The sequence below is a fragment of the Lygodium microphyllum genome, chromosome 11 (assembly GCF_053477565.2).
Source record: "Lygodium microphyllum isolate KBCC chromosome 11, Lygodium_microphyllum_v1.1.10, whole genome shotgun sequence".
NCBI classification, from domain to species: domain Eukaryota; kingdom Viridiplantae; phylum Streptophyta; class Polypodiopsida; order Schizaeales; family Lygodiaceae; genus Lygodium; species Lygodium microphyllum.
Window position 1 is genome coordinate 29729093 of NC_141145.1, and position 72089 is coordinate 29801181.

The 72089-nt window shown below is 42.6% G+C and overlaps 1 protein-coding gene across 2 annotated transcripts; it reads right to left on the reverse strand.

Moving 5' to 3' along the window:
• Positions 1–17941: 17941 nt before the first annotated feature.
• LOC148028659 (uncharacterized) lies at positions 17942–56019 on the reverse strand. Of its 2 annotated transcripts, none has more exons than XM_087687459.1 (7): positions 55890–56019; positions 54023–55063; positions 53738–53911; positions 53546–53662; positions 47736–47915; positions 47612–47658; positions 17942–19566 (listed from the first exon to the last, which is right to left on the reverse strand). In XM_087687459.1, the coding sequence occupies exons 1-7, from the start codon at positions 55926–55928 to the stop codon at positions 19557–19559; spliced, it is 1608 nt and encodes a 535-aa protein (XP_087543585.1). In that variant the 5' UTR covers positions 55929–56019; the 3' UTR covers positions 17942–19556. The 2 variants fall into 2 exon arrangements, with proteins under 2 accessions (XP_087543585.1, XP_087543583.1); XM_087687457.1 differs by lacking the exon at positions 17942–19566 and adding an exon at positions 19580–20555.
• Positions 56020–72089: the final 16070 nt, after the last annotated feature.

The window sequence follows — 72089 nt, forward strand, 5'->3', positions numbered from 1 at the left end:
TATCAAGAGAGCTGTCATCACCCAAACGCACAGAACCCGAAATAGTACGGCATGAATGAAACCATTCTCGGTAAGGTGTCACATGAAAGGACGCACCTGAGTCCAAGAGCCAACACTGTGCATACATGGAGTGTATCTCTGTCATATGCAAAGCACTAGAAGAGGCTACTAGGATATAATCATCATCATCAACATTCTCAGGCTGCATAACATTGATCTCTTCAATTTTACACTGGACTTTGCAGGTACTATGCTGCGATCAGAAGACTTATCCTGCACTTTGTCTTTCCCCTTATCTTTGCACTTTTCATTGTGCAATTCATGGCATTGTGGCCTAATATGGCCCTTTTTTCCATAATGGTGACAAGTAACATCTACATTCCTACCACGGGATTTGCTACGTGACTTTCCACGAGACTTGGACCGAGATTTCTGAGAATCCCGTCCACAGCCACTACTACTGCCATGCTTTCCATATCCATCATTCCTATCTCTAACTGTCATAGCATGAGACACACGAGAGGCATCCAAATTCTTACGGTTAACCTCTTCCTGCAGAAGAGCACTCTCAACATTAGATAATTTCAAGGTAGCAGTAGAGGCATATAATGCAGTGCGAAATACATCCCATGACTCATTAAGAGTACCAAGCAAGAAAAGAGGAGTGATATCCTCTGCAAAAGTGATGTCCTGCGAAGTCAAGTTCTTGAGTATAGCATGGAACTGGCTCAAGTGAGCAGATATAGTCACATTTTCCTTCATGCGCAGATCCATAAGCTGCTTCAGCCAATACATTTGACTCGCTGGACTTTTCTTGTCGTAGAGATTCTTGATTTTATCCCACAACTGCCATGCACTCTATTCTTCCTCAAATACATTGTAGTGAACCTATTCTGTGAGAGACAATACAATGGTGGACTTGCATAACTCATCAAGCTCAAGCCATTCCTCATCTGGCATAGTTGCACGCGGATGCCCGCTTAACCTCAAAGGTTTGATCTGCGATTTCTACACCAACACCTACCAAATCTGGCTCTTCCAATAAGAGTAATTCGTACCATCAAGCTTAGTGATGTTGAAAATAGCATGATCAATGGACGAACTAGCCGTAATGTAGGCTGGAAAACTGTAGACAGTTCAAAACTGCTTGCTGTTTACTGCAGAAAATGACCAAAAAATCACCAAAATCGAGGGAAAATGGCGAGGAAAGTGGAACCAAAGCTGTTGCCCACCAAGTACTAGTAAAAGTACATCATTTCAGAGTGTTTCAGCATGAAAAATCCATGTCAGTCCATACATATATGCTTGTTGTAATAAATTTCAAATTTCAATAAAAGAGAGCTAACAGTGCAAAAATCGGATCCCATGGCAATCAGATACTGCCAAGACTAAAGCCGACATCATGCGGGCATAGCATAAGTATATGACGGGTCAAAAATCATGAATCCAACACCCAAGTATGTCATACAAACATCTACCAGTGATAAGGCACACTCCCTAGTCAACGGGGCAAAGTGTTCTACCACTACCAAAACTTGACACAAGTAGGTGTCAGTTCACAAAGATACGGATCCAAAACTGAGACTCAGCTCATAAGCATACAGTGAACCAAGACATATGATGTATCATCCCAAAGGGTAAGAAATCCCAAAGTCTCAAGTGTCTATAACTGCTCTGATACCAGTTGAAAGGGAGCGACGAATCAAAGGTTGGACTCGAGAGCTATGGCGGGAGAGTAAGAGCAAGAAAGGGAGAGACTAGAAATGGGAACTCCACTGTGAGTGGGGAGTCGATGGGAAGCTGAGAATGCCACAAACCAAGCTCAAGAGTTGGAAAGCAAAGCTCTGATACCAATTGAAAGGGAGCGATGGATCGAAGGTTGGACTTGAGAACTATGGCGGGAGAGCAAGAGTAAGAAAGGGAGAGACTAGAAATGGGAACTCCAACAGTCACAATGTGTGACCAAGCCTTTCTTTATTCAAACTGTCACTAAAAGAATAAAGAATAAAGTGATGGTGACGGGCGCTCGCCACCTGCAGTGTGCAGTGGCGGTGACTGTCAGTGTAGTAATACACGGGCGGCTAGGCAGAGGCGCCTTTACCCCCAACAACCTCCCACTTAAAGACGAATCTGCCCCAGTGAGGAGTGAAAAAAAAAAAAGAAAAAGGACAATACAACATGTACACATGTACAACAAGATGAGGAAAGACGTCATCTCATCCCACCCCCAACACTTAGTAAGCTGGTCAGTGTCTACCGGTCTAAGGGGACCGCGGGGTCTTAACACAGTCTATACTATCAGACTGGCCAGTGTCTGCCGCACTAGGACTTGGGGGTCTTAACACAACCTTTTCTAGCAAGCTGGTCAGTGTCTGCCCATCTAGACTGGACTATTGGGGCTTTGTTTTTGGAGTTATTGATGATTATCACCATGCGGGTCCACCCTCGACTCAATTACATTTGAGGAGAGGAGGCACGTTGGGGTCTATGATTGAGAACCGCTTTGTTTTGGTTTTCTGAAGAGGCTCAAGGGTCGTTGGAAGGGGCACGGGGTTCTCCTCGAGCCAAAGGGCAAAGGCATCTTTTTCGCGTTCGCGGGCCTCCAATTCTGAGATCCAAGTGGCCTCCTTGAGTGGATGCCCGCGCCACTTGGTGAGGTATTCGGGGAAGCCTCTTTGTTCCCGGCGTCGGAGGAATGCTTCTACTTCGAAGGGACCGTTGGAATGGAGCATTAGTACGCACCTTCCCCATTGGTTGTCTAGATAGAACGTGCGCAGAAGACGAGCATGAAACGCATTATAAACACAAACACTGTCTGGCAGGTCCAGTTTGTAGGTGACTTCGTTCAGCACTTGAGTGATTCGGTAGGGTCCATAGTAGCGGTGATTGAACTTGGGAGTCATGTTCTTGGGAAGTGACATATTCTTAGAGCTAACTAGGACCATGTCTCCTTTGGCGAATAGTACAGCCTTTCTCTTCTTGTTGGCTTGCTCGGTCGTGGTGATCTTGCTCTGCTCGAGGCTTTGCTTAACTGCTGCATTCCGATCTCTCCATTTCTTCAAGAACACTTCTGCATCTTGATCTTCCACTTTGGCTGCTCTATATGCTAAGTCTAGTGGGGTATTGACTTCTTTTCCTATGGCTAACTCAAAGGGGGTGTACCCCGTTGCTGAATGGATGGAGCTATTGTAGTGGAATTCCAAGACATCAAGGTACAGGGTCCAATCTTTCTGGTCCACTCGGGCATAGCTCTGAAGATAGTCTTCGATGCATTGGTTGACTCATTCTGTTTGTCCATCTGTCTCTGGGTGGAAGGATGATGAGAATCTCAATTGTGTTTCCAGGGCCTTGAAAAGTTCCTTCCACATGTCGCTCATGAATCTTCCATCTCTATCTAATACTATGGCCAGTGGTAAGCCATGGAGTTTGAATACATGTGTGAAGAAGAGGCGTGCTACCTCCTTGGCATTTAGTGGTGGTTTGGTCGAGATGAAGTGGGCCTGTTTGGAAAAATAGTCCACCACTACAAAGATGATTGTGTACCCATGGGACTCCAGTAGTTCCACAATGAAATCCATGCTGATGACATCCCATGGGTGGTTGGGTACCGGTAATGATTATAGTAGTCCTGCGGGTCTTGATTGTGGTGCTTTGACCAATTGGCAAGTGGGGCAAGTTTTGATGTAGTTTATTACTTCTTCCTTCATATTCGGCCAAAAGAACTACTTCCTAAGGGCCTCCAAGGTTTTGCTTTGCCCTTTGTGGCCTTCAATTTTGCCATCATGTATCTCATGCAGAATGAGTTTCTTCAACTCCAAATTTTTGGGGATATACAATCTCTTGCCTAAAAATAGAATACCCTCCTCTAGGGTGTACATTCCATGTGTGGTCTTCTCTGCTTCCACATCACTGATTATCTTGTGCATCTCTTGGTCTTGCTCTAGGGCCTCCTTGACTAGTTCTATAAAGTTGCTAGTGACCACACTGACAGCTTTCAAGTCAGCTTTCCGGCTCAAGGCATCTGCTATCTTGTTAGTGGAGCCGGGCTTGTGTTTAATCTCCGGGTTGAATTTTGCTAGGAAGTCTAGCTAGTGGGCTTGCTTTACCGATAACTTGGGTTGAGATTGGAAATATTTGAGGAAGATATTGTCGGTGAAGACAATTGTGTACTTGTCTTTAACATAGTGCTTCCATTTTCTAAGGCAGTGGATGACTGCCATCATTTCCTTCTCATGTGTACTCCACCTTGTTTCAGCATCGGTAAATTTATTGGACTCATAAGCAATGGGGTGACCTTCCTACACCAATACACCTCCTATGCCGCAGTCAGATGCATCTGTAGAAATTTCAAAGGGTTTGGTGAAATTCGGCTTAGGACGGGAGTTTGGCTCATGCACTTCTTCATCTGCTCAAAGGCTTCATGTTGCGCATTCCCCCATGTAAAAGAGTGATCTTCTTTGGTGAAGTGGGAGAGGGGGGCTGTGATGAGGCTGTAATCTTTGATGAATCTCCGGCAAAATACTGTGAAGCCGAGGAACTCCCACACTTCTCTTACAGTTTTCAGTACAGGCCATCTTTGGACGGCTTCCACTTTCTTAGGATCCACTTTGATTCCATATGCTCCTACAATAAAGCCTAAGAACTCCAACTCTTTCACTGCGAACTCACATTTTTCAGGCTTGGCATATAACTGATGCTGCCACAGTTTCTCAAAAACTCGGTGTAAGTGTTGCTTGTGCTCTTCTAAGGTTTTGCTATAGACTAGGAGGTCATCTATGTAGATAATGACAAAGATATCTATCTCCGGTCTAAAGACTCCATCCATGAGGCCACAAAATGTGCCTGGCCCATTGCTTAGGCCGAATCCTAATGCTAACCACTCAAAACTACCATATCGGGTGCGGAAGGCTGTTTTTGGGATATCTTCTTCGACTATGCAGATTTGATGGTATCCTGATCTAAGATCAATACGACTAAAGTACTTGGCCCCGTGCAATCTATATAAGAGGTCTTCCACCAAGGGCATTGGATGGTAGACCCTTGGGTAGCTCGGCTAGCATTACATCTTTGAATTCTTCAAGTATTTATGCCACTTCTGTGTTCCTTCTTTGTTGTCTAAGTTTTTTGCCATCTCCTTCTTCTTCAATTGGTCGGATCATACACAGGTAGACCATATCTCCTTGTTTGATTGATTTTTTGCTTGGCACTGCATGTCATGATACGTGGCCTGATAACGGTCCCTTGGACCGGTGCATTTTGGGTCTGGCCCTTTGGTTGGGTTGTCGTTGGCTTCACTATTTGGCATGATACTCCTGGCTTATTCTCCTTCATTTGCACCTTGATTGGGGTCCTGCCAGGCAGTTGCATTCTTTCACATGGTACTCTGACGCCTTCTCCTTGCATATCTAGCATCATTTCATTTACACCTTTACCGAACATTGCAATGACATACTTGTTATAGAATTCCAAGCCCAATATCACTTCAAAATCTTCCATGGGGATTACTAAGAAGTTGAGTTTTGCTTTCCACTTGTCGGCTTCTACTTGGACTGCAAAGACTTGTTTCACTTCCTTGGCTTCTCCTTGTGCGAATGTTAGTGTTAATCCTTCTGGGGCCTTACATAATTTTAATCCATGTTTTGCTACACATCTTGGTGTCATGAAGTTGTGTGTTGCCCCTATGTCCACCATGATGGGTTGGTTTCCTTCGCCCACTCGTCCTTTGATGTATAGATGGTGAACTGCCGCTACTCTGGCTGCCATGCATTGGGGTCAAGCGCTAATTGTCCCTACCCTTGGGTGGTCCATACTTTCCTCACTTCCATTTGGGATTTCTTGGATGCGCGGTGGTTGTGGTTCTTCTCCTCCATATGCGCTAGTCGCATTCACCCTTGACCCACTTCATGAAGCTGTAACTTCTATCGGGCATCTGTTTTGGTAGTGTGGGCCCCCGCATTTGAAGCATCTGATCCCGACGGACAGGCCTGGGGGTCTCCACCATGATGTGTTTGATCCTGCGGGCCCATACGATGTGCTAGGGGTTGGCCTGTAGTGATTGTTTTCCCATATTCTTGCTGCTCCTCTTGGTACTAAAGCGGTTTGTGACACGGCCATGGTGGTGGCGGTGTTTTGGCTCCTTGTATCTGTGAATGCCCCTCTAGGGGCATTGGGCCTTTGGTTCCATGAGTAGTTGTTGTTGAAGTTGTTGTTGAACCTGCTTTGGTTCCCCTATGATGTTCTTCTGCCTTCCAGGTCCACTAGTCTTTCGCCCATTCTCATGGCTTCTGCTAAGATTTTTGGCTCCTGTCTCTCCACATCTCTTCTAGCCCATTCTTGCATCCCAAACAAAAATCCATGTAATTTAGTGTATGTATCCATGTTTGGTAGTTGCAGCACAATCTGCCTGTATTTGCTTACGTATTCTTTCATCTTCCCTTGTGTTTGCTTGAGGTTCCTCCATTCATCTCTCACTTTGAATTTTCCCATCTTTGGAATGAAGTAGTCCTTCAATTCTTCCTGGAGTTCTTCCCACGAAAAGATGGTGTGGCCCTGCTTTTGCTCCAGCAGGTACCAACTGGCAGCGTCCTCCTCCAAGTAAATGGATGCCACCTCCTCCTTCCTGTCTTCAGTTATTCGTGAATACTTCAAGTACATGTCCACCTCTGCAATCCATTTCTTCAGGACCATCCCATCTCTCTCTCCCTTGTACTTGGCTAGTTGGGGCATCTTGAATTTTCCATAGTCGTCTTCTAAACTGTCACTATCTTCCTCCTCTTTACAGTGGTGATTCTTCTCCTTCTTCTTGTCTTTCTTTTTGCTTCCTGCTTCTACTACTTTCTCCTTCTCTTTCCTTGTATCTTGTGCCCTCCTAGATGCCTCCTCTCTACCCATCCTATCTGTCTCCTCTTGCATTCTGTGTCTTTTCTCCTCCTCTTGCTGTTGTATCACCCATTCTCTATAGCCTTGCTCCACTTCTAGTTTTTTCTTCCTTTCCTCCTCCTCTTCCTTCATCTGCATGTTCCTCCATATTGACTCTAGCATGCCTGACATGCCATCTAATTGCCTTTCTAGTCCGGCCACCTTTTCCTCTTGGGCCACTCTCCATTCTTGCCCTCTACTCTTCTTCCGCTCCTCCATTGTTGGGAGGGTGACATTCTCCCTTTCGTCCTCCATGTGGTTGGTGGTGGTGTCGGCGCAGGGAAGCCGCGATGAGGTCGGCACGGGGAAGCAGCGTCTCGCTTGTGGTGGTGTGGGTCATGCCGCGAGGAAGCCGTGTCACATCTTCGGATGGTGGAGTGTCAGGGTTGGGGCGTCACACCGGGGGCAACGCGACGTAGGGCGTCGCGCTGTGGGTCATTATGACTTCGTTCTCTTCGGGGCACTGGATCTTCTCTCCTGCTTCCGTAAGCACTCCTTCACTCCGAGCAAGAGTTGCTCTGATACCAAGTGTGATAAACCTACACTCGTTACGCACTCAACATGGCACAGAAAGGTAACACGATATATGAGCTCAAGGTATACTCTTGCATTATTCAATCCAAAAAGAGGAACAACATAGACACATCCCAGGACTACACCCTCGTGACGCCGCACATAAGAGGGTTCACCACTGGGTATAGGGAATCACACGTAGTGTGAAAACAAGGCAAGGCTTTGAGTCACTACTACTCCCTATATAGATGCATTCGGTAGCAACGGCATGGTATAGGTACAAAGCCCTTACCGGGGGGGGGGATGTCAGGTAGATTTTTAAGTATGGGAGTGTTAGGGAGATGTATTGGGCTATTGTTCAATTGTACCGAATCGTGTTGTTGAACCATATTGTGCTATTGAATCATGTATTAGATCCTATTATAGTGGATTCCATGTAGCTATATTCTATTGGATTCAATCACCTAACATGTAGCATTGGGGGGGGGGGGATGTCAAGTAGATTTTTAAGTATGGGAGTGTTAGGGAGATGTATTGTGCTATTGTTCAATTGTATTGAATCATGTTGTTGAACCATATTGTGCTATTGAATCATGTATTAGATCCTATTATAGTGGATTCCATGTAGCTATATTCTATTGGATTCAATCATCCAACATGTAGCATCTCATTTAGCAAACAATCGAGGGGGGTGGCTGAGGACATGTGCTTGCTAGTTAGAGGCATGCTCTATCGGTAGCATGAGGGAGGATGCCTTGGTGCTAGTTGCTCTATTGATCAATGTTAGATTTGCATCCATGGAAAATACAAGAACTATCTATGCATGAACACTACTGATTGCAAAGCTTTGCTTGGGTGCATTTTTCACTCACCCCATGCATGAAATATGCCTCTATGTAAAAACCTTGCAATGATGCATATCACTTGTTTTCATTTGACTAAGGTGAGGCCATCTCAGTTGTTGCATGTCAATAGTAGGCCTCTAGGTGGGGATTGCATTGAGGAGGTGTGAAGTGTATATGTCAATGACATCATGTGCTCCACATGTGCAAGATGGGGGGTGGCAAGAACCAAATCTAACAACTATGGCACCTATATTAAGAGGTCGTGGCATTCAAACAAGGGGGGCCTTGTGTGTTTGTGCAAAGTGACGTAGCCATTACTTTGTGTGGGAAATCCCTTGTGGATTTTAGGGTAGGGTATTTACTCAAGGGGTTTATGTTGATCTTTTCTAACCTTGTTGACATTTTGGGGTTTAAATGGCTCCTCATATGCAAACGCACAAAGATAGTGTCTCCAAGGGATCATGGCTTACAATCGAGGATAGTTTGATGTGTAGTGAGTGAGGAGGCCAGTTCTAGAGCTTCGAGTGTTGCAGTGCTCCTTGAGTCATGCTTGTTGTCATCGGAGCCTATGGTGGATGCATATCCAATTGTACAAGAGCTGTTAGGGCCTCCTCCAATGAGCACTTCTAGCACTATTGCTTGTCAAGAGGATGCAAGTCCTCCTCATGCCGCAGAAACAAAGGGTGTTACCTAGATTCAAGCATCCGAGGCATGCATGACTAGTACCCCTACCGACACACCAAATCATGATTGATTTGATTGGAAAAGAATTGGATTTGGACATATTGCATGATGTGGTCGATACATTGGTCATTAGATGGGGATTAGAGCCCACTTTGGTGCCAACACCCCCTTCCTTGTATCTGTCATGTGGCATAGTTTCAACACACTAATGGAGGTTACAAATATGGACATGCAGGAGTGGGGGCCGATATGGGCAATGAAGAATGAGGTGTTTGAGAATGCACTTGAAGGAATAGAGTCGGAGGATTTGAAGGGCAAGATATTCTTCATCTGGGATGGCAACCACCAATTCAAGGTATGGTATAGTTGCATCCAAGAAGGTATGTTATTTGCATCTTATCCAAGGCATGTTATAGTCGCATTCAAGAAGGTATCTTATAGACATATAATTTGGGCCATGACAACATCATTTCTTTTCATGTAGCACAATCCCACATGGAATCTTGCTTGTCAATGTGAGAGGCCAATTTCTAAAGGTCAAGAAAGAGAAGAGGGCGAGCTCCTGATGGCACTGTAGTCTCAAAATGAGTAAGTTTCTTTGTCATGTATTAGATCTCTAGTTTGGTATCATGTGTCGATACTAGGCTCAAGATTTGGTTGCGTAGGATTGCATGTACAAATGCTGCCACAACTCTCTCCCAAAAGATCTTTTATTTTCAAAAGTTTGGGATGGTGGACAAGACATCCATCATGGCAAGCTTGGGAAACAATATTTGCAAGTGTACAGAGTATGAGATGGCAATGGAAAAATGTACCATGATTCCATGGTACAATGCCCCTGCCATGATTTTAGTGCAACTTGTGTGGAAGGTTAGTGTGTCTTTTTTTCCTAGCTTTACAGTATTGTTTGGAACGTGGCAACCAATCCTTGATTGGTGGACTTTGTACACTCAATTCCTAGAGTCTGTGTGAGTTACAATTGTTGACCTAGACAAGGCCTACCTTAGTGAAGCCAAGTACTATGTCAAACATGACAAGGCCATGCATCAGGTTGAGACCCAATACCCGGGACATAGCATACAATACACTCATTAGCACAAACCCAGCAAATAGGGAGGGCTTCTTCCACTTGGTATTTTCATACAATTGGACGAAGGATAGCTCGATGCAAATAAGAAAGGAGAATCTCTACATCCTCGCGATGTCAAGGCTCAGCCCTACGAGGTATGATATATAATGCCTTACAATCTTTAGTATCATACAACAATGCCAGCCTAGGAAATGGAGCTAATTCTTAAATGGAAGTCTAAAGATGTCATAGCTCACGCAAAATTCAGAGATAACAAGAGGATGCAACTACATGTCAATAAGGAAATATACTAGGAACATTTGCTGGAGGCATGGGAGGGCCATACAAAGAACCCACAAGTAGCTACCACCAAGCTTGCAATCAAGTACCACAGAGACTACACCATAGAGAGAGAAAGGAGATATGTTAATAGCACAAGCAACACATGACCAAGTTGAGGTTCCAACCTAAATACTACTCGTACTACACTCTCTCATCAAGGATGCATGACATACTCTATCAACTGATCTCGACTAAATTGAGCTTAGCATGTTTCATTGTATCATTACTTACTTACACATCCAATCATTAGTGCTCCACCCACCCACCCCCTTTCTTTTTTTATGTATCCCTATAGGGACATTGTATTGTACCTCACTTTACACTCTATTGTACACTATATATCGTTGATTAACATTTAGCACATCATACTATGATACCCAATGACTATTATCATGGTACACAATTTTGTCTCATAGGCCATTTTTAGCCTCAACAAACTTTAATATTTATTTCCACACGCACACGCACACACACACACACTCTCTCTCTCTCTCTCTCTCTCTCTCTCTCTCTCTCTCTCTCTCTCTCTCTCTCTCTCTCTCTCTCTCTCTCTCTCTCTCTCTCTCTCTCTCTCTCTCTCTCTCTCTCTCATATCATGATCATCAAAGCTGAACTAGGGGCTACATCGATAGTTATGGAGGCCCTTGCTTGATCAGTATCATTTAGTATATAGTTTATGGGATTTAGTAAGATTTTCCCCCTTTTAATACTCCCTTGATGCACCCTCCCTTCCTCTATGCCGTTCAAAGATTAACATAGTCATCAAAATGGACCTAGCTCAGTTAGATGTTAGGACATGGATAGCACCAGTATAATGAGTACCACAAAGTAAGGACAAAATTTGAAATTGTGTTTAATGCTATTGAATTGATGAGTTTTTGTCATGTGTGGTAAGGTCTATTCCTTCCTTCTTTTTGCTTGGTTAGTTGGGGTTGTCTAGCCTACAAATTTTGCTTCATATGCCCCCAAAGGACATCAGCCAAACAAGAAAACAATAACAACCATGTAGTGAAGCAGACAAACAACCATAGTGAGATGGACATTCCCCCTCCCCCCCCTTCGCCAAGCCGCTACTCAATGTTGAGATATCGAGCTCCACTCGTGATACGCCAGGGTGACCGTTGTATATTTATGTCACCGACTTGTCAGTTGCAGACGCGGTTGGTACACCGCCCATGAATAATAGCTACATGATAGCTATCCTTATCTACTCTAGTTCGTGGCTCAGTTAGTATGCCACCTTAGTTAGTTGAGTTTGGTTTGAGACCCATATATAGGGTTCTTCTATTTCTTTGTACTTGAGTTCTTTTGGCTTACACAACTAAGAAGAGGAAAACTGTTTTCAGCCTCCACCCTTGTGTGTCTTCCCCCATTGTGCAAGCAAGAAAGCTTCAAGCGAGACTCCTTCCTTCTCTCCCACAATCTTGACATGGTATCAGAGCCTTGTTCGTGGTAAGGAGCTCAAGAAAGCAAGCCAAGCTCGCGGTGGTCTGGTAAGAGGAGCAGTGTTGCTTTCATTTCCTGTTTTGGGAGCAGATCTCTGTAGGTAGCACAGCCAGAAATTGCAGGAGTGCATTGTCTCAGGTTGAGACGCCCTTCGCGGTGAAGCAAGCGACCTTGTTTTTTTGATTTGAGGCCATTTCGGGGCCTGTTTTGCAGACGGAAGTTTTCTGCACGCACTCAAGAAAAGGCTCAGTTTTATGCTGTGCGACCACTGTTCTACAGGTCGGTGAAAAGTTACTGTAGAAATTGCATCGTATGCTTGTGCGCAGAGACATTGGGAGTTTCAGAATCATCCTTGGTTCCTGTTTATGCAAAATCGTCACTAGGAAGTGACTGTGTGGTCAAATACCACTTTCGCCAGTTTTGCAGATTTGCCCTTGTGAGGGTGAAGCAGTGTTTTTTGCAGTGACAGAATTTCTTGCAGTATTCTGTAATGGCGTCTGATTCTCTTTCACAGATTGTCACTGAAAAGCTTGACAAGAACAACTTCCAGGCATGGAAGTTTAGAATGACGAATTTCCTTATGGGAAAAGGATATTGGGAATTTGTTGCAGGAAATGAAGAAGAACCAGTTCTTCCTGATGTTCCCAATCAACAACAAATGCAGGCATTTAAAACATGGCATGAGAGAGCCAGGAAAGTTATGTATTGGCTGTCTATCAGTATTTCAGACTCTATGATTGTGCATATTCAGGATGCAAGTACGCCAAAGGAGGCATGGGATACTTTGTCAAAAATGTATAGCACAAATACGCAAGCCAGGAAAATGCAGCTCAAGCAAGAGTTGTATAATGTGCAAAGAGAAAGTATGAGCATCAACGACTACCACATGAAGGTGAAGAAGATTGCAGATGCACTTGCTTCCATTGGGTCGCCAGTGGAAGATGATGATTTAGTTTCCGTGACCTTGAATGGTCTAGGAAAGGATTATGCACAGTTTCGGACATCCATTTCAGTTCGTGAAAGATTTCCTGATTTTGAGGAGTTGATTGCTCTTCTAATTTCTGAGGAACAGAGAAATGGTGGTGCATCTTCTTCAGGAGGAACTTCAAAAGAAGTTGTCTTCTACTCAAATGCTGGAAGAGGTAGAGGCAGAGGTAGAGGAGGCCGATTTGGAGGCCGTGGCAGAAATCAGAATATGCAGCAAACTCAAGAAAACCAGTCCTATGGAGGAGGACGTGGTAACTCTAGAGGCAGGGGGAGCCAAAGAGGTCGTGGTGGATGGCAAAGAGGCCAAAATGCAAACAGTAATGTTGAATGCTACTACTGTGGTAAAATGGGTCATATGGCTAAAGACTGCTATAAAAAGCAGAATGACATCATGAATGGAAAACTGCAACAAGGGAATTATGCATCTTCTAGTAGACAGGGTGATGACAGAAATGAGCATTTGTTCATGGTGCAGCACATGAACAATTCTATGACAAGTGCAGAAGAAAGCAATGATGTATGGTATGTTGACTCAGGTGCATCAAACCACATGACAGGTCATGCAGAATGGATGGAGGATGCAAGGAAAATGAAAAAACCAGGATTTGTGGAGACTGGTGATGATACTGCACATCCTATTGTGCAGATTGGAAAAATTCCCTTGTCTATGCAGGGTGGGAAAAAGAAATACATGTCCGATGTATTTCATGTCCCGAATATCACCAAGAATCTGGTTTCAGTTGGTCAAATGGTTGAACAGGGCTTGCAGGTCAGATTTAATCCTCATGGATGCTTTGTTGAGGATATGAAAAATAAAGGTCGCTTGATAGCAAAAGGAAAGAAGAAGGGCAGAATGTTTACATTGGATGCAGACATGTCTGAATTGAGTGCAGCAATGTTTGCACATGGGACCGGTGTAGTTGCAGATATTGATATCTGGCATAAACGCATTGGTCATGTTAATGTACAGCGACTTAAATCAATGCAGGCCCAAAATATTGTTGCAGGATTGCCCAAATTCAAGGTTGCAGAAATGCATAAGGTATGTGAAGCCTGTCAGTTTGGAAAACAGGCAAGGAAACCATTTCCTAGACATGTTCAAGAGAGTGAGAAGCCATTGGAATTAATTCACTCTGATGTGTGGACAACTAAAGCTGCATCTCTTGGAGGCTGTCATTATTTTGTCAGTTTTATTGATGACTATAGCAGAAAAGTTTGGGTGTATTTTATGAAAAAGAAAAGTGAAGTTTTTGGGCATTTCAAAACTCTTAAAGCTATGGTTGAAAAAGAAACAGGCTTGCAGATAAAATGCCTAAGGTCAGATGGAGGGGGAGAGTACCTCTCAAATGAGTTTGCAAAGTTCTTGCAGGAGCATGGCATAAAGCAGCAATATTCATGCAGTTATACCCCACAACAAAATGGAATTGCAGAAAGGAAAAACAGGCATATTGGAGAGGTATCTCGTGCCATGCTCAATGAAAAAGACTTGCCAGATTTTTATTGGGCTGAAGCAGTTGCTACAGCAGTCTACATAATGAACAGGACTCCCACTGCAGCAATACATGGAATGACTCCAGAGGAGAGGTATACTGGTAGGAAACCAGATATTTCTCATTTGAAAATTTTTGGTTGCATTGCCTATGTACATGTGCCAGATGAGCTGAGATCCAAGTTGGATCCAAAAGCTGAGAAGTGCATCTTTATTGGTTACTCTCTGCAGCAAAAAGGGTATAGATGTTATAACCCTTCTACTCGTAAGTTTACAGTGAGCAGAGATGTTGTTTTTGATGAGATGAGTAGCTGGTATAAACCAGTAAATGTGATTGATGATGAAGATGCACAAAATGGTAATGCTACACAGAATTCACAGCAGCAGTCACAAAATATTAGTGGACCTGGAGCGTCCTCTAGCAGTGGTTCACATTCTTCGCCATGGACAGGCAGATTGAGATCAGGAGAATCTTCTCAAAGCAATGCAGATAGTGGTATGCAGGTATCACGAAAAGGAAAAGAGAAGGTTGATCAGCCCATGTTTGATGTGAATGCAGGTCACTCTTATGTGGATGGTGAATCCAGTGGCTCAGAACAGAGCATTGATGATGAGTTGGGTATTCCTTCTATTGTTACACCTGGAGTAAGGAAGACCAGGGATGTTTTGAGAGCACCTGGGAGTGAACCTACTTTGCGCAGGTCTACAAGAGCTAGGTATCCTGTGGATAGGCTGAAATATGATGGATTTACAGCCATTCACTATGCATATATGGTCAAAGTGATACAGGAACCAGAACCCACATCTTTTGAGCAAGCCATGGGAAAAGAAAAATGGGAGAAAGCCATGGATGAAGAAATGGATGCCTTGGAAGCAAATGCTACATGGGAGTTAGTACCTTTGCCTAAAGGTAAGAATGCAATTGGCTGTAAGTGGGTTTATAAGGTGAAGCACAATGCTGATGGTTCTGTGAACAGATACAAGGCAAGATTAGTAGTCAAGGGGTATGCACAAACATATGGCATTGACTATGAAGAAACATTTAGTCCGGTTGCAAGGATGGCAACCGTAAGAGCAGTCATTGCTATGGCTGCATCAAAGGGATGGTCTTTACATCAGATGGATGTAAAGAATGCCTTCTTGCATGGTGATTTGCAAGAAGAGGTCTATATGGAGCAGCCACCAGGTTATGTGCATGCTGTTCATCCTGAGTTTGTTTGCAGGTTGAAGAAAGCCTTGTATGGCTTGAAGCAAGCACCTAGAGCATGGTCTGACAAGATAGGACAGTATCTTGTCACTATTGGCTTTCAGATTTCCAAGGCAGATTTCTCACTTTATGTGAGAAAAACAGAGAAAGGTATTATGCTGCTTGTCATTTATGTTGATGATTTGATTATGACAGGTGACAGTGATGAAGATATCCTTCATGTGAAAATGCTATTGAAGCAGAAGTTTGAGATGAAGGATTTGGGAGAGCTGCGTTATTTCTTGGGCATTGAGGTGGTTAGATCACCAAGTGGGATACAGCTCTTGCAGAGGCAGTATGGATTGGACATGCTGTCCAAATATGGGATGACAGGCTGTAAGCCTATTTCAGTTCCTTTGGAGAAAAATGTGAAGCTGAGCACAGATGCAGGTGAGCTTCTAGAAGACCCTACTATGTACAAACGCATAGTAGGAAGTTTGATTTATATGACTATTACCAGGCCAGATTTGAGCTATGCTGTTGGATTGGTAAGTCAGTTTATGCAGGCTCCAAGGAAACCACATTTGGATGCGGCTAGACGCATACTTAGGTATGTGAAGTCCACATTGCAGTATGGACTATTTTATGAGACTGGGGTTCAGATACAGTTGCATGGATACACTGATGCTGATTGGGCTGGTAGTATTTCTGATAGACGATCTACCAGTGGATATGTATTCTCTTTTGGGAGTGCTGCAGTCACTTGGAGCAGCAAGAAACAGCCTACAGTTGCCTTGTCGAGCACAGAGGCTGAGTACAGGGGTGCAGCAATGGCTGCATGTGAGGTAGCTTGGTTGCATAAGCTACTTTATGATATGCATCAGTCTACAGATGGGCCAGTTGTCATTTATTGTGACAACATGAGTAGTATACACTTGGCAAATAACCCAGTCTATCATGCTAGAACAAAGCACATTGAGGTGCATTATCACTATGTGCGAGAGAGGGTTTTACTAGGTCTTATTGATCTAGTTTATGTCAGCACAGAGGATCAGGTAGCTGACATATTCACGAAGGCATTGGGCGCAGAGAAGCTGCGCAAGTTCAGAGACCTGCTTGGTGTGCAGGAATTGGGATTGAGCTCGAGGGGGAGTGTTGAGATATCGAGCTCCACTCGTGATACGCCAGGGTGACCGTTGTATATTTATGTCACCGACTTGTCAGTTGCAGACGCGGTTGGTACACCGCCCATGAATAATAGCTACATGATAGCTATCCTTATCTACTCTAGTTCGTGGCTCAGTTAGTATGCCACCTTAGTTAGTTGAGTTTGGTTTGAGACCCATATATAGGGTTCTTCTATTTCTTTGTACTTGAGTTCTTTTGGCTTACACAACTAAGAAGAGGAAAACTGTTTTCAGCCTCCACCCTTGTGTGTCTTCCCCCATTGTGCAAGCAAGAAAGCTTCAAGCGAGACTCCTTCCTTCTCTCCCACAATCTTGACACTCAAAACAAAACAACCAAAGCTAAATTTTTATTTTTACAATTTGAACTAAACACTAAGGAACATAAGATAAATGTGGCAATAAGTAGGATGTGTGTGCGCAAAGGAGATTGTGCATCTATTGTATTACCTCTCTTCTATCACTACCTCACCTATGAACTAGTTATGTTAACTCTTCCATAGCATAATATGGTATTTATTTTGACATATTTCCCAACATAATGAAGATTGCAATCATGATTTTTTAAACTATATAGCAAAGTACCTAAGAGAAAAAGGTTATTATGAAATAATCTTGAGAAGTTGGATACAAATAGATTTACAATTTAAGTTTGACCCCAATGCCATTTAGAAACAATTTGCATCTCCCTTGATAATTATGATATTTGGATTCAAGAGGAAATGTTGTTGCTTGATAGATCATAAGTGATGTATGGGGATGACAAAGACAAAAATGTTCATTAATGGTGTTATTAGAAGCAAGCATCAAGCCCCTTCATTTTGATATATATACAAGATCGAGCTCATACGAGATGTTCTAACTCCATCGTCAACATCGAGCACATTTAAGCACCAACATGTATATGTACCATCTTCAAATGTTTATAGATTGCAAAGTTGACATTGATTAGAGCTTGTTTTTTTGGTGACCTCGAATTTAAACGTATTTGAAGCCATTCCAAATATGAAAAACACTTGGGCATCGAGTATTTTTCACCCAAACTAGTGTGCTTAATTTAATCTAGCATAGTCCCACAACTACATATAGTATCAAGATCAAATTCCAAAATTATCTACATTATTCTTATTAAGGTTATCTAGTCTAGCTTACACAATAGAGGAAGGGTAAGGTGGTGAGGCACTATAATGATGTGAAAACATACTCATTCTAAGAAGCACAAAGATAACCCATTCAACATCGCACCTAGATGTCTTAATTTAATATCATATACAAACCCATCAATGTCCTAATTTGATATCATATACAAACCCATCAATGTCTTGAGCTCAGATAGAGCAAGTTTGTGGACACCAAAACCATTATTACATCAAGCGTTAGGGATTTTAGCCTATTAGAAGAATGTGGGTACATAGATGGAAAAATAATACTACTATTGTTTTTTTTAATGCAAGAAATATATTGCTTGGAAGACAAATCTACAAGCCCTTCACAACCAAGGGCATTGATGAGAGTTAAGATAACTCAAAAGGCAGATCACCCAAACTAGGCTGGAGTCTGGACTAGATGAGAAACAACATTGAGCATCTCTCATTCATTATCGAACTCATAACCAACCCCCTCTGCATATGCCACAGTCTCAGCGACTCCGGCTTCAGGTTGGCGGGATGGCAGAATCCCCGACCAATTCTGAGAGATGTGCTCCTCAAAACCTACCCTGTGAATCCACTTCTTCAGCAGCCAACTTGTTCCGGATTGCTTGTCTACCGTCCCAGAAAAGGTGTCCTGAGGTTTCTTCCTCTCTCCCACACAGCAGGCACGTCGGGGATCTCTTCATCCACCTGCTCAACCCTTTCCTTCTAGGGAGTCTGTGGAATAGGACTTTCCACATCATTAGGTTTAATCTTGCGGACGGGGTTGCCCTCCACACCCTTCTGCTTCTCGTCTTCCACGTCTTGATTTTGGTCCTTGGGAACCTGTCCTTCCATACCCTCAGCTAGCTTCAGGAAGAATTGTGAATTCCCCACCATAAGATTTTCCCCCTCACACAGTTTGCCAGCGGCTTTCCTGCAGGGGATACCAAAGCCTTCCCTGACTCCTCCTCTATTATTGCAGTAGGCCAATCTTCTCTCTTTCTGGAGAGCACTTGGCTCAACTAGTTGGTCTTCAAACTTCACTTGGCGTTTCCTCCACAGTAAGAAAATCTAATCTGGCCTCTCTTTGTCCCACACATCATGCCACCTGATCACCCATTAGCTTCTGTGATAACCTACAGTTGGTATTGAGGATACATTTACCTATCCTCCATGTTTATAGATGAGGTGTTGGGGACACATTCTGCCTGTCATCACACATTTGTAGACAGTCTGGTATGATTCTGCGAGTTAGGGACCTGAAGGACAACTTTTTGAGTGACGATGTGATTTCTTGATTGTGAATGCAATTTGGCTTGGCACAAGTGTTGAGTATGCTACCCACTTGTATGTTCTCTATGCTAGTTTTGCCCATTTTCTATTATCCTCGTGGATTTCCAATGGTATTATGCTCACATTTCATAGGATGATATGTTCGACGATAGAACACATCGGTTGCTTCGAGAAAACGTTATATTTTGGACAGCTTGGCCTACTCTGGAACCATTTTATTATCTGCCAACTGTGTCCACATTCATCAAGTCTCTCTTGCACTCCCGTTTGGCTGATATCGTCATGCTTTCTTTCAGCATCTTCTTTACTGCCATGTGAATATAAAACCCCTCTTGCTTTATGACATTAAGGGCTTATTTTGTAGTGGTAACCTCTGGTAACTACTGAGTGAGTAGAATTTGATAACATCATCTTTCTGGGTTTAAAGAATGTGTGATCTTCTGATTCATACGATTGTTTTCGATTATTCAGGTGATCCTGCATGCATCCATCTTTGTCAATGCAGTGTCCTAAAAAATAACCGAAGTGAGCAGATTTGATCTCTAATGCATGCTCAGACAATGTATATCATGTATTGAGCTATTACATGTGTAGATCCACTGACGTACACCATCTGTTTTATCTGATTGTGGTTTTAGCTAGTTATGGAAAATCTCAAGGCATCACACGTGCCTCAAATTCAGGAGGTGCAAAAATACAAAACATGTTAGAAAGCTAATTTGTCAGAATGCAAAATAATCCGAGAGGTGCCAAACACTAGGCCCTCAATTATATACATCAATCAATCATGGGTGATCTTTGTTTCAACTCTCCGGCATCAATCTGCTTGTTCTGACTGCCCACACCACCAATCTGCATCATCTGGCTTGTCGTGCTGCCAATCTTTCTCTGTAGACTGAACATGCCAACCCCCATCACTAGTTTTACTGGTTGCTTCAGACGACTCCTTAGGATCAGCTACATGCTCAGTACTAATGCTTTCGTCTTTTCCAGCTCTCATGAGCAAGCATTCATCAAGTCTCAACACTTCCACAAATTCATGGCCACCATCTTTACCACTGTTGCTTGATGCTTCAGAGAACTTGGTATCACCCAACTTGGAAGACAATTCTGTCTCCGCTCCCTCAGTTGTATCCTTAACAAAACATGGACTGAGTGAATCTCTGCTACTGGAAAAATCAGGCACACTTGCTGCAAAGATGTGTGATGGACAGTAGTCTGCATCTATTTGCAAATTAGTGGCAGGAGAAATGGTCTCACAAGAAGGAACACTGTGAACAGAAGCACTGCTCATAGAGTCAAAGCTGATGGGGATTCTTGAAGCATTAGGCATTGCAGCAACTGGAGAATCCTCTGACAAAGTTGAGAACTTTGAGCTGAATGAACGACTGCCAGACAACATAACACCCGCATCTATCTGCTCTTTGATAGCTTCGACATCTTCACAAAGCACTGCAATCTCACCCCTAAGATACAGTTGTAAATATGAATCGTCCTGAACAGTTGCGGTACAGAGTCTAGAAGCAAGACATGCAATCAATAAAGAAAAGAAACCAAGAAGAATCCCATTTGTTGACTTGACTAATTTTTGAAATAGCCAAAGTCAGTAAATCAAGGAGGCCAAAGTCTCAATACAACAGAAAAATTTGCAGAAAGGCTTATTTTAGTCTACATAAGTGGCAGATGACACAGTGGACAAAGTACGCTAATATTTGTCTGTGGTTAATTGTCTGAAACTACAAGCTTGTAAACACACATGACTTGGAAAAGGAGTCATATTTATCCTTTTCTTTAAACCTGCCATCTTAAATTTTGGAAATTAGGCAGGTCATCTCGTCCATATGGATAAATTATGGCAGAGTTCATTGGATGGGATGTCATCAACATTCTTAAGTTGGATATGATGGTTTCCACATCCTGTGAGAGGGATGAGGTCACTGATCTTCAGCCATAGGGATGATGATTGTTGATATGAGACTTCTACACGGCACTCAAAGTTAATGAACCCCAACTTCCCTTGTGAGAGTCTTGAACCACACCAGTGTTCAATATGAAGACTGTTAAGGATGATCACTAGCCTCTAGCTCCACCTAATCACCTACATCATGGACCTCTGACTCACTAGCGTCTCTCTCAACAACTATCCCCTGTTTCTCTAGCATAACTGCATCTAGCAGATCTAATAACGGATGCAAGACAGTGAGTGAAGGTGGGCATGGGGTGTGTCATTTGAAGAAATGGAAACAAAGGTGGCAATCCAAGTGGAGCCGGTCTAGAAATGGGTTGTGCTTTCTTTAGAAGCACCCTCTCAAGAATAAGGATTCACCACCTGATGAAGACAACCTGTGGACATCTACGAATCTCTTTCTCTCTTAAACTCTTAATTTCTCTCCCCATCTCTCTCTTTATTTTTCTCCTTCTACCTTTTTCCATCTTCTCTCTTTTTTTTTTCATAAAGCAATTAACCAAAAAAGTACAAGAATACAAGAGTCACACAAACTAAAGAGTCCTCCTCAAACAAGGTGGTAATAACCTGATTTAATAGTAGTTACAGCAAGTAATTAATTCACATAACTTAAAATACACACTTTACCACTTTAATCTTGGACAATGGACAGAGTGTTGGCCCCAAAACTAGCACCCTCAGCGATATTTCTTTCGCTTTTATTGCAAATGGATTGAGTACAATTGAGATCCTTTGATCTCCTCCGCTAATCCAAGTGCCTCTTGCTGTCAAAACTGACGAGCAAACCTTCAAACCAATTGGCCCTTTGGTTTGCTTGGAAATTGGTATTCATCTTGCTCCTTGAAAAGAAAATTTAGCCCCAAATCAAATATTAGCTAGCTAGCCTCTTGAATCTCCTTGAAATTCCTCAATTTCAGTTACTGGAATTCAAGTTCTAGGCCTTCAATTTTGAATGGACATCTTGAGGTGGTTGTCAAACCCTAATTTCTATTGTAAATTAAGGTTTACAGGAAAGATTTTCCAATATCTCCACCTCTAATGATTCAAATGGCTGGATTTTGCTGAGATAACTTAAGCGATGGCCGTAGGATGAGAGAGACTACTGTAGAGAGAGAAATTTCAGAGTTTCATTGCAAGAAAGGCTAAAAAACTATTGTTACCGTGCTCAAACAACCATGGAAGCTATCACTTGCTCTCTAACAACCTCGTTCTCTCTCACAATGGTTGAAATAGACTTCCACCAATCCTCAAAAACGTTTTTCCTACATGCATTTTGCCAAGTGGCAATCTTCTAATCCCATTTTCCAACATTATCCAACTTATCAAATTAATTATCAAAATATCGATTTTGAAAATTAATTTAATAATTATTCTGGTTCTCAAAAAACTAATTTTAATAGCCAATAATCAAATTGACTAGGCCAATTTGTCTCTCAAGTGTTCCTAAGCAATTATTGACCTTTAGACCATAATTAATTAATTAATGCCTAGCCTCTAATATCACCACTGACATTAGTGGCCAATAAATTTGTCTAGGCCAAAATCTGACACCGGATATCACCTAGTACTTGTGACGCATAACTTATTACAAATTTTGCCTTTGGCACCAACTGATATCTTAAGGTCCTAGATCCCACACTATGAAATAATTAACTTGCATCTCACATATACAAGTCATATTTGCACATTTTGATTAACTTTTAATCAAATGCTATTTAAAGAAAATTTAGACCTAAACCAATTTATTGGCCACTAATGTCAATGGTGACATTAGAAACTAAGTATTAATTAAATAATTAATGTTATTCTAGGAGCCAATAACTACTCAGGGACACTTGCGAAGTAAATTAGCCTAGCCAATTTAATTATTGGTTGGTGAAATTAATTTTTTTAGTACTAGAATAATTATTAAATTAACTTTTAAAATTAAATTAATTTAATAAGTTGAATAATGTTGAAAAATGGGATTAAAAGATTGCTACTTGGTAAAAATTACCTATGCAAGGGGGAAGAACACTTTTGGGGACTAATGGAAGTCTATTCTAACCATTGTGAGAGAGGACTCAGAAGGTTAGAAAGTAAGGAGATGCTGTTAATATGATTTGCAGCCACCACGAACCAGCCCTACAACAAGCAACAGCAGTTAGGAGCCCTCCAGGTAAAGATGACAGCAGCCCAAGGTTCTTCTGATGCAAGTAACCTAGCAACCTCGCTAGTGGTCCTAAGATATAGGTGATAGCTTTCATGGTTATTTGAGCAAGGTGAATGCCAATCCCCAAGCAAACCAAGGGACAAATTGGTTTGAAGGCTTGCTAGTTAGTTTTAAGAATCTTAGTTATACTCCATCATTTTGCAATAGAAGCTAAAGAAATACCACGAGGGGTGCCAATTTTGGGACCACTAAGCTGTCCATATGTCACAACTCTATAGAAACAGAATTTGTATCCTTTTTCATTAATTTGTCTATATAATAATTTATTAAATTTATTTCCTTTGCACTAATTAGATATAAAGAAAAGTGCATTGGAGCTGGCTACACTGATGAGTGGTCACAGGTTATGGTGGACCCACACGGTGGGTTAGAGAAAAGATAGTTCACACCTCCACCTATATGGCCTGATTGGGTGCCTGTGACCAGAACTCACGCATATCAGGGTTAGACTCGCACACAGAAAAGATTGATGCCTTGAAGTGTGGGCTAGATCCACCAAAACAGATAGTTACAATCAACAAGATGGCATGATCATGAAATGCTTCTATAATGTGCATGTGTGGGCTGAAAGCTTGAAATGCACATTTCTTTGCATAGGAAAGTCACCTGAAGATTCTGATACCGTTTTTGCGATGTACACGGAAAAAGCTTTCATATGACACCTATATTGAGGGGGTTCCTAAATTTTAGGAGATCCCTAAATTTTAGGAAATCCTTAAATTTTAGGAGCCTCGAATTAGCCTAAAAATACTAGTCCTAAAAAATAGGGATGTCATTCTAAAAATAGTAAGTTCTGTACTCTGACTGTACTTACTAAATTTGGTTGTTTCTATTCTTGACAGTATTCAGTCCAAAAAGGAAGGCCATAGAGAAGAGACAAGTGTCAAGACGCTTGTCACACAAGTTTACAAGTGTCCCACCACTTGTCACATCTCATGACATGTGGCTGGACACTTGTCTTGTGCTACTCCACTTTCCCCTTTTGTACTAGCTCTTCCCTCTCCTATAAATAAGAGCTCGTTTTTCTTCATTCAGCATCATTTTTCTTTGCTGTAAACTCATGTATAGCACCCCCAGATAGCCAGAAACTAGCCCCATCCATCCCCATCATCATTCCCCACTTCTCCATTATCAAATTCCTCCATATTCCCTCTTCTATCACTGCTGTTTTACAGGACAGTAAGCCTGTAAATTCATTACAGCACCTCCTTCTCAAGCTCTTTCTTCCATTTTAGCAACAAAAAGCAAGCCCTATCCATGTACTACTGTTCAACGATGGAGAAAGGCTGATTTCCCCTCTTTCTTCTCTCATACTGTAAAGAAATCAGTTCATATCATTGCATAATAGATAATGCATGTGTGTTTGTACATCTTTGCATGATCTTGTGAGAGTGAGAATTACTTCTCCTCACTCTCAGGTTGATTGTAACTGAGCTCTTCCCTAAGGGACTTGGGTTGAGCAGAAATACATTCCTTCGGAGGGGGGGTTGCCCATCTTCAACCCTCAATCTTGTCTCCATTACTTTTACATTTTCATGGCTGTAATTTTGTGAGTAATTTTCATTTTCAGCTTTAAGTGTTCATTCTCTTTTATATTAAATCTCAAAAACAAGCGAATATCATAATTGTTAAGCATACTACGTTGTTCGGGGAGATTATAGTGGTATCAGAGCTTTGGCTCGGTCCTCACCCCAACACTGGTAGTGCTTACAATTATAAGTTTGTTTGTTTTCAGCCCTTGCATTGAGTGCTTGAGCATTTTTTTTTTTCTTAAGAATCTCAATGTATCAGTCGAGTGCTATCCTTCAAGCCATTCAAAGTCTTAGAGAGGAGAATCAGCAAATTCGTGACCAACTTCTCAAACTAGAAAAAGTTGAGAATCCCAAAGAATTCAAGAAAAGAAGCCCATCTGCTTCAAGGAGACCAAGCCATACCAATGAAAGTAGCCGATCAAGAAGTCCAACTACTTCTAAGAGGCAGTCCCATTCTACTTCAAGACAAAGAAAGAGATCGCGTCGAAGCTCATCCTCTTCTTCAAAGTCATCTGGCGCCTACTCTGATGGACCCTCTTCTAGTGACGAAGAGTCACACCCTTCTCGTGGAAGACCTCATCATCGTCAAAGGCGTCGACATTCTTCACCCTCGTCTCCATCTTCATCCCCATCAAGCACTTCATCATCTTCAACCTCAAGATCCGAGCATGGACTAAGGCATAAGAAGAAGAAGAAGACTAAGTCACTATCTCAACTTGAAAAGAAGATCAAGTTCAGTATGTATGATAGTTCCCGAAATCCTGATCTTCTTCTGAAGTTTATTCGTCAATTTCAAATTTTATATGGTCGTGACAAGTATAAAGAAAAAGAAAAGATTAAGTTTGCAGCTTTACATTTAACTGACTTAGCCCATACTTGGTGGACGAGGTTGGAATATGATCATGCTGCCCCAAAATCATGGCGGTCCTTTGTTCGCATGATACAAAGCCGATTTCTTCCTGTTCATTTCAAAAGAGATGTAAAAATGAAATGGGATTGGCTTTGGCAAAGGAAAAATGAGTCACTTGGTGACTATACCAAGAGATTTTGGGAGCTACTTTTGAAGGTCCAACATTTCAAAAAGATCAGCAGTTCGGAAAAGCTTAGGAAGTTTCAAGGAGGTTTGCATTTTAAACTTCGTACTGCTCTTAATCATTATCATTGTTCTAGTCTCAGGGAACTCATTGACCATGCTGAGACATGGGAAATGGAGCACAATGGCAACAAATCATTCCAAAAGAATGATAAGAAGAGAGTAGCTGATGATGAGGAGTATTTAGCCCCAAATGAAGGACAAAAACAGCGGCAAAAGCAGCCATCAAATCAAAAGAAGATAAAGCCCTATGCACCTCTTAATGCTCCTCAATTTCGCTCCAATCTATACCCACAAGCAAAGCAACTTTCCGAAGAAGAAAAGCAACGCTTCATAAAAGAAGGAAAGTGCTTTAAATGTGGACAAACAGGCCACATAGCGAAGCAATGTCCAAACAAGGAACAAAGCAAGGTTTCTGACAACAAGCCTAAGTCGTCAGTGAAAATCAATGCTATCAGTGATGTAGTTGCAAACACAATTCACACTCCAGAGACGCGCAAATTAGTAAAAGCTTGGGGACAGTTCCAAGGTAAGCAAGCACTATTCTTGATAGATCTTGGGGCGAATGAAAATATTATTTCCTTGCAATTAGCTAAAGAGGTTGAATTAAAGAATGAAGAGATGGACACTCCGGCAGAAGTTCGCCAAGCTTTAAATGCCGATGAAGGTGACACAGTGAAGACTGTGACCCCCTACATTGGCAAGCTCAAGTTTCAAATTCAAGGCTACAGAGACGAAGATACCTTCTGTATCGGAGACCTTGATGGTTGCGATGTGATTCTTGGCATGCCCTGGAATCATAGAGTAGATTCAACCATCTTCTCTAAGAAAAAGAAGGTAGAACTCACCAACAAAGGCAAGAAGTACGAGATCCAAGCTGGAGTTTCTGGAGACACCATACCTATGGTAAGCCATATGCAAGTCTCTAGAGCAATTAAGGATTCTGTTCAATGTTGTTTGCTTTATGTCACTGATGTAAAAGATAATATGAATGCTGAAAACCAAGAGCGACTTCAGCTCTTGGAAAAGTATAAAGATTATTTTTCGGAAGATCTTCCTTATCAGCTTCCCCCAGAAAGGCCAGAAGACCATCATATTGATATTATCCCGGGCAGTTCTCCTCCTAATATAGCACCATACCGTGTGAGCCGTCCTCAACAAGAAGAAATCAGAAAGTAAGTCAAAGACCTACTCAACCGTGGGCTAATTAGGCCAAGTAGCTCACCATTTTGTTCACCAGTTCTTCTTGTTCAAAAGAAAGATGGCACATTCAGGATGTGCATTGATTATCGAGCCCTCAACAAAATCACTGTGAAAAATCGGTTTCCTATTCCCAGAATTGACGACATTTTGGATCGTCTAGGAGGCTCAAAGGTTTTCAGCCGCATTGATCTAAAGAGTGGTTATCATCAAATTAGGGTAATACCACAAGATGTACACAAAACTGCTTTCCGCACTTCATACGGTCTTTATGAATTCTTGGTGGTTCCTTTCGGATTAACCAATGCACCAGCCACCTTTAATCGAATGATGGAGCGCATCTTTAGAGAGCATCGACAATATGTCGGTACTTTCTTTGATGATATTCTTGTCTTTAGCAAGAATGAAGAGGAGCATCATCAACACTTGGAAATTGTTCTACAATTACTTCAACAAAATCAACTCTTGGTAAATGGTAAAATGAGTGAATTTTTCATGCATAAAATAAATTACCTTGGGCATGTCATCTCTTCTGAAGGGATTTAGATGGATCCTGAAAAGATCAGGATAATCCAAGAATGGCCTCATCTTCATGATGTACATGAGGTGCGATCGTTTCTTGGCTTATGCTCTTATTACCGCCGCTTCATCAAGCATTTTGCACATATGGCTTCTCCACTTCATGACCTTACAAAGAAGAAGATCTCTTTCCAATGGAAGAAAAAAGAGAAGGCAGCCTTCACAAGGCTGAAAACAGCTCTTACTTCTGGACCTGTTCTTATCATTCCAGATCTGGTAAAACCATTTGTGGTAGAAGCAGATGCTTGCGGTGATTGTATTGGTGCAGTGCTAAATCAAGAAGGCCATGCCATAGCCTTTGAAAGCCGCTGTCTAAATGATGTGGAGAAAAGCAATTTGGTCAAATTTACAGCAAGGAGGTTCTCATCCAGATTATTCCATCAAAGACGGTTACCTTCTCATGAACAATCGCCTTTGTGTCACTCTTCCTGTTCGAAAAAATGTGCTTAAAGAAAGTCATGAACCCCCTTATGCAGGGCATAGAGGGAGGGCAGCCACTCTAAGTGCAATTGAGCGCTACTTTTATTGGCCAACATTACGAAGAGATACACATAACTTCATTGAGGCTTGTCTAGTATGCCAAAAATCCAACTATGATAGGCAGAAGATTCTAGGATTGTTGCAACCTCTTCCAGTGCCCAAAGATCCATGGGAATCTATCACAATGGATTTCATCTCAGGTATTCCAAGAACATCTCAAGGTCATGAAATGATTTGGGTCATAATTGATAGATTCAGCAAACAATCACATTTTATTCCATGTCATAAAACATTGAAATCCGCACAAGCTGCAAGACTTTTCATTCAACATATCTTCAGATTACATGGTATGCCTTCTGAGATCATTTCAGATAGAGACTCCAAATTCACAAGTAACTTTTGGTGTGCTTTATTTGAGAATTTGGAAACCACTTTAAAGTTCTCCTCAGCTTTTCATCCTCAAACTGACGACCAAACAGAGGTGATGAATCTTACTCTTTTGGATATGTTGAAAGCTTATGTTAGTGAACATAAGTCACAATGGAAGAAATATCTTCCATTATTGGAGTTTGCTTACAACAATACAGTGCACTCATCCACAAGGAAAGCTCCAAATGAAATAGTACAGGGTAAAGTGATTCCTCCTCCAATTATTCACACTAAAGATAAGATTTTTGCTGCTGATGAGTTTGCTTCAGATTTAAAAACCGCAATGGATCAAGTTCGAGCCACTATCAAAGTTGCCCAAGAGCGACAAAAGAAGCAAGCAGATAAACGAAGAAGACCTTTGGCTTTTGAAAAAGGTCAATATGTCTTGCTAAAGTTTGATAAAAGCAGGCTCAAACAAGGTTCCGGTCAAAATTCATCTTTTCCAAAGCTCTCCAGTAGATACTTTGGACCCTTCAAAGTGATTGAAAAAATAAATGAAGTTTCTTATTGACTTGAGCTTCCTGCTCATTGGAAAATACACAATGCTTTTCATATAAGTTTGCTAAAACCTTACATAGGACCACAACCAAAGGAACCCATTACTGAAGATCCCCCAGAAGTTGAAGAAACAGAGCAACTCTTGGAACCTGAACAGATTTTGTTTCACAAGGATCGAACCACGAGAAGTGGCCTTGTGACACGAAAATTCTTACTAAAATTCAAGAATCTACCCACAACAGATGCACAGTGGGTAGATGAAAAACTCGTGAAGAATTACCCAAACATTCTTCAGCCATATCAAGAAGCTTTTCAGCAGAGGACAGCTGAATAAAAGCCAGAGGGTTGTCACAACTCTATAGAAACAGAATTTGTATACTTTTTCATTAATTTGTCTATATAATGATTTATTAAATTTATTTCCTTTGCACTAATTAGATATAAAGAAAAGTGCATTGGAGCTGGCCACTCATGAGTGGTCACAGGTTATGGTGGACCCACGCGGTGGGTTAGAGAAAAGATAGTTCACACTTCCACCTATATGGCCCGATTGGGTGCCTGTGACCAGAACTCACGCATATCAGGGTTAGACTCGCACACAGAAAAGATTGATGCCTTGAAGTGTGGGCTAGATCCACCAAAACAGACAGTTACAATCAACAAGATGGCATGATCATGAAATGCTTGTATAATGTGCATGTGTGGGCTGAAAGCTTGAAATACACATTTCTTTGCATAGGAAAGTCACATGAAGATTTTGATACCGTTTTTGCGATGTACACGGAAAAAGCTTTCATATGACACCTATATTGAGGGGGTCCCTAAATTTTAGAAGATCCCTAAATTTTAGGAGCCTCGAATTAGCCTAAAATGCTAGTCCTAAAAAATAGGGATGTCATTCTAAAAATAGTAAGTCCTGTACTCTGACTGTGCTTACTAAATTTGGTTGTTTCTATTCTTGATAGTATTCAGTCCAAAAAGGAAGGCCATAGAGAAGAGACAAGTGTCAAGACACTTGTCACACAAGTTTCCAAGTGTCCCACCACTTGTCACATCTCATGACATGTGATTGGACACTTGTCTTGTGCTACTCCACTTTTCCCTTTTGTACTAGCTCTTCCCTCTCCTATAAATAAGAGCTCGTTTTTCTTCATTCAGCATCATTTTTCTTTGCTGTAAACTCATGTACAGTACCCCCAGATAGCCAGAAACTGGCCCCATCCATCCCCATCATCATCCCCCACTTCTCCATTATCAAATTCCTCCATATTCCCTCTTCTATCACTGCTGTTTTACAGGACAGCAAGCCTGTAAATTCATTACAGCACCTCCTTCTCAAGCTCTTTCTTCCATTTTAGCAACAAGAAGCAAGCCCTATCCATGTACTACTGTTCAACGATGGAGAAAGGCTGATTTCCCCTCTTTCTTCTCTCATACTGTAAAGAAATCAGTTCTTATCGTTGCATAATAGATAATGCATGTGTGTTTGTACATCTTTGCATGATCTTGTGAGAGTGAGAATTACTTCTCCTCACTCTCAGGTTGATTGTAACTGAGCTCTTCCCTAAGGGACTTGGGTTGAGCAGAAATACATTCCTTCGGGGAGGGAGGGGGAGGGGGGGGGGGACGCTTGCCCATCTTCAACCCTCAATCTTGTCTCCATTACTTTTACATTTTTATGGCTGTAATTTTGTGAGTAATTTTCATTTTCAGCTTTAAGTGTTCATTCTCTTTTATATTAAATCTCGAAAACAAGCGAATATCATAATTGTTAAGCGTACTACGTTGTTCGGGGCAATTACACCATAGTAGAAGATTTAAGTGATAAAGTGTATGTTTCACTTTATGTGAAGTGTTTACTTGCTATAACTATTATTAAATCAGGTTATTTACCACCCTATCCAAGGAGAAAGGTTGGCTTTAGCAAGTACTTATTGAATCAAAGTCCTTTGAAACTTTTTAGTAAACCCACATGCCCTCCTAGAGCTCTCAAGGAGTACCATGTTGGTTGGCATAAAATGTAACACAATCCTAGGTCGTTTTAATGCTTTCCTTTGCAATTGTCAACATTTCCTGCATATCGTGCAAAAAGTCGACTACGAGCTGTATTTTTACTCCCTTGAGCTCTGTGGCAATCAATGATTTCATCTCATAACCATACATAAGCATACATGGGCTATAATCCTCTAGCCAAATGCTTAGCATTGTTATAAGAAAACTCAATCTAAAGAAGTTAATGCTCCCAATTAGTCTATCTACAAGAGATATGCACAAAACATATTCTTCATAGTTTTATTTGCTTTGATGACAATTTGGATAATCTAGTTTCCAATTTTTGGAAAAGCGTCTACCAAAAATGGCCCATGAGCTTAGAATCTCAATCATTGACTATTTTATCCAGCAAACCATAAAATTTGCAAAGAAAAAGTCATATTAACGTCCACGGGAGGCCGAACTCGACCTATGGAATATAGACGCTTCCATTTACATTTCACTTTGGGTCATCGCCATATATGCAAAAGTGAAATAAAAAGAAAAAGCAAAATTTGAGATCCTAAGAAACTCTTATGACTCATAAGAGTTGTCATTACATTACAAATGATCCATTAGCCAAGAGAGAGAAAAACTAAAGACTTGTCCCTTTGTCAGGAGCTTTCATAAGGAATTCTCTAATGATAGCTTTCCCTCCTCTGTAAATTGCCCACTTCCCTTTCTTCCTAGCTTCTCTAACTTTGCTAAGTTCTACTACTCTATTCTTGAGTTGGGGTGGTGTCAGTTTATTAGATATCCATATCACTGTCCTCGCTAATGACTTTGGTTTGCTTCATGACCTTTATCTTCTCGTCCAAATCAAAATACCCAACTTTTGCTTGCTTCCCCTTCACTTCAATAAACATTGAATCTCCCAACTCCACAAATGGAACGACCTTTCCAAGATGTTCCTTAAGTACATCTGTGCTAAGAATATAATTTCTTTGCTCTTCTTGGGGAAGTGTGGCTCTGTCCAACCCGAGAGGGAGGCCACCAACCTTAATGTATCTCTAATTCCTTTCAACCCTCTCCTTTTTCTCGATGACTAACAAAACTTCTTATGTGAACTTTACTAGTAAGATGGCTTTTCACACTTGCCTTTGGGAGAATAAATCAAGTCATTTTCATCAGTCAGTCGACCACAACCAAGATTAAGTCATGATCTCAATTCACACGGGATAATCCTACTACAAAATCCATAGAAAAGCTACTCCACTTTCTATCAAAAATTTGTAAAGGATGTAATATCCCCACTTGTTTGTGCTGTTCAACTTTATTAAGCTGATACTACGGATACTCGTGCACATAAGACTCAACCAAAGTCTCGTTGTGCAGCCGACAAAAGTAGTAAGTAACTAAGGCTAAAGTCTAGTGCATGCCAGGCTACCCCACACTCTGCACATGATGATACTCATCAAAGAAGGCAAAGACAAGTTGCGGGTTCGGCATCATCTACTGATTTTTCCCCTATTTCCACTACATCACCGGATATATTTCCTTCTCTTCTTCTCCCTCCCACCCTTCCTTTTACAAGTTAACACTCTGGTGTTATAACTTCTCCACAAGTACAAACAGACCATTGGATGCTTCTATTGCGACATCACCAAACACACCACCGATGCTTGCTAACATCGACCTTTACTCCCTACACTACTAGAGTATATGTGTCTACCCCCAACTACTTGTTGTGCCACCTCTCCCTTTTGGGACACAGAGTTTATTCTGTATCAGCTTTCTGATTTTTATGGTCAAGGCAATAAGACACATCCGATGTGCATTAGGTCCTTTCAAGCCAAAGGAGGATCACCTGGTACGTTGATCTCCTTGAGACCAACACAATGAGCTACTCAAGTTTCTTCTATTACTTCTAGAATTCAGTGATTGCCCCCATGACCACCCCCAGTTCTGCAGTCTACTCCACTGAGAGACCATGATTATTGGACAACATTTGCTCCTCAACCCACTCCTTCACAAGACAATGGTTGTTTGATATCTTCTATTGCTTCAGCTTCGCATTCCACTCCATTAAAAGACAACGACTATCGCCACCCTTAGCTTAGCATGAGCCTCTCCTTTCCTCACCCTCAAGTACTTAGGTTCGAGAGGCCATCTCTAGGAGTCCTTCAACATCTTTGGCACCCCACATACCTTCTTTAGTATGACCAATGGCACTTCCTTCGTCATCGAATGATTCGGAGTCCATGATCCATGAGTTTTTAGATTCCCTACCTCTCGTAGAGGGAGATTCCCAAGTATCTACTCATCATGAAGTTCTCCACCCACCATTTACTCTTTGGGGATAGTTGTCTTCAAGCAAACATTTCTCCTCTTGATATCCAAGATCTTCAAGGACTACCTGGATCAAGGCCTTGCAGGTTTTGTCAACGACTTGGTGACAAGGCCTTTGAATTCCTTCCAACATGGAGTTATAATAGATATGTTGTAATATCATGTCAAAATATGCAACAAATCAAAGAGATACTAGGATTTGCGGGGAGAAACACAGAGTGTGTATGGCAAACACTGAGAGAGAAACAAAGAGAAACACAAAAAAAAAAGAACAAGATGATGAAGCACTAAATCATACTATGTGAAGAAAATTCTCAAGCAAGTGAAGGTAAAGCATCATCTTCCTCGTGGAGTCCATAATGCCTCCTTAGGGACTCCAACGATGGAGAAGCCTAATAAGACATAGCAGGGTCCCAAGAAGGAGTATAATGTGAGAGTGCGCAACGGAAGAAGAACACGAACACAGAGGAGAGGAGAGAGAAAGCAGAGAATGAAGGAAGAAAGTCTGCACTGACTGAGATGAATGCTAAATACACTGAAATGGACAGAGCAGTCCCTGCACGCAGCCCGGAGCGTCAGTGAGGGGACCAGAACAGACTGGAAGCAATGGCAGCACCAATGCCGGAGACGGAGATGACGGAGGCAGTGCTGAACCTGCAGAGTACAATGCTGGAATGACTGGGGGGGCTGCTATATATAGCCCCCAGGCCAGAAAACTGGCCGACCTGCCAAATCTGGCCGACCTGGCCAGATTTGGCCGACCAGCCAGATCTGGCCAGATCTGGCCGACCTGCCCAGAAAATGGGCCGACTGCAGAATAACAGCCCAGTATGGGCTGTATGACTCCCAGAGGCTGCAGACTGACAAGGACAGCCACTAAATGAACTGACAGAGCTCCTCTGTCTCCTGTCAGACTCTGACAGGAGCTCACAACCAGGAGATGACAGACTGAGAATGATAAAGAGCAGGCTAACACCCCCTCTCAGATCCTGGGAGAGTCTGAAGACCCAAGAACCGCATGTGATGAAGCAAAGAAGCCCGAGGCAAAGGCTTCGTAAAGAGATCAGCTGCATTGGCCGCCGTAGGACAATAGACCACCACCAGCTCCGAATCCACGATCCGCTCTCGAACATAGTGATACTGAACCTCAATGTGCTTCGTGCGAGCATGAAACACCGGGTTCTTGGCCAGAGCAAGAGCACTCTGGTTATCCACGCGCAGCTCCGTAGGGCCGGTCTGGGAAAATCCAATCTCCGCGAGTAAGCGACGAAGCCAAACTGCCTCCATAGCGGTCGAACATAGGGCCCGATACTCAGCCTCTGTAGAAGAAAGTGCCACAATAGGCTGCTTCTTGCTGCTCCAAGAGACAGCACCGGATCCAAGGGTGAAAGCATAACCTGTAGTGGATCGTCGCGAATCCACATCACTTGCCCAATCAGAATCACTCCATCCAGAAAGGGTAATCCCATCTCCATACATGATCCCGAAGGATCGAGTCCCCTGTAAATAGCGAAGAACCCGCAAGGTTGCCTGCCAGTGATCCTGGGTAGGAGTCTGCATAAAAGAAGACAATAAAGCCACCACAAAAGAGATATCCGGCCGAGTGTGAAGCAGCCAGATAAGAGAGCCGACAAGGCACCTGTAACGGGTGGGATCTGGAAGGGGAACTCCAATTGTCAAAAGCTTGGACTCGGGGTCCATGGGGCATGAGATAGGCCAACACTCAGCCATATCAAACTCCGAAAGAAGCTCGGAGATGTACCTGTGCTGCGAGATAAAAATGCCCTGTGCCATCTGATAGATCTCCAGGCCTAGAAAGAAGTGAAGGATCCCTAGATCCGTCATGTCAAACTCCTGCTGAAGAATGGACCGTGTATGCTCCACCTGCTGAGTGTCGCTCCCTGTAATGATAAGATCATCCACATACAAGATAAGGAACACTGAAAGAGAATCCACAACCCGTAAGTAGAGGTTGGGATCATAAGCGGAGCGCGCAAAGCCACTCTGTAGAAAGAAGCGGTCAATCCGCTGGTACCAAGCACGAGGAGCCTGCTTCAAGCCATAAAGAGCCTTCCGCAGCCTGTAGACATGATCCTCCTTCCCCTGCACAAGAAAACCAGGAGGCTGTGAAACATAAATCTCCTCCTCAAGAACGCCATTCAGAAAAGCAAACTTGACGTCCGTCTGATAAACAGGCCAACGGTGGTGAGCAGCAAGAGCCAAAAGAACGCGAATGGTGGACATCCTGGCTGTAGGAGCAAAAGTCTCAAAGTAGTCCAAGCCTGCACGCTGTGCAAAACCCTTGGCAACAAGCCTAGCCTTATGCTTGTCCAAGGAGCCATCTGCAAGATACTTGGTCTTAAAGACCCATTTCACACCTATCACCTTCCGTTTCGCGGGACGCGGAACAAGCTCCCACGTATGGTTTCGCTCGATGGAGTTGAGCTCGGCCTGCATAGCCTGTCTCCAAATATCCTGTGCAAGAGCCTCCTCCACGGTGGAAGGCTCGGAATCCTGAAGAATCTGTGACATAAGAGCATAGTTCACACATAGTGAACTATCCCGCTGGGCCTGTAAACGTGCTGAGCGACGTGGACCTGTAGAAGAAGCAGGAAAGTGAGTAACACCTGAATCCTGCATGAGCCAGCGATACCATAAAGAAATCCTGAGAGACTCCTGCTGCTGTGAGGGAGACCGGGGGGTCTCCGGAACCTGCAAAGCACCCGAATCGGAGAGGGACTCCCCCTCACCGAGTGAAGGTAGATCCTCCGCATCAGAAGAAGGCTGTGTATCCCGTGAAGATCCCGAAGTGGCGGTGGAAGAGCTCGTAGAAGACGGAGTCACATCCACCAAAGGGGAAAGGGAAGCCGAAGGAGGAGTAATAGGGGGGGCGCTAAGGGGCATCCTGGAAGGAAGTGAAGGGAGAGAAGGTGGGGGGGGGGAGGTGGGGGGGGGGGGGGGGGGGGGGGGGGGAGGGGGATCCGTCGATGACAAAGAAACATCTGTAATGGAACCATCAATCGGATCCTCAGAGGCCGAAGCCTCATCAAAGATCACATCCCTGCTCACCTCAACCTTCCGCGTCGTCGGGTCGTAGAGCCGATATCCCTTCGTGGTCGTGCTATACCCAACGAAGATAAGCTTTCTCGACTTAGAGTCGAACTTCGTCTTCCTCTTCTTCTTGTCCACATGGACAAAAGCATCGCACCCAAAGATGCGAAAATGGGACACGGAAGGCTTCTTCCCAAAGAAAGCCTCATACGGAGTCATGTCCTGTAACGCCGAAGTCGGAGAGCGGTTGCGAATATGCACCGCTGTAGCCACCGCCTCACCCCAAAGGAAATGAGGAAGACTCCTATGCTCCAGCATAGATCGGGCCATCTCTACCATGGTCCGATTCGCATGCTCCACCACACCATTCTCTGATGGTGTGTTCGGATGGGAATACTCCACCCGAATACCATGATCCCTGCAAAACTGAGAGAAAAGGTGAGAAGTGAACTCGCCAACGTGATCAGCTCGAACGCCACGAACCTTGGAAGTTGTTTGGGTCTCCACAAACACCTGCCACTCACAGAAACGGGAGTACGCCTCGCTCTTGTACTCCAAGAAATAAGGCCACACATAACGACTAAAGTCGTCCACAATCAGCATCAAATACCTGGCCTTCCCAAGGGAGGCCGTGCCCATAGGTCCGCAAAGGTCGGTGTGAACCAACTCAAGCGGAAAAGTAGCCCTCCTAGAAGCAACCTGAGGGTGTGGCTGCCTGTGCTGCTTGCCCCTCAAGCAGCTGGGGCACAAAGTGTGAATAGGAGGGAAATCAGGAAGTCCCTCCACCATCTTCCTCCTAGAAGCCCGGCGAAGAGAATCGAGGTTCAAATGACCATACCGAGCATGCCAAAGCAGCCCAAGCTCATGGGAAGTCCGCGCAGCCAAGGCTGTGAGCGTATAAAGCCCACCCTCCTGTGTACCTGTCCAAAGAGCATCACCTGTAGAAGCATCCTCCACTGTGATTGCATCCTGTGTAAAAATGACTCGGGTACCTAACTGAGTAAGGCCATGCACTGATAATAGGTTAAAACCCAAATCAGGGACATAGAGAACTTTGGCGGAGGAAGACCGTCTGTCAGAAAACATAGGTAAAGTCCCCACGCCTCGAACAAGGACTGTAGAATTGTCACCAATGGTGACTGTACCCCCTCTGGAACGAAGATCCTGAAGCCAATCCTGACGGAAGGTCATATGTGAAGATGCTCCACTGTCGACGAGCCAAGGCTTCTCCTGGGTGGTAGAAGCTAGGGCTGTATCCTCCTCAACAAAGACATGCACAAACGTAGATTCTGTTGTGGCTGGGGCCGCCTTCAAGTCCTTCTCCTTAGGCTTCAAATGGGGATACTTCTGCCAACACTTCTCCTCGGGATGAGTGCCCTTCCCACAATGGGGACACTTGGGCTTCTTCTCCTTCGCATCCTTCTTGTCCTCCTCCTTCTTGTCCTTGGCCTTCTCCTTCTTTTGTTTCTTCTTCTTGCCGCCACTTGTGCCGGCCGTAAATGCCTTGGTGGAGCCACTGGCTCCCACCTCTTTGAGTCGCTCGTCATGCTCCAAGACAAGCGGGGAAAGCTCCTCCCATAGGAGTGTCTCACGGGTCCTCGAAGTGATGAGGCTGGTGTAGAAGACATCACAACGAGGTGATGGCAGCTGAGTCAACAGAATCATCGCCATATCCTCAGACGATATCATATGACCAAGAGAGGCTAGCTCGCCTCGCATATCCTCCATCTTCGTGATGTGCTCCTTCATGGAAGGAGAACCATCAAGACTGAGCATCCGCAACTTCTTCTCCAAGGAAATCTTGTGGGCAAATGTCTTGTGTTGATACAAAGACACAAGCTTCGTCCACACTTCCGTCGCGGTCTGTAACCTGTGAACATGTACAAGAACAGAATCATGGAGACTCATAAAAAGAAAGGAACGGGCTCGAGAGTTGAGCCTATCCCATAAGGCTGCACGGTCCATAGAGGTGCCATCGGACGAATCCACGGGGGGACGGTCGATGGGTGAAGAAACAAGCTCCCAAAGGTCAAATGTATCGAGGATGCAGGCTACCTTGCATGACCAGAGGGAGTAGTTGGAACCATCCAACTTATCTTCCTTCGGAAAGGAAGGGAGAATCGGCACCTGAATAGAGGGAATCAAAGAAGGCATCCGCACATCTGAAGCAGTCTTCACGGAAGAAACCTTCGCGGTAGATGGAACCCTCTGAGATGCATGGACTGAAGAAGGACGAGTGCGAGGAGGTTCTTCCCGACGTCGAACCTCACGATAAGCCCGCCTCCGCTCAGAGGAATGATGAGAAAGAAGTTCATCCTCTGAGTCATCAAAGCCTGAAAACTGGTAAGACATCTTCCAATCTGCAAAATACCAAAGAAAGTTGTGCCGATGTCGAAATATGACCAGCAATGTGGTCACTAACCACCAAGACGCAGGCAGAGAATGCCTACAAACACCTGGATCTGCAAAACGCAAAGATAACTGATGTCAATCACCAGAAGAGAGACCACCAGCACCAGGAAACAGCCCGGAAAGAAGTCGCCAGCAGGAAATGTGCCGCCTGGAGTGGTAGCGACCAGCAGAACAGCAAAACGCAGCCTGTAGGGAGGTCGCCCAGCAGAAGGAGGGACAGCCTGGTGGAAAACGCAAGGTTTCTGCGTCGCTGGATGACGTGGCAGCCTCTGCAGACAGCGTGGGCAGCAAAACGCAGGCTGAAAGGCCTCCTGAAGAAGTCGCCTGGCAGTTGTTGATCAGATGGCAGCAGCAGTAAGGTATCTCACTCCTGAGGGTATGTCCTCCGTGCTCTCAATCAGGCGATGATACCATGTGAGAGTGCGCAACGGAAGAAGAACATGAACACAGAGGAGAGGAGAGAGAAAGCAGAGAATGAAGGAAGAAAGTCTGCACTGACTGAGATGAATGCTGAATACACTGAAATGGACAGAGCAGTCCCTGCACGCAGCCCGGAGCGTCAATGAGGGGACCAGAACAGACTGGAAGCAATGGCAGCACCAATGCCGGAGACGGAGATGACGGAGGCAGTGCTGAACCTGCAGAGTACAATGCTGGAATGACTGGGGGGGCTGCTATATATAGCCCCCAGGCCAGAAAACTGGCCGACCTGCCAAATCTGGCCGACCTGGCCAGATTTGGCCGACCAGCCAGATCTGGCCAACTTTGGCCAGATCTGGTCAACTTTGGCCAGATCTGGTCGACCTGCCCAGAAAATGGGCCGACTGCAGAATAACAGCCCAGTATGGGCTGTATGACTCCCAGAGGCTGCAGACTGACAAGGACAGCCACTAAATGAACTGACAGAGCTCCTCTGTCTCCTGTCAGACTCTGATAGGAGCTCACAACCAGGAGATGACAGACTGAGAATGATAAAGAGCAGGCTAACATATAAGACATTGTGCAATGGTTATGTATCATCTGTATATCTTGCACAAAACCAAGCCTCCACAATACCACAAGATACTCTTTAGAAGAGCTTTGGCTCTAATACCATATGAAGATGTGCTAGGGTTTACAAAAAGAAAACACAAAATGTACCAACACGACTGAAACACAATAACTCACATAGTAACGCAATAAACGCAAACCCTAAACACAAAACACAAAATGCACAACGCAAAAAGCAAAACACAAACAAAGAAGAAAGAGAACTCTAAAGTGAATGAATCAATTATGTAAATGAAGAAAACAATGCACAAGATGCTCAAAGAAAGATTTGTCCAACAATCGATGGCTCTCATGGGGCTAAGGGAGATGTTGATATGTGTGGTCTACCGAAGATGGATCCCGAGTGCAATAACCACCTACTGGAGCAGAGGCGCTTGGTCACCATTAAAGTCCATCCTAAATCTTGATTAGCAGGGCAATCACAGGAGTTGTTGAAACCAGTCTTCCTCCTCGGATAGGGTGGTAAATAACCTGATTAAGCACTATTTATAGCAATTAACAAATTCACAAAACTGAAAAGTACACTTTACCCTATAATATTGGACATTGGACACCTTGTTGGCCCCAAAACTGGTGTCTCTTTCAGTATTTATTTAACTTAATTGAAGAAGAAGTTGATGTACAATGGGATTCTCCCAATCCCTTTTGGTATTCCAACTCCCCTTGCTGTTCAAAATGACAAGCAAGTCTTTAATCTGATTTGCCCCCTAATTCGGACAATCAATTGGCCTTCCCGCTTTGATGGAGATGGAAAATACTCCAAATTCAATTATTTATTGGTTCCTCCACTTGAATAGGCTAAAAACAGTTTCAGCCCTGTTGAATCCAAGTCTTGGAGCTTCCAATTTCTGGCACGCTTCTCGATGCTGCTGCTAAACCCTAATTTCTTCTACAAATTAGAGTTTACAACAGAGAAATCTGAAATTTCTCAGCCTCTAGTGATCTCAATGTTGCAATCTTTGGACTAAGGCTGTAGAAAGCCTGGGAGATGAGAGAGAATGATGAGGAGAGAGAAAATTCAGACTTTTCTAGCGAAGAACTGAAGAAAATCTGTCATTTACTACTAATGCCTTGTCTCAACAAACTACAAAGCACATCTATGGCGATCAACTGCCCTCTTTTGCGTTTCTTACGATCTTTGAAGTGCATATTTTATCTTTGCATAGGCTACATCCAAGTTTTCCACATAACGATCAGCCTCAAAGATCTTATCCTTAGTTTGCAAAATAGGTGGTACCTTCTTGCTACCTCAAATGGAGCTTTGCCCGTAGAACTATGCACTGTGTTGTTGTAAGCAAACTCAACCAAGGGCAAATACTACTCCCACTATGTCTCGTGGTCTGAAACATTGCACTTCAAAAGATCTAACACTGTGGAATTTGCTTCCTCAGACTGACGATCTGTCTACGAATGGAAGGATGATGAGAATTTCAACGTGGTACCCATATTCTCAAACAAGCCCTTCCAAAATAAACTGGTCATCCGAGGGTCTCGATCACTAATGATCGACTTTGGCATACCATGATACTTAAAGATGTACTGCAAAAACAATCTTGCCATATGATCAACCTTTATTTTCTTCCTCATCAGAATGAAATGGGCTTCTTTGCTAAATCTGCGAATAATAGTCTATATCCCATCATTCCCTGTAGGTGTCTTAGGAAGCTCAAAAATAAAGTCCATTGCAATGCTCTACCAAGGCCTATCTGGAATAGACAAGGGCTGCAACAAAACCCCCGGCATCTTTTGCCTATCATGCTTTACCTTCTAGCATACGATGCATGTCTTAACAAATTGTTCTACATCATGCCTCAAAGCTAGCCAATAAAAGCAATGCTCCACTGCCTTAACCGTGGCATCAATACCTCTATGTCCTACATACGGAGGAGTATGACTTTCAATGATAACTCTAGGCACAGAGGAGCATGACTTTCAATGATAACTCTAGGCCTTAACTGCTTTGTGACACACAGTCATCCATGCATCATCAGAAATCCATCTCTTAGCACAAAGTGTCCATGCCTTTGGCCATTGCAAAGCTGATCATAAACATTAGCAAAGTTCGAATCAGCAACATATTGCTCTTTCATGGCATCCAACTCAGTGTGATAAACCATGCTGACGGCTGAAATTTGTGGCTTACGTGACAATGCATCAGCCACAACATTCTTTTTACCATCAATATGTACAATCTGAAAATGAAACATAGAGAGAAAATTTGCCCACTCATATGCTTCTCTGACAACTTTGTCTGCATCAAAAAGTACCTCAAAGTTTGATGGTCTGTCTGCACTGTAAAATCAGCCCCCAACAAATATTGTTTCCATGTAGATAGTCCATGAATTATAGCCAAGAGCTCTTTCTTATAGACCTACAAATTATTTTCTGCACCATGGAGAATTCAGCTTTCATAAGCCACAACTTGCCTGTCCTGCATAAGAATAGCCCCAATGTTGTTACCACATGCATCACATCAAACTATGAATGACTTCCTTAGATCTGGCAACACAAGCACAGGATCTAAAGTGATCTTTTCCTTCAACTTTTCAAATGCTAAAATTTCCATTGGTGTCCATCTAAATGGCACATCCTTCTTCTGCAAGGCATGCAATGGAGATGCAATTTCAGCAAACCTGAGTACATACTTCTTGTAATAAAAACATAAACCCAAGAAGCTACGGATCTCATGCACATTCCTCAAAGGTGGCCATGATTGTATTGTCTCAACCTTTGCAGGGTCCATGTGAATATCATCAGCCGATGCAATATGCCCCAAAAAGTGGATTTCATGCAAGCTGCACCAAAAGCACTAGAGAACAAAAAGAAGATAAGCTAGGCTGAATCAACCCTTTTTCTAACAGCTCATTTACTTGACTCATAATCTCCTCCTGTTGGACTGCACTGACTCTGTAGGGTGGCTTATTAGGTGGGCTACTCCCAGGGATAAGATCTATGCCATGATCTTCTAGCCTTTCAGGCGGTAACTACCTTGGAAGTGACTGAGAGAAGCAATCAGCATACATTTTCAAAAATGACATGCGATCCTTCTCTAAATTAGACATGTTCCCAACATTCTCACTATCATCTTTATCCTTAGTAAAAACCAAGTACGCTGAAATATGATTTTTCATTACTTTAGAAATGGTAGCTACAGATACAACAGGGATAGATTCACCTTTACACTTTACATCAATTGTAAGTACCTTTCCCTTATGCTAAATAGTGATCTTTTTTGCGCGAGAATCAATCACTGCATACATACGGTGGCACCATGGCATACCAAGCAATACATCACAACCCTCAAGTGGAGCAATGAAAAACTCTTCGTTGTCCCCATATCCTTGTAAATGCAATCGAAGCTTTCCAATGAGTGGTGTGACGGGCTCTACATGGTCTTTACATGCCATTCCAACTTTCTCCGTGGATCCCATCTCATCCTCTCTCATGTCTAGATGGGCGGCCATGTCAACAAAGATGAAGTTGGCTCGTGCAACATCATCAAAGAAAATCAATGCATGTCGATCCCTAATTTTGCCCCATGCTCTGCACAACTCAACATTATCATTGTATTGATCACTAACAGCATCGCGCACCAATCCCACTGATGTTTTGGGCTTCTTTCCTTTAGAATCTTCTTGATTTTCTGATTTTCCAGCTTGCTGCCTATTGGGACAATCCCTTCCAATGTGACACTCCTATTCACAAATAAAACATTTATTTGCAACCATCAATTCCCTATGTTGTGCCAATGTTTTCAAGCCCTTTCTTTGTTGTTTTGGCCTCTTTTCAGGCTGATTTTCAAATTTGTCCTTTTCCTCAGTCTTAAACAACTTTTTATTTGGTTTCTCCCCACTCTCTAGGAAGCCCGAATCCTTCCCACGTAGCAAAGCATCGGCTATAGCAGCAGACTCTATAAGCCGAGACATGCTAGATATGGTGGATTTAATGCAAAAAACCCTGATTCCTTTGGGCAGCCCACAAACATATTTTTCCACTTGCTCATGAAGGGGTACGGGGCAATAAGAAGTAATAGACAACAATGCATCCCAAAACTTCTTATTATATTGCTCTAAAATCTTACATTCCTTAGCATCCAGCTTATTCCAAGCTGTCATGATGTCCACCTCAAAGGTACTAGTCAACTAATTCGATGCAAACATTTGTTTGAATTGTACCCACATTGACAGTGCTCAGGACCGCCACTGTAATGCATTCCCTTTCAAGAAAGTGGCTGCTTTTCGAATCTGAGAACTCCGTGAAGTTTTCCCCCTAAATAGGCTGCATCAAACTGTTGAATGAAAGTCAAAGCTTTCAGCCTACCTTGTACACCGCTGAAGGACTCAAACTTCACTGCTTTTCCACCCTCATCATCGTCTTTTGCTGCCCCTTTGGGTGTCAAGTTGTCATACACTGGCTGCTACAAAAAGGGTGCATTTGCTAAATTTACATCAAAACCAATGCCAAACGGAGCATTTGCATGACCAACATTCATTCCTTGAGCCCCATAAGCATTCGAGAGTGCAGATGCAGTACCAAACATGCTACTTTGTGCCCCAAGCATCAAGCCAATGTTGCCATACATAGGGTTTTGCATATTTCTAGCCATACCCGAATGCATCAGGCCTTACACACCATGCATTGGTTGCTACATGCCATAGGGATTTTGTGCCATACATTCCCATATGCGGTCCTTGTCCAACCATAGTATGAAAAATAGTGCTTCCACCAAAATATCCTAGCTGCCCCATCATAGCATGCATGCCCGGCTATCCAAAATCCATTGTGTTTTTTTTTCATTAACATCTTTGGGAGCTTCAAATGAAGGGTTTGGCATTATCTTCGGTGCATCTTGCTATCCTGAAGGTGTAGAAGACGTCTTCTTCTTCTTTCCTTTGCTGTCCTTCTTTGGAGCATTCAAAAATCAGGTAAATTGAGAATCCTTTGCCAATTCAGCAAAGAGATTTGCTACTATCCTCATCTGATTTTTGAACTGGTCATCAAATTCCTCTTCACTTTGCTGATCATCAACCTCCTTATGCCCTGAAGGGCGTGCATCTTGCCCAATAGCAACACTTTCAGCTTGTTGTCCATGGTCTGAGCCTTGTCCAAGGTCAGACATTGCATTTCCTTCATTCCCATGTGAACGTTCATACTAAGAGGCATCATCATTGCTCGAGTCCATCTCACTATATGAAGACATATTGTTGTAATTTCTCAGCTGAGAGTAAAAATCAGCACTAGCACAAAGCTTTGGCTTGCAATCAGGTGCCTCGAGCCCACCAAATCAAGAGATTGAGTGGTGCCCCGGCCAATGAAACCATGAAACTAGCCTTCCTCCTCAGATAGGGTAATAAATAACCTAATTGCACTATTTACAGCAATTAACAAATTCACAAAACTGAAAAGTATACTTTACCATATAATATTGGACATTGGATACCCTGTTGGCCCCAAAACTGGCGCCCCTTTCGATATTTATTTAACTTAATTGAAGAAGAAGTTTATGTACAATGGGATTCTCCCAATTTCTTTTGGTATTCCAACTCCCCTTGCTATTCAAAATGACCAGCAAGTCTTTAATCTGATTTGCCCCTTGATTCAGGCAATCAATTGGCATTCACCCGTTACTAGTTCCTCCAGTTGAATAAGCTAAAAATAGCTTCAGCCCATTGAATCCAAGTCTTGGAGCTTCCACTTTCTGGCACACTTCTTGAGATTGCTGCTAAACCCTAATTTCTCCTATAGATTAGGGTTTACAACAAAGAAATCTGAAATTTCTCAACCTCTGGTGATCTCAATGCTACAATCTTTGGATCAAGGCTGTAGAAAGGCTGGGAGATGAGAGAAAATGCTGAGGAGAGAGAAAATTCAGACTTTCTTCTCGAAAAACTGAAGAAAATCTATCATTTATTGTTGCTGCTCTCCCTCAACAGCTTGTAGATGCAAAGAATTGAAGAAAATCAGTCATTTACTGTTGCTGCCCTGTCTCAACAGCCTGTAGATGCTATCACCTGCTGTTGATTGGTCTTCTCTTGCCCCTGGCTACCTCAGACGGTCCTCCAATGGCTGCAAATGAGACCAACAACATCTCCTCTCTCTCTCTTGCAAGCTGAGTACACTAAAAATGCCTCTCTCCAGCCTCTAAAGACGTTTTTCAGTCTTGCATAGGCATTTTTGACAAGTGACAGCCTTCCCAAATGGTCTTTCCAACATTATCCATAATTAAATATTGATTTTTGGTCTTTAAATACTAAAAATTAATCTAATAATTATTTCGATTCCCCGAAAAATAATCTAACTGGCCAATAATTAAATTGGCTAGGCAACTTTCATTCCCAAGTGTCTTTGCGCCATCTTTGACCATCAAATTGGCGTTAGGTACCATTAAACGCCACTTTTCTAGTGTCAGCAACAATTGACACTTATGGCCAAATGAATGACCTAGGCCAACGATTGGCACCAAGTACCACCAAGTACCTGTGCGACATAACTTATAGCAACTTTTGCCTTTGACATCCTGTGATTTCCTCGGGTCTCGAGCTCGTAAATTTACTCTAAATCCAGTTACACCTCACATGTGCAACATTTACTTAACCATGTGATTAAAAATTAATCCACATATTAAGTGAGGTTTCAAAAATACATGTCCTCATGATAGTTGTAATGCTCTTCAGCAATCTTAAATCCCAGCTTTGGTCCCAATCAGTGTTAGTATCGTTGACTAAGAACATTCTAGCTCCCCTATTTGTGAGTTTTACTTTATTGATTTACTGTTCTTAGATTATTGTATATGCAAGGTAATGGACTATGGCTCTTAGGTTGATATGGAAGGTCAGTTTGAGTAAACAAATGCAACTGTCAAATCTTGCAATGCAGTGTCCTTCCCACTAGAAGCAATATCACTACAAAGCTGCTCCATCTTGTTGATGTAGTCCTTCAAGGTAGAATAATAGGCAACGGACAAGTACAACAACATCATTGCCTAAGTGACTCGGTTAGAGGTGTGAATCTCAAAGAGACTCACAAAGTGTGCCCAAATCTCATGGGCCACAAAAAGCTTTTACATATATCAACCAAGACAACATTTGTACAATTCAAACAAAAGAATGGCCTGGCTAGGGCACTAATTCAATCTCATTAGGTTGCTAAAGAATGGCCATTGACTTGTCTCACTAGGATGCCCTATCGAAAGACTTGTTGCCATGAATGGATGTTGTGTAACGGGGAATAGGGTCGATGAAAAAACACCTGCAGGTTGTGGTTGTCAAGCATTGCCTTGGCCTTCAACTTTCAAAGAGAGTACTTTGTGCCCTAACATGCCAAATTTACCTTAGGGAACACCTGGCATATCACAAAGATGTACTGACTTGCCACAAGGCAGAGCCCAAATCTGAGACCAGGGAGAGAACGTAGGGAGGTTCCATTGATCATAGGAGAGGTGAAGCAATTGATGGATGCCCTCCCTAACACGAACATGCAGGTGAAAAGTGAACCCACATGGCAGCCCAAGCTTGACTATCTCTAGCGGCAATGGTATGGCTTGTTATATCTCTAGTTTTATATCCATATTGAAAATTGATACATGAAGGCTTTTTTGCAACAGTAGAAGTGTGTCCATAACATGCATTGGCATTCAGAAAATGTTATGCACATCAAGCTTTTGAAAAATAGAAGGCATGCTTAGAAACCCCAAAACTTACTGTAGTGAGTCAACCATATTGCCACGATCAATCAGCAAGTCCCTCAACTGCAACAAAACATCATAGATAAGTTATTCTAAGTGATGGGGGAACCCACAATTGAGAGAACCAAAAGCAACCACACCTTCATGCAGACTTCTGCCTCAGCCTCGAGTTCTTTTGAAACTTGAGCCACCTTTTCAATGGCAGCTTGTTCAGCAGCTAGAAGCTCCTGTGCATTTCTTTCCTTATCGTTCTTCTCCTTCGCTGCAATCTCTCTTTCTTGAACTGCTGCCTTTAATCGAGCCAACAAAACAGCCCGAATCTGCATCCAAAGAGTACAAATGAAATACATGTAAGTATGAACACTATGATAAAGACTGGCATATGTACAAATAACTCAATATTCATTTCGACAGCTATAAACTGTAACAGCTCGGTGCTGCTGTCTCCAGGCAGATGAGAGTGTCTACTGAACAACATAGGCTGCTCTAGCGGTAGCACTGCTGGTCAGCATCTTCTTGCTGCTGTCAACAGCAGATTTGCTGCTTATATTCTGTGGCAAATCTGCTGGCTGCCCTAATAAAACTGTTTCATTACAGGCAAAGCTATCTAGACCTCGGTGAAGATGACTTAGAGTTGTTCGTGACTGTTTTTTTTTGTCATGGAGGCTAATTGGATATTGCGCTATTGTTTGCTTTCATGGAAGCTAAAGATTGGCTATTGTTTGCATTGTTCTCATGTGGCACACTTGGCAAGAGATCCAAGTTGTGTTAGATCTGTTGAACCGATTCAATGCGTCTGTATTTGCAATTGAGATCACATACCAAATGTTGTACTCGAAGGATATAGGATTGCTCATGAGTGGCAGAAGAGCCAATTGATTGTACTTTCATGTATCTTGGACTCATGGAATAAGTGGAAAATTGCAAGGGATGTTGAGCAACCAAAGCTCTACTGCTATCCTTCATCTTTCAATGACTACTCCACAACCTAGAGGATTGCTTTTTACTCCCTCCATAGACAGCTCTTTTCCTCGTCATCGACACTTTTGCCTGAAGAATCGCCCTTCGCTCCCATCACAACGCAAATCCCTTGCAAGTGCTACTGCCTGATCAGCCCAAGACAGTATCGTTATTTCTGAGCTCCACTCCTTTGTATCAGCATGATTCCATGTTCATCATTCTTCATTCTTCTTTTATGTTTTGAGTTTTCTTTGTCACAATGTTTGCCGTATACTTAGTGTTTTCTCCCTACAAACCCTACCATTCCTTGACATGGCACCAAAGCATACGATTCCATCTCTTGACAAGGAATGCAAAGGTTTTTGGCCCAATGGTGTGTCACTATCTTGAGTATTTGTGCAAGAGAATTTTAGCTCCCCCTATTGTTTCATTCAAGTTGATGGATCTCTTTGTATTGATTTACTAACAATTGGTTTCACTGAGAAAGTGACCACGATCTAAAGGAAAACCATGGTGATGACAAACACGGAGACAAACGTAAATAGCCCTAAAGTGAGTGCAAACTAGCCAACCTATTTTAAAACAAATTGAACTATAGGAAATTTTCCACCATACTCTCAAAAAGCAAAACAAAAAGTCGTGACTAACAAACTATAAGGGTTGAAAATTAAAAAGTGCCACATGGCAACAGCGTGGAAGAAGTCGCAATCGTGACTATATGACCAAAGTTTCCTGCATGTGTAGAAAGCAATCATTGCAAGCAAATCAGAGTAAAGAGCTACCTGAATCTAGCATGCCAAGATGTACATTGCTGAGGAGAGAGAGAGAGAGAGAGAGAGATGGAGATACCCCAGGGTTTGCAAAAGAAAACACAAAGTGTATGACCACAACTAAAGCACAATGAATTCAGACACTAATGCAAAAAGAATATAACTAAAGGAATAATGAATGAAAGTGTACAGAGTGCTCAATGGCAAAGGTATCCAACAGCTAGTAGCTCTTGTGAGAGCAAGCTGAGGGTGGGAACGGAGTGTCCACCAAAGATGGATCCTGACTGCTATAACCACCAGTCAAAGCTGAGATCAGGCTGTAGATGACAGGACAATGTATTGCCTATAGACAATGACAGCTGATCACCTATAGCAATTTGGAGCTGGGGGACAAGATGGAAAGGTAATATTGGATGCAAGGCAGCCTCTTCTGCAAGAAAACGCAGGCTAAATAGAGGTGTTAGTGATGTTGAACAGCAAGGTGGCCTGCTGCACTAAAAACAACAGCCACTGATGCAGCAGAAATCAAGTCACCACCTAAGAGAGTAATCGCTTGATTATGGGAGCAGCATCCAGAGAAGGCAGCAGTAGTAGACAAGACCTGGAGCTGAAGAAGATGTGACAGCATTCAGCAAAGGGCTAGGCAGCCACGTGATAAAGGAGGGCTGACGACTGAAATTGAAGGAACCTACAAAACAAGGGATGGAGCAAGTGGCTAGGCATCCTCCTATTTATAGATGTGGATCCTCCTAAAGCTTGAATTTGTGCTTATGGGACATAGAAACTTTAGTAGTTTTTGAGTTTCTAGGCTATTTGAATGAGCTAATTAAGGTTTAATGAGAAATGCTTCTTTTTTAGCTTACATCCCCTCTCACACCCAGCACGTGAACCAATAAAGGAGTACAAGCATAGCTCGCCCCATGTTTATCCCAAGACGCTCCACCCCAAAGCAACCAAGGTATTGGTCAATGGGTGCACGTCAGCTGCCCAAAAACATACCAAGACTACAAAGGCAATGGTTATCTTATCTCAAGAGTCCGAAGGACCACCCCAAAGAGGCTAAGGCATCGGACAAAGGGTACCTATTAGCTGCTCAATGGCCCACCATGACTTGCAAAGGGCAATGTTAAACCACTGTGAACTCTTTTTCTGTAGTGGTTGTGCATATGATGCTCAACCAGCATTGGAGCCATCTCCCAAGATTGAATATAGGTCCATCCTGATTGCCTAGGCGGCTAACTCTTCCCTTGCTCTTATAGTTGGGGAGTGTCAAGCTTTCCTTCTTCATCCATTAGGTCCATTTCATGGTGGATGGCTATTTTGGTGATTCTCAACCAGCATGGCAACCTCTCTTGATGCTGAGATTTGGGCTTGTTTATACCACATTGCTAGCATAGGAGCCCTTTGTCGAGTACGGGTATGTTCCATGTACCAGATCCTTGGTTCTCCTTTGGCTCATCTAGCTAAGGGGTGTTAGGTCTACCTTCATCATTAGATTGCATCATTTTGATTCTTGGCACCACGTGGAGTCCATCCTTCTTCGCCTTTGGCATGCACATCCATGGTTGAGGGGGTTTCTACCCTTCATTGTAACTATAGGTTTCAGTATTGAATTAACATCAGCCTCCCTTCCTTGATGTACCTACCCTTTGCACTGTTAAAGGGCACTTAGGCAAGCGAACAATTTTGCCATGAGGGACAGTATCCAAATGAGCACCTTGTTGCATGCACATTCTCAACTTGCAGCATTCCTCTTTGCATCTCATTGTGCAGAGCACCCTTGAGCGGACTTGAGTTGTTGCCACTAGTGGTTCTGTTACCACCATACCTCCAACCTCTTCACCCCTTTACTTCAGCGTAGGCACCTTGGATAGGTGGCTGGGATAGTCTTTGTTTTGTGGTGTTTGATGAGACCATCCCTTTTATTTTTCCCACGGGCACAATCACAGTTACTCCACAAACCTACAAAAAATAATGTTAAATAATTAAAATCACCTAAACTAAAAGAAAAGAAAGATGGATGTCAAGATAAGGAAGCACTTGCAAATATGGGGAAGATGCATAGTGCACAAGTGGCATTCCTAGCAACAAAGCACTAACTGTGAAGTGATACACCTCTAACTTCTAAGTGTTTAATGATGGCCTAAAACCTAAATGTACATCCAAGACAATGTGAACTAAGATTGGGGAACCTATGGTAGGTCTAAAGTAGGGTTCGAGATGGAATGTAGATGAATCAAATGTGAAGTGAAAGTGGAAAGAAAAAGCGGGAAATGTGAAGGTGAATGTGAAGCACCAAACTCATACTCAAATGAAAAAGAAGATAAAGGATTACCTTCTGGATCATCTCTGATCATAGAGGTTTCTTCTAATCCATATTGATACCAATCTGAATCTTCATGGTGATTTACTAATCAGTATTTGTATAATAGAAGGAGCAATATAGACATAATTAGACTCACACAAAAATGGATTGCATGAACCTACCACCGGGCTTCACTGTGAAAATTTTAAACTTTGGTTGTATCTCGCATGGATAGTCTTTCCTCAACTAAGAGATGATGAGTCTCCTCAGTGGAGTACTCCAACTAAGATGCACCTTGTGAAGGAACGTGAGACGAACATCCGAGATTCTATGAGTACTCCCTAGAAGAAAGATTAGTAGATGGAGCATTTTCCTCCAAATCAAGACCATAATACCTCAACAAAGCCTCCATTAAAGGAGTGACTTGAGAGAACATCAAAGGATCAAAGGATAGAGTGTTCTAAGGCATTATGAGTTAGCATGTGATGTATAGTGTAATCAAGAACAAACCAAGCAATCCCCAATAGCCTCAGGTAACTCTTTAGAAGAGCACCGGCTCTAATACCATGCGGAGATATACTAGGGTTTGCAAAGGAAAACAAAATGTATACGACCACGACTGAAACATAGTAAGCTCAAACACTAATGCAAAATTACAAAATGCAAAACAAAGATAGCTGAATGAATGACAATGAATAAATAATGAATGAAAGTGTACAGAGTGTTCAACACTGTCCAGCAGCCGATGGCTCTAGTGGGGGTGGGCTGAGGGAGGAGATGGAGTGTGACTTTGACCAAAGACGGATCCCAAGTGTTGTAACTGACCCAACTAGATGACAATAACAAGGTGCTAAATATCCTCCTGCAATGGTTGGACATTAGGGCAGCAATGGGTTTGCAAGCAACAAGGAAAAGTGGCTCAAAGAAGAAGAAAAGTTGCTGCTGCAAAAAGCAAAGGCCCTATAAGACTGTACAACCGTGAAAGAGCTCAAAATCCTGGAAGCCCACTTTGGAAACTGCAAGGGTGAAGAAATCCACAACCATATCACCAACACTCAAACCCCCTCCCCCTCTAAAAGGAATAGAGGGTCTAATGGAACCACCAGAGGAGATGGTAGGGGATGGGACAGAAGCTTTGGGATGGAAGAGGAAACAGGTATAGCCTAAAGGGAACAGGTGAAGCAATAGGGAATGTCGAGGATGACACTACTCTGAAGACAGAATATAAGCAAAGTGAATGGAGCCGATAAGGCCCACACTCCTAATGAACTGTCCAAAAGATGGCCTTCCACATACCGAGACAGCTAAGGCCATCAAGGGAGAAGAGATGGAATCCCGAATCTGGAGACATGTAGGACTTCCACTACATAGCTCAAATGAGAATGGTTGTGAAGTAATTACATGGATCCCATATCACAAATAGGCACATATGAGATGTCACCTACAGTAAATAGGCACAGACGAGCTGTCACCTACAGTGACACAGCCCTCCTAATGGCAAAGATCCTGGAGCCAATCACACCAATTATATGTAGACTCCTTCACTCCATCCTTCGCATCTGGATGGAGGTGAAAGTACTTCTTTCAGCACTTCTCCACAGGATGTGTAGTCTTTCCATAGCGAGGACACTTGGGAAAGCCCTTGGATCCAACCTCTATCAGACTCCAAGTCCAAGGATGCCTCTACTTTGACTTTCTTTCCTTTTTCCTTCTTCTTTTGTTCTTTCTCACATGACTAGCCACAAATGCATGACTGACTGACCCTGTACCATCTATTTCCTTAGTGTCAGACCTATTCCAAGATCATAGCAACCAATGCCTCCAAGATGATGGTGTCCTGCACAGGAGAATTTGGCAAAATTGTTTCATAATAATTCAACATTCTTTATATGTGTACCATGCAGTTTGTACTTGCCTCATCTATCGCAGACAGAGCCTTCGATTGCTCCGCTTGGGTTTGCAACAATCGTGATCGAAGCCCCCGCGCTTCTGTAGATAGAATAGCTTTTTCACCATAAACTTCTGCAGCACGCTACAAGGACAATGACAGTGTGAGACTAACAGGCCAACTTGATATCCTGCAAAGAAGAAATACAAAAAGTATCACCATTTCATTTTCAGCCTGTTCATGGGCAACTTTTTGCCTCATCTGCAAAACCTCTTTCTCTAACTTTAGACCCCCATTTAATGCAGCGATCTTTGCTTCCTGAGCAGCAGCTTCTTCTTTCTCTGTTTGCAGCCTTAGTAAGCGAATGTCCTCAATCTCTTGTAGTATCTTTGCCTGAACATAAACACTCATAAATACACTCTAACATACTTGTGTTTGCTCAACAACAAAAATGGCATGCAGAAGAGTCTCATTAAGTCTATCTGATACGATCTGTGATCATACTTTGCAGCATTTTGCTTCGTGGACAAGTATTTCCAAATCTTCAATCGGTATGTTGTTTTCACCAGAGCTGTCAATTGCCTGTTTAGTACCTCGAATAACATTTTCTGTGGACTCCTGAGCAGTCATCACCTCAGAGCAGAAATTTCCATTGACTTTATAGTTTTCCAGCTCATGGATCAGCCCATTCTTCCCTCCTGTAAAAGCAGCATTTTCTGCATGCTCCTGTGAAACCTTTGTCGTATTAGGCCAGACTGTTTCCTCTGAGTATATATCCTCTTCGTCTACATCAGGTGCAATAAGAACTTTTCCAGCTTCAAGCTCCTGCATAATGGATCTAGTTTCCAAAGTTTTTTTCATGGGCTTTGTTGAAGAGTCCACAAAATCTTTTGGAAAATCAAGAGTGTCTGAAGAATCCAATGTGTCTGTTGAAGCAGCCATCAATGAAGTTTCAAAAGCTTCCAATTTTCGTTGCTTCTTAAGAGGGTGGTCTTCCTGCAGCTCCTCACTTCCTAAAGCATTTGTGTATTTCAACACGGTAACCTTTGCAGTGTCATGTGCTGGGAGGCCATCTGACGAATCTGTTGAAAAATCAATTGAATCCAAAGAATCTACTGAATCAGTTGAGGAATTCATTGATGAGGTTTCAAAAGCTCCCAGTTTTTGTTGCTTCCTGAGAGAGTAGTTTTCCTGCAGCCTCTCACCTCCTGAAGCATTTGCATATTTCAACTCTGCAAACTTTATGTTACCATCTGATGAGTGGTCATTCAGACCAGCTTGGCATCCAACTCCACATTTCCATACTATCAACTCTTCATATATATCACAATTAGTTTCAATTAGCTCTTCTCCCTTCAGGGTCACCAAATCCTTGCCCAGTTCTAATGGAATAGCTGTACATATATCCATATTTGTTTTGTTAGCAGGATTGGCTGGTTGAGGCTTTGTACTGTGGGATGCAACATTCTCCTTGACCAGGAAATCAATGGCAGATTCCATATCATCACCATCAAGTAAAACAGCCCTAATGAGTCGCGCATCAATCTGCATTAATTTTTATAGACATTAATACGCATGCACCTCAACACATGTAGGCAAACAGGAGCACACCATGCACAGCAGATGTTCATGAATACACAGCAAGCTATATCAACTATCCATTCTTATGGATATCGGGAACGCGTTGTAATTTTACATTGCTTATGCAGCCACGATTATACAGCCGAAATGCATTTCTAATAGCACTTTTATTTTATTGGGTAAAAAGAATCTACCCATTCTTATGGACAACATGCAGAACCCATCTCTGAACTCCTGCAACATCATGAATCCCCATTTCTGGAATCAGACAACATCATGAGCTTCTGCAAAGGAGGTACCACATACCTACCTAGCCTGTTGCAGGGGTGGGGGGGTAGAGGGACCACAGGCGTGTACCCCGTTGCAACAGGCTCTGCCTGGGGTAGCTCCCTTGAGCTCATGATGATAGGACTACTACATTGGAATCAGAAACAGTTTTCCCCGGTGGGAAACAACCAAAATTACTTGTGACACAGACATAACAATTGAAGTAATATTGCAATGAAAAATGACTAAACTTCATGGGATACATGGGAATCAGAAACAGTTTCCCCCAATGGAAAACAACTAAAACCACTTGTAATACAGGCACAACAATTGAAGCAATAATGCAATGAAGAATGACTAAACTTCACGTGATACTGCGGAATCAATGGAAAACAACTAAAGTTACCTGTGATGTAGTCATAACAATCGAAGCAATAATGCAAAGAAAAGTGACTAACCTTCATATGGTAACGGCCCGACTTTGAGAGCAAACGACTGCAGTGAGTAGAATTACAGTGTTTACCTGCGGAAATAATTCGTGAAGCATCTGTTCGCAGTCCATGAATTCAATCCTCTGTTACTAAAAATCAACTTGCCGAGCTATGACTATCCTTGATTGACCAGCTACAGAGGCCAATAATCGTAAAGGCAATGCCTGACTATATAATCATTGTTTTTTTTTTTCTATTTTAGATACCCATCGCCCTTTTTTGGTCCTACGCATCGGAAGGAGCCCATATCATCATTTGTATTAATAATACAAAGTTTAGTCTCGCACATTTACATGGGTTTCAGATAAATATTAATTAGCATCAACAAACGAGATATCACATGGCAATTTCGCTCAACAATCCATTTTTTATTTTTCTTTCTCCTCTTTTCCCTCTCTCTTTTTAATTTTTTTCTTTTGCCACTCTCTCTCTCTCCCTCCCCAATTCCTCATGCATTATTCTCTCTCTCTCTCTCTCTGCCTTCTATTTTAGTTTACTTTTTTTCCTCTCCTAGTTCTCTCTCTCTCCCTTTTTCTCTCCCCACTTTTCTTCTCTCTCTCTCTTTCTCTCTCCCCCCTTTTATTCTCCCCCTCCCTCATCTCTTGTCCTTCTCTCTCCCTCTCCTCTTTTTTCCTTTTTTTCTTCTTTTCTCTTTCTCTTCATTCTCTTTTTAAATTTTTTCTTCTCTCTCTCTCTCTTAAATTTTAAATTTTCTCTATTATTCTCTCTCTTTGTTTAAATTCTCTCTTCTACTTCTCTCTCTCTCTCTCTTTTCTTTTCTTTTAAAATTTTATATTTTCTCTCTATAATTCACTCTCCATGCTCTCTCTCTCTCTTCTTCTTCTTTCACTTTTTTTTCCCCCCTTAGTCTCTCTTAAGGTATATCAATTTTATATTTTCCCTATATGTAATTCTCTCTCTTTATGTTCATATTCTCTCTCTCTTTCTCTCTCTCTCTCTCTCTCCTTTTCTTCTCCTCTTTTAAATTTTATCTTTTCTATCTTTCTTCTCTCTTCCTCTCCCCAATCTCAAAAATATTTAAATTAAAAAAAACTTTTCTATTTCCTCTTTTTCCCTGTCTCTCTTTCTTCTTCATCTCTCTCTCTTTCTCTCTCTCTCTCTCTCTCTCTCTCTCTCTCTCTCTCTCTCCTTTTCACCTCTTTTTTCCTTTTTTTCTTATTCTATCTCTTCATTCTCTATTTTTTTTCTCTTTCTTTTGAATCTTATCTTTCCTTTCTCTATGATTCTCTCTCTTCTTTTTTCTTTTCTCCCTCTCCTTTTCTTCTCTTTGTCTCTCTTCCCCCTTTTTTTCTCCCCTCTCTTTCTCTCTTTTCCTTTTTTTCTCTCTTAAATTTTATTTCCTCTCTCTATAATTCTCTTTCTCTATGTTCCCCCTCTCTCTCTTCTTCTTTCTTTTTTGCCCTCTCTCTCTCTCTCTCTCTCTCTCTCTCTCTCTCTCTCTCTCTCCCCTATTTTTTCTCTTTCAAATTATATATTTCCTCTCTATCTCTCTCTATACGTCAAAAACTAAATCAAAAAATGTTTAATTTGAAAAAGGCTATTCTGTTTTCTCTTTTCCCCCTCTCTTTGTCTCTTTCTCTTACCTTTTCTTCTTATTTTTATATTTCTCCTTCTTCTTCTCAAAGTGTGTGAAAAACTGTCTAAAATTTTTTAAAATTAAAAAACTTTGAAAATTATTTAATTAAAAGAAAAGTTTAAATTAAAAATTTAATCCAAGAGAGTGAGTAAGTGAGTGAGTGAGTAAGGGGAGGGGGAAGAGAAAAGGAGATATTACAAGTGAGAGAGAGGGGAGGGGAGGGGGTTTTAATTGAAAAAGGGAGGTTTGGAAAAGGGGGTAGTTTTGGGAAGCCCTCTAGAAGTTCGGGGCTTTCTAAACCTACAATGAAAATAATATAGTAGTAAGATATATATATATATATATATATATATATATATATATATATATATATATATATATATATATATATATATATATATATATATATATATATATAACGCATTGTTCTTCACTTATTAAATGCCCGTACAAGTAGAGGTTGTTAATTTATCTTTTTATTTATCTCGTATTTCATTCAATACTAGCTAGTCTGGCTGGCGTTACCTGCTAACTATGCATTACGTAGTTTGCGAACTGGCTAGACTCACAAAAGAAAAAATCACATGTTTCACATGCAAAATATGAGGTGCTTCACACTTAATGTGTAAAATATTAAGAATGTGATTAGGTTATTTATTGAGACTATTCATTAAAGCATGTAAATAATCATATATATTTGTGCGCTATAATAAGCAACATATGTCTCCGTGCATGCAATAGTGCATTCACTTATGAGATGTTGAATGTGTAAAGACACGCGTGCACGTGCGTACACACACACACACACACACTCTCTCTCTCTCTCTCTCTCTCTCTCTCTCTCTCTCTCTCTCTCTCTCTCTCTCTCTCTCTCTCTCTCTCTCTCTCTCTCTCTCTCTCTCTCTCCCCATTATAGCACTATTTGTGCACCTCTATTATGTATGTTACCACAACCTCCCAAACCCCTTGATTGGATACCTCCAACAAATTGGCCGCTTTCGTTGTCAAAAGTTCCCAATTCTTTGATTTGTCATACAAATAGTATTTTCACATGCTTGGCTTTCATGTTCACATAGTTAATGTCCTTCATTAGTCCTAGCTATGAAAAGCTACACAATGATTTGCACTTCTTCAGCATCTCAATAGTCTCTCATCTTCTCTAGTTCACCTTCTCCATTATAATTGACCTTGTCATTAGTGGTTCTTTCTAGCAAATTCCTCACCCATGGAGATATGCATCATTACAAGCCATTAACCATGGAGCTACACATTTCCAAGCTTGTAATAGTTACACCCCTAGAACTATTTCATCTACCTCTTAGTTTGCACACGCATTCACTCTCACTAGTAATGAGTAGCTCTCTTCTTATATAGCAGGAGAAAGAGAGAGCATCAATCAAATTAAGGGAATTGATAGCTACATAAGTGCTTACAAATTCTATGCTTCAATAGTTACACCCCTAGAACTATTTCATCTACCTCTTAGTTTGCACACGCATTCACTCTCACTAGTAATGAGTAGCTCTCTTCTTACATACCAGGAGAAAGAGAGAGCATCAATCAAATTAAGGGAATTGATAGCTACATAAGCGCTTGCAAATTCTATGCTTCAACATTGACTACACAGGCAAGGTAGCCAAAAATCATTAACATGATTTAAACCATGCTTCCCATAAGAATGTTATACCTTAAAGAAGCAACATATGCTAAAGATATCAAACTTGGGCTACTTGTGGACTGTGTAAAATAGTCAACACCTAGTTGATATTACAATAGGGTGCATATCTTGGGTCAGTGCAAACTAATATTCTCTCATACAAATTTTAGTAGTTTAGTGGAGATGGCAAAACCTAACCTCTTACTCTTGAAGAGCAACACATTGTAGGTAGTAGGAGTCGTGCGCACGTGCACACGTACACATGTGCACACCTCTCTCTCTATGTGTGTGTGTGTGTGTGTGTGTGTGTGTGTGTGTGTGTGTGTGTGTGTGTGTGTGTGTGTGTGTGTGTGTGTGTGTGTGTGTGTGTGTGTGTGTGTGTGTGTGATTTTCACTCAATAATGATAGGGATATAGCTATAGTCACACATGAAATAAAAGTATGAATGCTAGTTAAGGAATGTGAGGTTTAATCCAATACATACATGTTTTTTCTATATCAAGAGATCATTGTAGAAAGCATTAAAAGTGTCTCACTCATGTGTGACTATTTTTGTATGTGTATCTTAAATGATGGTGGAGAGAGAGGGAGAGAGAGAGAGAGAGAGAGAGAGAGAGAGAGTATTGGCACAATATTAGAGAGCAAAGAGAGAGATCTATTGTTTGATGCAACTATAACTCATGGAGAAAGAGGGTACTTTGAGATGGTATTTTTACTTTCAAGTATGAAAAGTTGGCATGTTAATAATAATCATATGAAAGCCATGTAGGAGATATCAAGTTCCAAATATCTCTCCATGAGGTTTGTGTGCTTATATGTATTCATTTAGGGGTGTGTGTGTGTCTCTAATGCTCTTTGTATCAAGATACTTACATAATTTAAATTATCAAACTTGGAGGTGAGCGAGCATGTAGATGGCCAGTGGTGGTATATTAAGGTCCCCCAAAGTGACATATGAAGGGTATTCTGAGGATTAAGAGGCTTTGATAGCGTGTTTTGCAATGGATGTTTAGGTGCTCACATGGCATCATTTAAAACTCCATGCTTAGTTTGAGGTGTTGACTTAAGATCTTCCTAATTCGATTGTAGGATGTGTATATCTATATCGTGTTGTGTGTCTCTAATTGCAGAATGGGTATGTTTGAGTGTGTGTGTGTGTGTGTGTGTGTGTGTGTGTGTGTGTGTGTGTGTGTGTGTGTGTGTGTTCATGCGCACACACATGTGCGCATGTGGCATGCATGCATGTATGCATGTGTGTGTGTGTGTGTGTGTGTGTGTGTGTGTGTGTGTGTGTGTGTGTGTGTTCATGCGCACACATGTGTGCACATGTGGCATGCATGCATGTATGCATGTGCACATGCACACACATGCATGTGTGTGTGTGTGTGTGTGTGTGTGTGTGTGTGTGTGTGTGTACACGCGCTATATATGTGAGTCTAGATGTTGTGAACTATGGCTTACATGAGGGATTTTACAATAACCTTTAGCCAAACTTTTTACTACATTATTGAAAGCTTTGGTTTGATGACCCTGGACCAAGGAGAAAGCCCCCATGCCTAAGTGGCAAAATGAGAAAAAGTTTGGGATATGAAGGTGAATGGAGATATACCTATTTCTAAATTGTAGAGGCTTCCCACCAAAAGGAGAGTGGTTCTTTTTGACACAAACTCCATGCTCTTTCTAATGCCACAAGAGTTACATCATTTTACCTTTTTTTAGGAGATTCTCTCTCTCTCTCTCTCTCTCTCTCTCTCTCTCTCTCTCTCTCTCTCTCTCTCTCTCTCTCTCTCTCGGGACTCTAGGGACTAATAAGCACTACAATAATCACACATTGCACTTATTAATCTATGTAATATCCCCCGTGCCCCCCCGTGCCTCCCCCCCCCCCCCATGAGAACCCTGAAAGGGAGCGACGGATCGAAGGTTGGACTCGAGAGCTATGGCGGGAGAGCAAGAGCAAGAAAGGGAGAGACTAGAAATGGGAACTCCAACAGTCACAAATGTGTGATCGGGCCTTCCTTTATTCAAACTGTCACTAAAAGAATAAAGAATAAAGTGACGGTCAGGCGCCCGCCACCTGCAGTGTGTAATGGCGATGACTGTCAGTGTAGTAATATACGAGCGGCTAGGCCGAGGCGCCTTTACCCCCAACAACCTCCCACTTAAAGGCAAATTTGCCCTAGTGAGGAATGAAAAGAGAAAAAGAAAAAAAAGACAGTATAACACGTAAACATGTACAACAGGATGAGGAAAGACGTCATCTCATCCCACTCCCATCAACCTCCCGAGGAAGGCAAAGCGCTCTGTAGAGAGGTTTTTTGTGAGTAGATCTGCAGGATTTTGGTCAGTCGAGATCTTGACAAGGTCAATAGACTTGTCCTCAACAACCCCATGTATGAAATGATACCTCACCTCAATGTGTTTCATCTTCGCATGGAAAACCAGATTCTTGGCTGACTGAATAGCACTCATAGAATCCGAATGCAGTGTAGGGATAGCATCAATACCAAGGTCAGCAACCAAACGACCCAACCAAATGGCCTCCTTGCAAGCCTCAGTGGCTGCAACATACTCGGCCTCTGTAGTAGAAAGGGCCGTGCATTTCTGCACCCTGGACATCCAAGAAACAGCACCTCCAACATATGTGAATACATAGCCGAAAGTGGACTTTCTACTATCTCCATGTCCTACATAATCAGAGTCTGTGTACCCCACTACTTCTGTATCCTGGCTCCCATAGCATATGCACATATCTGCAGTGCCCTTCAGGTACCTCATGATACCCTTCACAGCATCCCAATGCTTCTTGCCAGGTGTAGCCATATAGCGTGCCACAACACCAACTGCAAAGGCAATATCTGGACGAGTGGCTATCATGGCATACATAAGACTGCCCATTGCGGATGCATAGGGAATCTTGGCCATCTCGGCCTTCTACTCTTTTGTCTGTGGACAATCAGCCTGTGATACCTTCACATAAGAAGGCAATGGATAGCCAATAGGCTTTACGTCTTGCATGCAGAAGCGCTCAAGGACTTTATGAATGTACTCCCTCTATGACAAGTAGAGGAGTCCCTGATGCCTGTCGCGTCTAATGCACATACCAAGTATGTGAGCAGCCTGTCCCAGATCTTTCATCTCAAAGCTCTTCTTGAGCTAAAGAACCATCACGAGCTTTCTTCTGTAAAGACACGGATCCATAGCACTCCGGCTGTAGCCCTGTGACTGCATAAAGGCATCAAACTTATGATACCACTCCCTAGGTGCCTATTTCAAGCCATAAAGACTTTTCTTCAATTTGCACACTAGGTTCTCCTTGCTAGGTTCTGCAAAGCCCTTAGGCTGCTCCATATAAATCTCATCATGCAAGTTCCCATGTAAGAAAGCTATCTTGACATCCATCTGGTATAAATCCAAGTCAAGCTGACCAACCAAAGGCAAGACTAAGCGCAGCGTGGTCATCTTAACCATAGGAGAAAAGACCTCGTCAAAGTCCACACCATGCTCCTGCTTAAAACCCTTTGCTACCAATCTAGCCTTGTATGCTGGCTTGGGGTGTCTAGGGGTACTTTTTAGCTTGTACACCCACTTGCATGGCAAAGCCTTCTTGCCCGTAGGCAAGGAAACCAAATTCCAAGTGTCATTCTTATGTAGGGAGTCTATCTCAGACTGCATAGCCCTCTCCTAGGAGTGACTGTCACCCCTACGCATAGCCTCATCATAGGTGAAAGGCTCTCCTGCATCTGTAACCAAGACATAATGCATCGAGGGCTGAAATCTATCAGGTGGACGTCTGTCTCTAGTAGACCGTCTCACGGCAGGCTCTGCTGCCTGCCCAGATGCCTATCCAACACCGTGACCATGAGCATCTACTGCAGCTGTAGGTTGTCCAACTGGCTGTGCGAGAGCTCTCGGCTCTTCCTAAAATAAGACCCTGTGGATCTCAACAACTCTCTCAGGCTACCTATGCATTTTGTCTTCATGGAAGACTACATCATGACTGCGGATGACTTTCCACGCGTGCAGATCCCAGAGATGGTAACCCATCTCGCCTGCATCCCCATAACCAAGGAAAATGCATTTGACACTCTTGGGATCCAGCTTACTTCTCTTGTCCCTGGGCACATGGCAAAATGCCTCACATCCAAAGACACAGAGATGCGCATAAGAGGGAGGTTTTCCAATCCATACCTCCTCTACAACCTGGAAATCCAAACCACTAGAGTGTGATCTGTTTATGACATGCACAGCTGTACTAACTGCCTCAGCCCAAAAGCTCTGTGGTAGGCCTGCATGATTAAGCATACTGTGTACACGCTCCTGGATGGTTCTATTCATCCACTCAGCCAAACCATTTTGGGGGGGTGTAGGGGGCGGTCAACTGACGCTTAATACCCCTCTCATCACATAACTGCTCAAAAGCACGTGAGAGATACTCACCCCCATTATCTGTCCTTAGGCATTTTAGCCTATATCCAGACTGGTTCTCAACCAATGCAAGCCATCTCTGAAACACAGCTAAGACATCGGATTTCAGCTTAATGGGATCAGCCCAAACTTTCCGTGAAAAATCATCTATGAACGTAACAAAATACTTTGCACCACCCATAGACTAACAAGGCATGGACCCACAAACATCCGAATGTACCATGCCAAGGGCTCACTCATGCGTGGCCTACCAGACTTCTTATGCATAGACCTAGTCTGCCTGCCATAGAGACAATGCTCACATGAATCAAAACATGCATAATCAAGGGGCGGTAAGTACTGCAAACCAAAAAGCATTTTCATTCCCTTCAAAGACATATGGCCCAAACGGGCATGCCAAAGAGATACATGTGGGATAGAACCCACAAACAAAACATGATCAAGGGACGAAGCTGTTACAATCAAGGGGTAGAGACTGCCAGCCTTGGCATCTCTCGCAATCACAAGTCTGCCACGAGTGATCTTCCATATAGAGTCTCCAAAAGATACATGATAACCTGCGTCATCAAGCTATCCAGCTGACATGAGACTGCGTGTCAAAGCAGATACATGGCGTACATCTGTATAATAAAACTGTTGCCAGAAGGAAACTGCAACCTAACATCACCAATGCCCACAATATCAAGAGAGTTGTTATCACCCAAGCGCACAATATCCAAAACAGTACGGTATAAATGAAACCACTCTCGGCAAGGTGTCACATGAAAGGATGCATCTGAGTCCAAGAGCCAACACTGTGCATACATAGAGTGTATCTCTGTCATCTGCGAAGCACTAGAAGAAGCTGCAAGGATATAATCATCATCATCAACATCCTCAGGTTGCATAACATTGATCTCTTCAATTTTAACACTGGACTTTGTAAGCACTATGCTGCGATCAGAAGACTTATCCTGCACTTTGTCTTTCCCCTTATCTTTGCGCCTTTCATTTCGCAATTCATAGCATTGTGGCCTAATATGGCCCCTTTTCCCACAATGGTGACAAGTAACATCTACATTCCTGCCACGGGATTTGCTACGTGACTTCCCACGGGACTTGGACCTTTTTGAGAATCCCATCCACGGTCACTACCACTACCATGCTTTCCATATCCATCATTCCTGCTTCTAACTGTCATAGCATGCGATACACGAGAGGCATCCAAATTCTTACGGTTAACCTCTTCTTGCAGAAGAGCACTCTCAACATCAAATAATTTCAAGGTAGCAGTAGAGGCACATAATGCAGTGCGGAATACATCCCATGACTCATTAAGAGTACCAAGAAAGAAAAGAGGAGTGACATCCTCTGCAAAAGTGATGTCTTGTGAAGTCAAGTTCTTGAGTATAGCATGGAACTGGCTCAAGTGAGCAGACATAGTCACATTCTCCTTCATGCGTAGATCCATAAACCGTTTCAACCAATACATTTGACTCGCTGGACTTTTCTTGTCATAGAGATTCTTAATTTTATCCCAGAACTTCCATACACTCTATTCTTCCTCAAATACATTATAGTGAACCTGTTCTGTGAGAGACAATACAATGGTGGACTTGCCTTACTCATCAAGCTCAAGCCATTCCTCATCTGGCATAGTTGCAGGCGGATGCCCGCTTAACCTCAAAGGTTTGATCTACGATTTCTGCACCAACACCTGCCAAATCTGGCTCTTCCAATAAGAGTAATTCGTACCATCAAGCTTAGTGATGTTGAAAATAGCATGATCAGTGGATGAACTCGCCATAATGCAGGCTGGAAGATTGTAGACAGTTCAAAACTGCTTGTTGTTTACTGCAGAAAATGACCAAAAAATCACCAAAATCAAGGGAAAATGGCGAGGAAAGTTGAACCAAAGCTGCTACCTACCAAGTACTAGTGAAAGTACATCATTTCAGAGTGTTTCGGCATGAAAAATCCATGTCAGTCCACATATATATGCTTGTTGTAATAAATTTCAGATTTCAGTAAAAGAGAGTTAACAGTGCCAAAATCGGATCCCAAGGCAATTAGATATTGCCAAGACCAAAGCCGGCATTATGCAGGCATAGCATAGGCATATGACGGTCGATAAGCATGAATCCAACACCCAAGTATGTCATACAAATATCTGCCAGTGAGTAGGTACACCCCCAGTCAACGGGCAAAGTGTTCCTGCCATTACCAAAACTTGACACAAGTAGGTATCAGTTCACAAAGATACGGATCCAAAACTAAAACTTAGCTCATAAGCATACAGTGAACCAAGACATATGATGTATCATCCCAAAGGATAAGAAGTCCCAAAGTCTCAAGTGTCTGTAAACTGCTCAATGGCATGTAACGGCTCAATGGCATGTAACTGCTCAATGCATAAAAGTACCGCCTGCTCAATGTCTGATAAGCATTCAAGAATGCTCCCACTGACACAAAAGTCGTATGTACGAGCTCAAGAGCTCAAGCCAAGGCAAGACATATACATCAATAGTACATCCCGAACATGTAGGCGGTAGAGCATCCGTATGTAGCATCCATAAGCATGTAAGATATCAAATACATCCCAATCCAAACTCTAACAAGACAAGTAATATCCAAGACTACTCCAGATAATCCAAAATGCATCCAAGGTGGAGCTTCAATGAGCACTCAAGCTCAACGTATGCATAGGGTAATCAACCGTGACATGAGCATCAAGCTGTAGGCAACGGGTATGCATAAGCCCAAGAAGCATCACTGTCAAAGCATATACCAATGTCAATAAGTGCGGGCTGAAATAAGCTCAAGCTTCCAAAAGCATCCGGATTCAATGACAAGCTCAAAGTCGTCCCTCGATGATCAATACATCATAGCATAACCCAAGACATACATCCGAAACCAATAGGCATATGTCAAAGCATGAAAGATAGCTTTAGTCCAAGAGTATTCAACATGCATTTACTGTTATAAACTGTGTATTTCCAGCTCAAAAATCAGGCCAAAATCATAGCATTACATATAGCTTCAATCCCCCAATCAATCGGGATGCAATAGGCATCAAACCGGTTATGTAGTCATGCCCAAACAAGCATAGGCATACAAATACATGTTGTCTCAGACCTGAAATCTGTTGCAGAAGATTCTGTCATCAGAATTTGGCAAATCTAACATCACCATCGTGTCCGGAGTGTGCCAAAACCCCAAGTTAGACTCTTACCTTGCATGAATCGGGTTCTGAATGCCCGAGATATGACAAAAAGAGTGATTTTTTGGGCCAAATTTTGTAATAGGCGCAAAAAAAATGTGACCTGGCTGGGGGGTTTCCTATCCCACATGTCAAAGATGGGGCCCAAAGAGGGCACAAATGAGGGCCAAAGAAATCCTACACCAAGCCTCAGCAAGCCTTGATAGGCTGGAAGTAAGATCTACGTGAAGGAAGCTCCAAGAGGTGTGAGTTATGGCTGCCCACAACTTGTTTACAGCCTGTGAGACCTGAGAACTGAAGTAAAACTTTGAAATAATGAAGCAATACCTTAATGTCAATGCCCTGATGGTGCCTCAATAGGCCATGGAAGGTGCTCGGGAAGCCGGGGAGTGACGAGAGCTCGAAGGAGTTGGATATGGTTGCCGGGAAGGAGACCCAATGCAAGTAGGGAGTCAATGGGATGCTGAGAATGCCACGAACCAAGCTCAAGAGTCGAAAAGCAAAGCTCTGACACCAGTTGAAAGGGAGCGACGGATCGAAAGTTGGACTCGAGAGCTATGGCGGGAGAGCAAGAGCAAGAAAGGGAGAGACTAGAAATGGGAACTCCAACAGTCACAATGTGTGACCGGGCCTTCCTTTATTCAAACAGTCACTAAAAGAATAAAGAATAAAGCGATGGTGACGGGCGGCCACCACCTGCAGTGTGTAGTGGCGATGGCTGTCAGTGTAGTAATATACGGGCGGCTAGGTAGAGGTGTCTTTATCCCCAACAAACCCTCCTTTAAATTTTTAAAATAAACATAATTTTTTTTACTCCCTCTCTCTCCTCCTACCGACTGCATGGCAGGGAGAGAGAGAGAGAAGGAGTTAATGAGAAGGGGGGCATGCAGCCCCCCGGGTGGAGGGTGGTGGCCGTTACCGGCCACCTCCCTCCCCTCGTGAAGTCCCCCTCCCCACCATATAAGGCAGCACTCCCCCCCCTCCTCCCTGGTCGTCAGTCTGCAGCCCCCTCCTCCCTGTCATCATCACACCCCCCCTCCATCTTCGACAGCAGCACCCTCCCTCCCCTTGTGGTCATCAGCCTACCGCAGCGCCCCGCCCCCCTGTGGCCATCATCAACAGTGCGCCTCCCCCCCCTGTAATCAGCATTGAGTGAGAGAGAGAGAGAGAGAGAGAGAGAGAGAGAGAGAGAGAGAGAGAGAGAGAGAGAGAGAGAGAGAGAGAGAGAGAGAGAGAGAGAGAGAGAGAGAAGAGGTGAATAGAGAGAGAAAAAGAAGAAGAAGAAGAAGAGGAGGAGGAAGAAGAGGAAGAAGAGGGAGAGAGAGAAGGAGAAGAAAAGAAGAAGAAGAGGGAGAGAGAGAGGAGAAGAAGAGAAGAAGAAGAAGAAGAAGAAAAAGAGGGAGAGAGAGAGAGAGAGAGAGAGAGAAGAAGAAGAGGGAGAAGAAGGGAAGAAGAAGAAGAGGGAGAGAGAGAGAGAGAAGAAGAGAGAAGAAGAAGAAGAGAGAAGAAGAAGAAGAAGAAGAAGAAGAAGAGAGAGAGAGAGAGGAAAGAGAAGTTTCTAGAAGCTTCTTTACCCCCTCCTTAAAGAGAGGTCACACACCCCTCTCGACATCTCCAGAAATATGCCCCTCCCCCTTCAATTTCTTCCTCCACTCAAGGAGAGGCGGCAAGAATTTTGCATAGGAGAGTGCGGGAATTCTATCTCTCGTACATGCGTCTTCGAGTATGGCCCCGAAGCGTAGTTCCACAAAGATGACCGAAAACCCTGCAAGTGTGGATGGAGGTTCGAATCAAGGTGGCACTGCAACCGCGATCGGTTCATCAGGCATCAATACCACGAGAATCACGGCATCACTCCAAACCCAGGTTGCTCTATTATTAAATCGTAGGTCATAATCATCACAACGTCGTAAAATCATATTCACATGCATCACATTAATTGTGTGTTTGATAATTTTCTAGGTATGAACTTAGTTGTGATGTATGTAATGAGTAAGATAATTTTCGTTGTAAGATGACATCATAATAGGTGAAATTGATTAGATAGTTACATCATAAATTACCAAAAACATCTTGCAAGAATTCCTACCTAAAGTGCATTACTCCTTGTACAAGTTCTTGCTTAAAATGCATTTCAAAGGACATTGAAAGAAACAAAGTGCATGTCCATACCACAAGAATGATTCTAAGGTACATGTAATAATCTGCAGAAAAGATTAAAGTGCAGCTAGACTCATACAATGATCACATAAAGTTAGATCATTCAAGAAGGTTATAGATCGTGTAAATAATTACATAGAGGATAATGTTAAGATTGCATGCATAGAAAGTACCTTCGCATATGTGGCATAAAGTATCGTATGGATTATATCAAAATTGTAAGCACTGAAATGAAGGCATGGCATTACACTGCGTGCATTAAAGTTGTTGGGAAAATTCAACGTTGTTTGTAATCTACCAAATGGGACTGAGATCCATGAGTCCCACGTCAAAGTCCTTGGTGACTTCAAGAGGGATAGGTAAAAGCTTAAGCGCCTGTGAGCATTACTAAGAGGGCTTAAGAAGATTATACTTAAGACAGAGTAGGAACTATTCTAAACAGAACCATCTTGACCAACCATGGTCAAAGGGATAGACAATCTTGATCAATTAAGATCAAAGATAAAGGTACATAGGTACTTCAAGGGATCTAGGAGATAACCAGCAAGTTCACCAACCAAGAACAATGGGGTTGTCCATGATCTATCTTGCAAGGAGACCTAAGGTAAGGATAATTAGGGTCAGTAGGGTACAAACCCTAACCCGAAGATAAAGGGAAAACAAGCAACCTAGCTTGCCAAGCTCTTGGAATCTCACCAAGTCGCGAATGATCCAGGATGGAATGCTGGGAGCATTCGGGAAGAAGGAATCACCCCTTAGCAGTTGGTCATACAAACGACCTCTGAAATGATCGTGATTGTATACTTAGGTACATTGTTTGAACTTCTTTGCTCAAGGAACTAATTCAAGGCAAAACACGTAATGCTTCAGGTTAAAAGCCTAGAGGGAGAGGCATGTTCAGTTACCTCCGACTGTCTGCTTGGCCCTATCCAAGGGGGTTGTTAGCCGCGCCGGGTATATGGACCGAACCCGTCGCAAGAGGTCTCTCCGTGGGCGCTGCTTGGAGCAAGAGAATGCTTGGGTACCAGGGGAGACTATGCCTGTAAATTCCTTGCCTCCGGATCCCGCACAAGAGGTCGAGGTGACTCGAGATAGGATCTCGAGGCCGGTGTACTAGTCTACGGGTGGAACTTGGAGCAATAATCCTGTTGATTGCTGGGATAGCCTTCGGGCATGATACTTGATGTATTCCGGGACTATGATAAATAAAGATCAGATACATTTGAAAAAGGAACTTGCTTGACATTGTTTTTGTGTCAGTGCCTAAGTTATGCGAAGAAACCTATGTTTAAATTGATTAATTAAGGAAGCTGCTTTTGCATGTCAAACATAATGTGTTAGGTAATTAGATAACTAAGCAAACCGAGGAAAGTGCGGTGGACGTGACTTGGGTCCGTCCTACGGAAGGGTGGTCCCGGTTAGCTAGGAACTTTTCTCAAAAGACGTGAAAAAGATGCTGTGAAGACCCTAGAGTCAATAGAGTTAGAACCCCAGTTTATGCTATTTTAGGGGAGCGGAATGGGACTATGCCTTATGGGCAGAGAGGTCGAGCTTCGCATCCCTCTCATTTCCCATTCTCCATGAACCAAGTGTAGCATAAATCCGCTTCGACTCTGTTGTTCCTACTCAAAGTGGGTCATCTGGAGCTCGATGCTAGCTACTTCCTAGAGACTTTGCTGATAGGGAAGAAACCCTGACTTCAAGTCGATCCTAAGTGGGAACGGCCGGATACTTCCGCTTGAGGCAGACTCGGGAAGACCTAGATCGCAAAATCTGTGACATTCCTTGTGAGTGCCAGGTGGCACTAGATTCTCTTCTCAATGGGCTGCTAAGACGTGTTCCATAGGTGGACGAGCGGGCACGTTACAATCTAAGCAAGAATTTTATTTTTGAAGCAAATTTCCACTCGAGATAAAGATTAGAAATTTATGCGCATTTCTCTCTTTTTATCATATGACATATCTGAAGCATTTAAAAAATTTCATGATAATCATAACTTGTTGGCAAAATTGTAATCTTTTTTGAAATTCATCAATGAGAGATGAGAACTTGGTGCTTTCCTCCCCTCTCTTGAAAATTTCATCAACAAGAGATGAGAATTTGGTACTTTGCATTCCTCTCTTTCTAAACTTAATTGACATATTTTGATTAACATGTTTCTTAGAAACTTATATGCTCCTTAAGAACTTGGAACTTCTCTTCTCTCTTTTGCAATGTCATAATCAACCAATAATATTCCCGTTATCACTAATTGATTCGATCACATCCAAACAATGATACCAATGTGACTTAGAATGTATTTAAATGTTAGACCATATGATGCATTAGGTGCAAGCCTCCAAAGATTAAGTGTAATGAGTCTAGGTATGTGAGCTTCCAAAAGTTCTCTCTCTCTCTCTCTCTCTCTCTCTCTCTCTCTCTCTCTCTCTCTCTCTCTCTCTCTCTCTCTCTCTCTCTCATACCCATACTTGGAACATATATGAATTGTACCATGCCTATATACCACTTTGTACCTACTCAATTAGTTTATGATAGCATTAGATGGTAGCTCTACTGGGACCTGAAAGTTTCCCACACATTTTGTATGTAATGTTTTGGTCTCATAGGCCACCTTGGCCTTTCGTAGACGTTAATATAACTTTATTTCTTTCTTTCTTTCTTTCTTTCTTTCTTTTCTTCTTCTTCATCTTCTTCTCTCTCTCTCTCTCTCTCTCTCTCTCTCTCTCTCTCTCTCTCTCTCTCTCTCTCTCTCTCTCTCTCTCTCTCTCTCTCTTATGTGATGGTATATAACTATCAAACAAACATAAGAGGGCGACCAAGAGACGTAGTCAAAATGCATTCAATGAAACATGTAGCACCATGTGGGGGAGTGAGAGGAGCACAATGAGTCATCAACTCCCCACAATGTGAGAGAGGGGGAGAGAGAATATGTAATGATGTTGAAGAACATGAAATAATACCAGTGCAAAGCACTAGCAGAACACCAATGCAAAGCATCATAACCTAAGTGCAAAGTGTCTAGTGTGTATTTATGTAAGGGTTTGCCAAATGGCTATTTATGTTGCAATATTTACTTTGGAATCTATGAAATGAACATTCATATGAGACTTATTACTATGGTTTAGGGGTTTTCTTGGAAGATACCTATTGTGTTTTTCTTCTCTTGGTAACTCATATTCCATTATTTCATA

What these genes read in the sequence shown, in the direction of transcription:
- LOC148028659 (XM_087687457.1), bottom strand. Translation starts at nt 55,928, where the DNA reads ATGGACTGCGAACAGATGCTTCACGAATTATTTCCGCAG. An exon ending in TTCACGAATTATTTCCGCAG is followed by an intron (nt 55,064 to 55,889) that starts GTAAACACTGTA and finishes AAATTAATGCAG; the next exon opens with ATTGATGCGCGACTCATTAG. An exon ending in AGGCAGAAGTCTGCATGAAG is followed by an intron (nt 47,659 to 47,735) that starts GTGTGGTTGCTT and finishes GTTTTGTTGCAG; the next exon opens with TTGAGGGACTTGCTGATTGA.